Raw genomic sequence first — 72089 nt, 5'->3', positions numbered from 1 at the left:
AACCAGACTGTTGTCTTGCCTGTAGTATTTGCTGTGCGGAAATAACTCACTATCTATATGTAATCAGCACAAAACAACCACGTCATACTTCCCTGGAGAGATTGAGTCCTGATTCAATGATATTTGGAGAGAGAGATTCACTTCCCCAAAGAACTTGAGGATCTTGGACTTGGGGAAGCTCTTGTAGCGGCTAGGGTGATGGGGACATGTCCCTTTTGCCATTGTGGCTAGCTCTGGCAAATGTGCAATGGTTTTCTCTCAGGGGTCTAGCCTTGGCTACTTCCTAAAAGACAACATGTCAAAATTAGTTATTTTTGAGTCTGTATTTGCATGCGTTTTGTAAATAATATGAGCATGTGTGACATATTTGAAAGCTTTAGAATAATTAGCTGTTCCAGTCTCTAGTGGTTTTATTTTCTCAGGTTTGTCACATGGTGTGGGTCCCTTAACAATTCTTATTCTACTTAAGGACAGGTGGCACTACGATATAGTGGAAAGAGCACCTTTTGGGGTAAAAAAGGATTTGGTTTTCTGTCCAAGGGTCCAATCTGTGCCGCCCTCAGCCCCCTCCCCAAGTACACTATGGTTTTTAGACAGATCACCCAACTTTCCTGAATCTCCCATTTCCTCACCCAAAGTAACATCACATACCCTCGGCAGAGTCTCTGAAGTTGTGCATCCTCAGTGGTACGTTTTCTCAACCTCAGCCTCACTGATACTTGGGGCCGGATAATACTGTGTCATGGGGGTCTGACCTGTGCCTTGTGTAATGTTCAACAGCATCCCTCAACCACTAGATGCCACTAGATGCCCCTTTGTGACAACCGAAACTGACCCCTGCCCCTTGAGATCCACTCTAGTAAAAGTGACAACTTCAAAATCATACATAAAGGGAAGGTCGGAAATTGACACCTAGCTGCCTCGGAGGGTCCCAGAACTCTGCGAGGTGCTCCTACTCTGGCTTCACCGTCCTCCGAGGGGGTGTATCGCCCAGTTAACAGGTGAAGAAATGGAGCGGGAAGACAATCTGACCAGGTTGCAATGTTAATCAGAGCTTAGATCTGACTGACTCTAAAGCCTGTATTCTATGGCAGTAGAGTGAATAACCTGAGCATTTACTCAGGTGTAAAGGTTGGTCAGCACTGTCAAAATACACTTTTATCATCATTGCAAATGCTTCATGAGAGGACTCAGAATGCTGTTTTTTGAAACTGTCTGTTGAATTCAACCATATTACAATTTGCTGTTTTTTTCACGAGGCTGTACATCACTTTGTAAACTCATGTTTATATGAAACACCAAAGCTTTTCTTTACCAAATACAGCCTCTTAATCCAGTATTTTCTATCCTTTCTTTCTTTTTGTTTTTAAAGATTTTTATTTATTTGTTTGACAGAGAGAGAGCACAAGTAGGCAGAGCAGCAGGCAGAGGGGGAGGGAGAAGCAGACTCTCTGCTGAGCAGGGAGCCCGATGCAGGGCTCGATCCCAGGACTCTGCCCCTCCTCTCTGCTCCTTCTCTTAATCTCTCTCTCAAATAAATAAATAAAAATCTTAAAAAAAAAAAAAAAGAGAGAGAGAGAGAAAGGGAGAGGGGGCCAGGGTTTAAGCAAAATATCAATGTATTAAAAAAAGTCAAGATGAGTATTGGTTCTTTTAGACAACTGCAGTTGTTTTTCATGCTTTTGTTAGGCTATTGCAATTATTCGTTAAAAAACATAACAGGGACGCCTGGGTGACTCAGTTGGTTAAGCAGCTGCCTTCGGCTCAGGTCATGATCCCAGCGTCCTGGGATCGAGTCCCACATCGGGCTCCTTGCTCGGCAGGGAGTCTGCTTCTCCCTCTGCCTCTGCCTGCCATTCTGTCTGCCTGTGCTCGCTCTCTCTCCCTCTCTCTCTGACAAGTAAATAAAAAATCTTAAAAAAAAAATCTACTGATGTACTATATGTTGGTTAATGAATTAAATTAAAAAAAAAATAACAGAACAAAAAACAAAAGCCAAGTTTGCCCTTCCATTAAACTCCAGCCTGGAAACTGTGATTTGCAACACTGGCCCAACTTACATTGTCTCAGAGGCTTAAAAAACAAACAAACAAACAAACGAAAAACCACTCGCCCTCAGAAGTTCTGATTTAATTGGTCTGGGATGGCACCTGGGCATCAGGATTTTTAAGCCTTTCCAGATGAGGCTAAGGTGCAGGCTCAAGAGCCACTGAGCTACTGTTGACTGGATATGTGGCATCTTTCCTCCCTAAGAGTTTCTAAGTTTCATTTTCTGAGCATTGATACTCTGTTCGGCAAACTGACGAAGATGCTCATCCATCTCCCTTTTTCTGCATGCAGCTTTTCTCATGGGCTACGGATGTTCAGTTCTCACTTCGCATGAGAGGAATTTGGGGATGGATGTGAGATGGTGGCTGCGCCTTTCCATAGGTCTCTGTATGTCATTTTCATGGCTTCTGTTTTCATCACTTAAGGCTTGAGTCATACTGAGAATGAGCCCCTGTGCAGCCAACTGAATGAATGGTCATGGTTATTTGCGCCAGTGCCTCTTGGGGGGCCCTTCCTTGCATCACCACCACCCCTCACCCCAACATTGTCTGCCTGTTTTACTCCTACTCCATCCAGCCCAGAAATTTCCTACAAATGTGCTCCTTTTACATGCTTTTGTCTTTTATTACTAAAAATCAAATAAACCAAGCAGAGGGAATCAGGAAACAATCCCCTATGTATCCAGTCCTGGCTGCGGCTCAGCTGGGAATTGTACTGGATCATAAATTAAGTGCTTGCATAGCTTTTAAGTCAAACATACTGGAGGTTCCATTCTGGCTCCGATTTTTACAATGAGCATGGCTTTGGCATGAACCTGCCCTAACCAATTTCCTCTGTAAGCTCAGCTTTTCCTTCCACAAAGTGATTGTGAGGATTGAAGGAATTTATATGCAGGAAGTGCTTGGCAATTGGGGGACAGAGCCAGCACCGAGCACCCGGAAGGCTTGCCACACGGAGAGGAGGGAGTCGTTTCCTCTTTTCGCTAGTTTTCTTCTCCAATATCAGCATATACTGTTTACTCCTCAGCTGCTATCACTGCACACACACAAACACATCAATATTTTAAAATTTCCTCTCTTTCATGTCTTTTGTAAAAAACGTGGCTCTTTAAATAGACATAGGCAGTCAAAGCATGCCTGTCTTCCTGCTCAGGGAACAAACCAGCTGCTGTGTGCTTCGTGGAAATTCAACCTATTTATTAGTGCTGGGTGCCCAGGACTACCTCTTTGCTAACCACTTCAGATTTGGGAATGTTCTAAAAGCCAGATGGTGCCCAAAAATGGCTCTTGGGAACCATGACTTTATAGTTCATAAGCAGAGGACAGTACTTTTCCAGCTGCAAAGAAGTGATGATTGTCGGGATTTGTGAATTGTCCTGTTTACTAGCATTTAAAAAAAAAAAAACAAAAAACCATCTAAAAGAGGAGGGTGCCTGGGTGGCTCAGTCGGTTAAATGTCTGACTCTTGATCTCACTTCAAATCTGGATCTCGTGGTCATGAGTTCAGGGTTCACACTGGGGTCCTTGCCGGGAATGGGACCTACTTAAAAACAAAACAAAACGAAAGAAAAACCTCTGAAAGAGTTGCCTTAATAATATCCTTTTCCCAGGGGTGCCTGGGTGGCTCAGTCGGTTAAGCCGCTGCCTTTGGCTCAGGTCATGATCCCGGGGTTCTGGGATTGAGCCCCGCATCGGGCTCCCTGCTCAGCAGGGAGCCTGCTTCCTCCTCTCTCTCTCTGCCTGCCTCTCTGCCTACAGTGATCTCTCTCTGTCTGTCAAATAAATAAAATCTTTAAAAATAATAATATTCTTTTCTCTTAAACAACAACAAATACCAGAGTAGCATTTTTTTTCTTTTTTTCTTTTCTTTTTTTTTTTTTTTAAGTGCCCCTACCTTTTTACTTAGAAACATTAACAAAGCCTCTGCCTTCAGCTCAGGTCCTGATCTCAGGGTCCTGGGATCGAGCCCTGCATCAGGCTCTCCGCTCAGCAGGGAGCCTGCTTCCCTTCTTCTCTCTGCCTGCCTCTCTGCCTGCATATGATATCTGTCTGTCAAATAAATAAATAAAATTTAAAAAAAAAGAAACGTTAACAGAATATTGCAGCAAACACTTGGCCAATTATGGCAACTCTCACATGTCCTTCTCCACATACCTTCCCAGAACAGGGACCTCCTCCTCCCAAACCACAAGTCCATTGCCACACCCAGGGTACCTCTCACGGGCACATCAGCACTATCAGGTCCACTTGTGCCTTCGATGTCCTTTACAGCTGTTTTTTGGAATCTGGGGTATGATCAAGGATTATACACTTCCTTTGGTTCCCATAATCCACCCAACTCTTTAAATGATGTAAATTAAGTTTTGTTTGAGAAAGTTGGACATTTTGCAGCAATACTGTTCATAAGTGTTTGGCCAAAGGAGAGGTTTATTGAGGAATTAGAATTAGAAATAATTAGACAGTACTTGTATTCACTTAGATCAACTGCATCTTTTTAAAAGCTTTGGGGGTGAGCTCACGGTTAGGGACAAAACACTCTTCCGGGGGCACCTGGGTGGCTCAGTGGGTTAAGCCGCTGCCTTCGGCTCAGGTCATGATCTCAGAGTCCTGGGATCGAGTCCCACATCGGGCTCCCTGTTCAGCAGGGAGCCTGCTTCCCTCTCTCTCTCTGCCTGCCTTTCTGTCTACTGTGATCTCTGTCTGTCAAATAAAAAAAAAACAAACACTCTTCCGTTAGTAGATAAGACACATCCAAGAGCAAACAGCCCTACTGCTTAACATCCACAAAAATCAAATCTAGACTAGCAGAGCTCCACTTTACAATTGTTGTGTTTCAGTGGTACAGAGGTGTGTGTCCTGCGGGTAGGGGCACTGCGGGTCCCTACATGTCCCCCACACAGCTGATGTGTTGAGGTCATGAGCGCTGCACCCTCAGGAGGGGGCACTGCCTTTGCAGTACTGATCAGGCTTTTCAGCTGTCAAGTGTGAGACACCCAACTTCAAGTGCGCTGGTTCAAGGAGGGAATTTATAGGAAGAATGATGGCATGTGATTAAAGAGCACTGAATAACCAACGTGTGGGTAACCTGGCGTGACTCATCTTCCAGAACGCGGCACACCCTTCTCTTCTGCCCTTGCTCTTGTCTGCTCCGTCTCCTGCACACATGCTTGCTCCCTGGGCAGAGTGGGAAGTCCCCCAGCAGCCAGGGCGGACACACACCTCCCTGTATCCTGGAGTTGGGGGGAGGGGGAGACTTGTGATGGGCGCCCTCCTGGGGACCAAACTGCCCACAGCTGAGCTCTGTGAGAACATGACCACTTGCATTCAAGCCCTGGGTGACGTGGCAGGAGGAGCACTTCTCAGGACAGGAGCTGCTCTGGGAAGAACGAGGGATGCTTGACACACCCAGTGGCGACTCCCGGGGGCTGCCTGGGCTCTCCCCAGCAGCTCAGCGCATCTCTACAGCACCCTTGTGGGGCATGGAGGAAAGTGGCCAGGAAGTGATTCTTCAGTGTGTGGTGGCATGGAGGACGTCCACCTGTCCCCAACTGTCCCAAAGTTGTGCACAGGAAGGATGGGTGGGCATGCTGAGAGGGAAGCAGGCAGTTCTTCCTTCTTTCCTGTCACCGGGAGTTACCACATATAACCTAAGCAGCTCACGGATCCCGGTCTCTGAACTCAGCCCTGATGGTTTGCCCAAGAAGGCTCGCCTCCCCTGAGACCTCAGCGCTCTCATCTGTCACTTCCACTCCTCTCCACCCTGCTGTGCTGCGGGCTCCCAGTGAACAGCAGGGACAGGGACAGGCTGACTGCCAGGTCTCTGACTTTGGTGTCATTCCTCAAAATGGAGCCCACAGGAGGAGACCAGGATGGAGGAGGAGGTGAGGAGGGCTGACTTCACCTTTGTGCATGGTGAGTTTGAAATACTTGCCAAGGACCAGACCAGGGCCGAGAGCCAGTGAGGGGTGGGGGGTGGCTCCCAGCTGCAGGACTCAGGAGGAAGGGCTGAGCAGAAACAAACCTCCAGTCCTCACTGAGGCCATGCCTCAGGCTTTGTGTGTAGACGAACAAGTAGGCCATGCAGGGAGCCAGGGGGAAGGGTGGGTGGTCGGAGGGTGGGGTGAGCAGGGCTACTGTGTCCCGTGAAAGAGTGTAGGAGGTGCGCAGGGCCCCTGGGAAGCCACAGGGGAAGCCGCAGGTGCACAGGGGAAGCCACAGTGCCGCTCCAACATCCCCATGCCCTCCCCTTCTCCAACGGGAGGCTGATCATGGTCTTAAGGACCTTCTTCGACAAGCCCTGACTTCCCCAGGCAGCTACCAGAGACTAGCCTCAGATCGCTCCCGCTGGTCACCCAAACTGGTTAGGACATCCTGACCTCTCCCACACAAGGAGATGAGGATTTATTAGCTAATGTAAGAAATGATGCCTCCTGTCAAGGACACGGTCTGTGAGGGCTTCAGTCCGGAGTTGGTCCCAATGGCCTGTGAAACCCCTCTGCAGATTTGTTTCCAGGGACAATGGCAGCCCCTTGCCCCCATGAGACAAAGCTAAAGCAGGACTGGCCACATGTGGATTTCCGTGTCCAGTCCTGGTACTCCAAAGAGATCTTTGAGTCATGGGACTTTACAGTGTCTGTGAGGGGTGGAGTTTGAAGCCCACTCTTGGCTAAAACTCTGGATAGCATGCGAAAGTCAAGTCTCGGGTGCAGCTGAGATTTGGGAGGGTCCCGGGGGGAAATAGGTGGAGGCAATGGGGTGAGAACCGGGTGCCTCAAGATGGACAGAAGGGAGGACCAGGATGCCCGGGGGTTCTTTCTGGGTTTGATGCCGGTGGCTGAAACAAATGCTTCTGATTTCCAGGGCCTGTTTGTCCAGTGGGACAAAGGACATACAGGTCTTGGAAGTAACTTAGGGTTCCAGTTTACTCCTCACTCTCCTAAGTCTACATGTGGGGGAGTGCTCTGCAAACACTGTGTCCCCTGTTTCCTTAGACCCATTCACTCCAACTGCTCTGCTCTCAGAAATCACCAGGGAACCTTCTGGGGGCTAAGTCTGGAGACCTTTTGGACCTCATCTCCTCTGGTGGCTCCGTAGCGCTCACGGCTCTCCATGTCTCGCTCCTCTTTCATGGGTCTGGGGGCCAGAGGTCTGAAATCCAGTTGGTGGTAGGTTCTCCCTCTCTCTAAGGGCTCTGTGAGGAGGATCCTTCCTTTCCTCTCCCAGTTTCTGGTGGCTACAAGTGTCCATCGGTGTGTGGCCTCATGTTTCTTTTCCATGTCACCCCCCCCCCACCTTGTTCCCCTTTCTTCTGTTTTCTCCTTTGCCTCTCTCACAAGGACACTTGGGATGGCATTTAGGACCCATCCAAATAATCCAGGGTTATCTCCTCCTCTCCTGATACTGAGGTTAATCAGAACTGCAAAACTGCAGAACTTCCCAGTAAGGTCACATTCATAGGTTTTTGGGGATAGGAACTTGCTGGGTCTGGGCAGCCATCCCTCAGCCCACTACTGGGTCCCACAGTGGACAAGAAGAAATAGTGCCTATGTCTTCCTCACCATGTTTTCCTGTCTGTGTTTCACCAGAGAGAAATCTCCCACATAAAATGTGCTAGCTTTGTCGTTGTGTAAGAAGATTAAGCGAGTAATTAAAATTTGTAAGCCTTTAGTAATAACTCTGATGGTCATAAAGAAGCACACATATGACATCTTTCTTCATGAGAGTCACCACAACAGGAGGCAGAAGTGAAAGGGGAGGCTGGAAAGTGTGTCTTGGGATGGGGGTGGTGAGCGTGATATATCCAACTGGCCAAATTATTGCAGACCAGCGTCTAAACTATAGAATAGTCTCTTTGGGACCTTAGAACGGAGGGTGACGGGAGGACAGAGCCAGGTTTAACCTGATCAGATAGGACATGGGGTGGTAGGAGGGATGGAGGGTAGAGGCTGGCCTCAGAGAGGGGCCTGGGAGCAGTGAGGATTCAGGTAGGACAGAGTGGCTTTCAGGGTCTAGAAGAGTGATCCTGCCTCGGTGTCAAATCTCTGAGGCAGCCGACCAAGCGTCTAGCTAGCCTCCCTCAAGCTCATGGAGTGGAGAAAAAACTGTGGTTCCTCTTTGTTGGGCCCCTACCTTCCATAGAGCAACCTTGAAAGGCAAACAAACTGTGCTCCAAGGCTTAGCCAAGTGGTATAGGCTAGGTTGCCCCCAACAGAGGAGAGAAGACAGTGCCATCACTGTCTAATGCCGCTGGTGAGAGACAGGGAGCCTGACTGGGCTCACCACTCATGGTGGGTCACTCACACCAGAGTCCTCAGCTCACCAAAGTCCAGTGGTAAGATTTGGATAGGAGAAGGAAAGAGCTGGTCAAGCTCTGAGCCTGTCCTAGCCCCAGCTCAGCTTCCTGGAGCAGTCCATCCAAGGGACTGCTGGGCATCTCAGTTAGAAATGAAAGCACTTGCTTTCATCTTCCATTGTTCCTTGTTGTGTGCCTCCGTCTGGGATCTCACCAGAAGAAGGGGTTATTTGGCGGGCAGATTTGGACTCCCCAGGGCCACTGTTGAGATGCCAGGCATCATCAGCCTCTCAAATTCTATCCAGTCTCATTTTTCCCACCAGCTGCCCAGCATAGCACATATGCCCTATAGTCCATGATGCCTCACACTGTCCTTTACGTACAAGGGAAACGGGACAGATGGAGGAATCCGGAGACTTCGGTCCCAGACGTGGCTCTTGCCACCTTCTTGCTTATGATCCTGAACAAATTACTCTCTGTTATAGACGGAGTGTTGGTAACACCCCCAAATCCATATGTTGAAGCTCTAATTGCCATCCGGTGGTGGTAGGAGGCGATGCCTTTGGGAGGTGATTAGCTTGAGATGGGGTCAGAGGTAAACAAACTCGCTCAACTGTCTTTAATCCAGCATTTCCCAAACTCATTCCTGCAAGGCCCTGGGGGTAATGCTGGGGTTGTCTCTGCTCCTGCTGTGGTGGGCAGCAGGGAGTTGAGAAAGCAGGCTTCTGGCTACAGAGGTAAGAGTGGGAAGGGGTAGAGGGAAGACCTGGGTCAGACAAAGTTCTGATGTTCTTCACTGCTTTGCCCCATCTTCTTCCAACAAGGCCAGACCAATTGTAAGTTGCAGCTGGAGGTATCTGGAACCCTGCTTGGCATGATTTATAAGATGGGTTTTGTTTTGAATGTCGCTGACTTCATATAATGGCATTATTTCCTCAAGGGATTAGTTAATGGAAGGAACACTGCCCTCAGCAAAACAGCATTAATGCAGAGCTCTCAATTTAAAATAGTACCAAGTAGGCAGGCTAGAACCCCAAGGATTAAACTCTAAATGTTATGGTCCAAAAATAAAGGATTAAAAATGAGTACTTCATTAAAATAAGGAGAAAGGTTTACATAAAGCAGGGTGGGAACAGTGGTCTGGCCAAGGTAGGTTGGTTACTTAGGAGGCTCAAAGATTCAGAAACAGAAGGGCAAAGCCTGTGTGGGGAGCAAATTGTTCCCCTTCCCTTTTCAGCAGTTGAGGATATTAAGGCTTAAGGGATAAAGTAATAATATGCTCTGGCCCAGCAGCAAGCTGGTGACATTGCAGCGAACAGGTCCTCTCTGTGCCTCTGAGGCCTGGAGAAAACCCAGGATTTAAACCCATGTCAGGAAGAAGGCAAGGAAGGAGGAAGGGAGGGAGGGAAGGGGAAGGAAAAAGCAGGCAGATAGGCATAGTTTGACAGTCTGAGGCAGTGGGAATCAATTGTCTAGCCTTCAGAGGCATACATAGGATGTTTGTGTACCCAGCCCCCTTCTCTTCTCCAGGGGAAGCAGGGCCTTTGCATCACCATGGATCTAAGGGACCAGCCATTTTTAAAGGAACCAGTCCCCAGCCTTCACTTGGTTTGAGCCAAGGTAAGTGCTGACCCAAGATATGGCAGCAAATCTCTTTGCTAGGGATTTGAGGCTTGGAATGCAAGAGAACTTGAAGTCAGTCTCTCTGTGGAATTAGAGCTACAAATTAAACCCAGAGACTGCTGTGGCCATGTTTCCTGCAAGGGGGACAGAGCTGGTCTGCAGAAAAAGAGGAGAGTACCATAGGGACAAAGATAGAAGGTCAGTCCTGATGGGGTTGTTAAGTTCTTGGTCACCATTTTCCCCATGGTTCTATGAATCAATACATTTCTCATTTTGCCTAAGCTTGGATTATTTAATGGGGAACCAGGAGTCTTCCCTGATGTGAGCGTTTTCTACTGGCGTCAGCTGGAGTTACTGAGGTCTGGACTCCGGCGTGGCTGGGTCAGAAAAATGTCAGGGAACAAGCAGGCAACTTAGCCAGAAAGCAGAGCAACGTCTCCCTGGGAGCTACTGAAAATACAGAAACCTGTGGAATGCCCGTCATGGTGGGGGTGGAGGGAGAGGGGGCTCCTAAAAAGCACTCAGTGAGAATCCAACATTCTTGGCAAGGGTGAAATAAAGTATAAGGTCACAGGAGCCTTGGGGTGGGGGACAAGAGGAGTCAAGAAGTGAAAGAGAAGTAGGCGCAGGCTCACCCCTGGTGTTTGGGGGCAGGGCAAGAGTATAAATGGGGGCTCAGTCTTTAAAAGTTAAATATCAAGTTGGGCGCCTGGGTGGCTCAGTGGGTTAAGCCGCTGCCTTCGGCTCAGGTCATGATCTCAGGGTCCTGGGATCGAGTCCCACGTTGGGCTTTCTGCTCAGCAGGGGGCCTGCTTCCCTTCCTTTCTCATTGCCTGCCTCTCTGCCTACTTGTGATCTCTCTCTGTCAAATAAATAAATAAAATCTTAAAAAAAAAAACGTTAAATATCAAGTTAACAAAGTGTTCATTAAAATCTTAACAGATGGTGAGTGTTCTCTCCTCCTACCTTGGCCATTCAGAAGGCCCCAGAAGGCCAGGATGGTTGTAGAATTTTTGGAACCCTCATAGTTCCATGGGGATATGGCAATGCAGGGAGGGCAGCCTCTGGCTCCCAGCGCCCAGCTCACTCTCTTGCTCCCTCCACCCTTGCCTTCTTCCTGCACCATGACGGATATGTATGGGCACCCTCCCCCAACGCATGTTCACTGTGTGCGTGCACCCCAGCACATACCCGCCCCCTTTGCTGCCCTGCTGAGCTGGGACTGTGTGGGTCTCTCCACGAATGAACAAATCCCTGAGGACACGGCATGACTCAGGACACAGATTAAAGGTCATCTGGGCTGAAATTTCCAGCTCCCAGGACCTGTAGCACAGTCCAGAAGTGAGACACTTCTCAGTCCTGCACACTCTTTGCCCTTTGTGGGGACGGGGGGGGGGCATGGCCACAACAGTACCTCTCCTGCTTTTCTACGAAGCCTACTGCTCATGGACTGACCAAAGAGCAGGTGAGCCAGTACTGGACAGTACTGGACTGCAGGGTCGAGACCTCCTGTGTTTGCGGTACTCTGTACCTTGCTGCCCTCATTTGCAAAGTGATGGCTTTGAATTAGGGGTGGAGATTTATAGCCCGGTGACTGGGGCCACCCTAAGGTTTGAAGTTTGAAAATTTTGGCTTGTGTGACTTTGCACAAAAAACCCATAATCTCTCCGAGGATTGTTTTCTCATCTCTAAAGCATGGATGCACCTTCCCTAGGCTGCTTCAGGGTCGAAGGACGCCCATGGAGAGATTGGCATAGCAAGTTGCTGTGACTGGCAGCTGCTTTGTTATTCTTTTTCTACCCCTGTCAGGGTCTCTGAGAGGGCTGAGAGCTTCCGAATGGCTGTTCTAGGACCACGCTTGGAAAGGAGAGGGCAATCGGCCTCCTAGTTCTATTCCCAGAGCCTGCTTTTCTCAGCTCTGACGGTCCACATTGTTGGTAGTTAAGACCGTGGGCTCTGGATTTTCTTTTGTCATTTCCTTAACTCCTAGCCATCAGCCAGCCGTCTAAACTCCCAGAGCCTCAGGTTCCTTGTTGGTGAAATGGGACACTAATAGTATCTAGTCATAGAGGTTTATTAGGAATAAAGGAGATAATACATTCCAGCGATTAACCGTGGCTTGCCTGGTATAAGACAAACTTTTCGAAATTGTCGGTTTTTCCCCAGCAGCCTCCCTTTCCTGTCCGCCGCCCCATCCCGCCGGCGGATGGCGGTGGCTGGGGATATCTGCGGTGTGTTGTTGGAGCTGCAGCCCGTCGGCTCTGTGCTGGCTTCCCTCAATGAAATCCTGGCTTCCAAGGAAGGAAAACCTCGAATCTGACTCGTTTGCTTCAATTCAAGCTCTAATTGCTTTGGGAGGAAGCCCACACTGGCCGAAATCACTCCTCGGTCTTTCTTCCTGGCCCCTGCTGGGCAACGCGGGCTCTCGCCCAGACATCTAGGTTAACTGGGAAAGAAGAACCTTCCAAGAAAATAGCAACCTGGTGCCTTCAGAGCACAGACAGGGAAACTGCTGCGTGATCAGTGCTCCTGGGCAGCTTCACCTCCTTCATGTTCCTTCGCGAGGAAATTTACGTTAAACAAATCCGGGCCAATAATAGACAAGTCTGGCTTCTCCCCGACAGCGGACGCGCAGGCGACCTCGTGGCACCGGAGGGTCTGGTAGATGCTCCGCCACCCCAGCCCGCATGTGCTCCTGGAAGGCGGGTTCCAGTCCAGCGGCAGCCTGGAGGGAAAGAACCAGGTGAGCGTGCGGATTCCTCAGCCCCCTGCTGCCTCCTGCTGAAACGTAAGCCCCCTGCTCAGCACGGTGGTCCTTCCATCATCCTACGGCTTCCATTAGCAATACCAGGGGCATGTTGGTCTCTTCTACGCACCCCTCTATCCACCTCCTGTTTATTTCTCAACACCTTGGAAAGCCACCGACTCCCACCTCTCAGAATCCTTTCCTAGTCAAGTCCTTGCCACGGTCGCCCCCTCCCCCACCCAGACTCCGAGCCATTCGCACAACACACGCTGTGCCATCTTAGCCATTGTGAACGACAGGTAGTTGTGTAGCATTAAGTCCATTCACACTGTTGTGCAAACATCGCCTCCGTTCATGTTTGGAACTCTTGGCATCTTGTAAAATGGAAACTCTATCCCCCATTACACTACAACTCCCTATTCCCCACTCCCCCCAGCCCCCTGGCCATGGCCTCTCTGTCGCTCTGAGCTGACTCCTCCTAGTTTCTCACGGGATTCATCCTTTTGCCTCTGGCTTATTTCACTTAGCTTAAGGTCCTTGTAGTCGATCCAGGCTGTAGCTGCTCTTCCTTCTCTAAAGGTTCCCTTGCAAATGGCTATGTCCTATTCAACTTACAGGTCTGGGTATGAATCATTCTTCCAGGAAGCCCGGACTACTGTTTCCACGATGCTTTGCACCCCTTCTGTCAGAGGACAGCCAAGCGGTGAAGGACTAGAGCCTAGAGACAAGCCCCCTGCTTCCCCGAGTGTGAACTCCTTCGGGTCACAGACTCTTGTATTCTCACCCCACCCAGCCGAGAGCAGTGTAAATGCCCTGAACGTATCCATGTACAATTTCCGGCAAAATTCTTGAGACCAAGCCTGAATGTTCTGCATCTATCAGAGATAGGAGGTATACTTGCCTACCCTTCCCTAGAGCACCGTTTGTCTCTGTGGTGCCCTTCTCTGTCTGTTTCCTGGCTTCCGTGGCCTCTGTCACTAGTCCCCCCCCCCCATGTCTCTGAGAGTCCAAGGGTATCCTCTGCCTCCCTCTGTTCCATGCATGGTCACTGCATCACCCACTTGCCTTCCTGGCACAGGGTCTCTTCCCAGTCTGCCGCTCCCAGACTTGCTTCACCCCACACAGCCCGGAAAGCCCCTACTCCTGGCCACTTGCTCACCCCTTTCTGTACAAGTGAACCCCAGCTAGTTAATACTAGTGCCATCACTCTGGCCTGCGTTTGGGGGAGGGTGCTTGATTCCACGATCAGCTGCCCATTGCCAACAGCTTCTACTTCCTATCTGGAGCATTATAAAGCTACACTTCAGGGGGACGTCTGAGTGGCTCAGTTGGTTAGGCAACTGACCCTTGGTTTCAGCTCAGGTCATGATCTCTGAGTCATGAGACTGAGCCCTGCTTGGGGTTCCATGCTCAGTGAGGAGTCTGCTTGAGGATTCTCTCTCCTTCTCCTTCTGCCCCTCTCCACTGCCTCAAAAGAAAAAAAAAAAAAAGCTACAACTTCCTTTCTATGCTCATATAAAAGCCCTTCTCTGAGGCCTGGTCTTTTCACATACTGGTGACACCATGTGCCAGCCTTATACGGACCAGTGGTTTGACTTTGGGCAACTCCCAATCCTCAGTTTCCTTATCTATAAGTGTGGAAAACACACAGTCCATCTCCAGGATGTTATGAGAATGAAACAAGATCATTTAGTAATTCCCGCCTAAACATCAGAGGTGGACTGGAAGATCCCCAACATTTTTTGGTGTTGGATGAGGTGTGTGCTGTTTGAGAAGGCAGGCCCCACTGAGAGAGTGCAGGTGAGGTATTTGATGGGTAGACCAATGACAGGGTCATCCCCCTCTTCCTTCCTGCCCGTGTTCTCTTCTTCTCTTCCTCAATGCTACAGCCACGCTGTCCAGAGAAAGGCATCAGTTTGATTTGTTTTGATTCTTGCTACTCAAAGGATCACACATGGTAGATGCCCTCTTAACTGAAATGATGGATTGACTGACCCTGTAAACACCGTGTCTGATGCCTGCAGCTTCCCAACGGTCATGGCTGGTCAATGACACATCTGCTCCCAGTGGTTGAGGGTTGAGTTGTGTGCTTAACAAAGACCCTCTGTGTTTGTTACCAAACCTGTATGCCAGTGGTACCTTTTATTGCGGTCATAAATCAATTTACATGATATGAAATTTAATGAAATTCAGGTGAATAGTTTTTATTTTGTGAAAACTAAGACGAATTCTTTGGTAAGACAAGAAGAAGGGTGATATTGAATTGAGGATAGATGGGACAACTTTTTAAAGTGTATGGAAAATTCTAAAAATCTAGGAGGGTACTGTGCTCATATTGCTTTGCAAGTATCTTTTAGTTCTTGCTCTACTTAAAAAGAGCAGAAACTGAAAGTCATATATAATGTATTTATGGAAGACTGTGCTGTACTTGTCTCTTAGTTGAAGAGAAAGTCTTGGCCCCAAATCCAAAGATCGGGGAACAAATGTACATCTTACTGTTGCAAGTTGAAATAAAACGTTTACTGTTTTATGTAGGGTTCTCTGCCTTTAAAAACATAGATTTTTAAGTAGCCCAACAAACTTGTGTCCATCCAACTGGATGAGAGTATTTCCACTGGTTCCCCTTCTGGCTGGGACTCTCTAAGCAGCCCCACTCTGGCCTCTTTTCTTCACTGCTCACAGCTCCCTATTTAAGGTTCCACTCTTGTGGCCTTGAGCAGAAAGAGAGAATCGATGCTGAGTCCAGAGCCAACATTCATGCTGCCCCTCTTGGAGTGGACCTAACAATCATGATGGTAGATGGTATCTTCCTACGGCTGCCTCCTGCTCTTGGTTTATGTTGTTTGGCAGCCTTGTCCCACCCCACACCCAGAGCCGTCTCTGGAGATGGACTGAACGGTGTCCCTCAAAACTCAGATGTTAGAGCCCTAAACCCCAGTGTAATGCTGTTTGGAGATGGGGTCTTTGGGAGGTCATTAGGGTTGATGAAGTCATGAGATGGGACCCTTAGAATAGGATTAGTGTCTTTAGAAGAAGAAGAAGAAGAGAGAGATTCTTGTTTCACCCCATGAGGACATAGTGAGAAGTTCATCACCTGGAACTGAGTTGACCCAAACCTCGATCTTGGACTTCTACCCTCCAGAACTCTAAGAATAAATGTCTGTTGGGTAAGCCACCCAGTCTTGTGTTTTGTTACAGCAGCCTCGGCAGACTAACACTCCAAGGAGAGGCAACTAAAACCCATGCTGGTTCTGCAAAGGTGTTTAAAGAATGGTGATGATTCTGCCCTCGCCCATGATGACAATGATGAAGATCCAAGGTATCTGTGGATGGAGACTCCTGCTCCCTTTCTGTCTCCAGACAAACACAATGTCATGCTCACCATCTCCTTAGATCACAGATTCTCCTGGGAGATCCTGGGTACCAACAGGAAGTCTAAATGCCTTGCCTGAGGTCACAGTGTTTTCAAAGACAGACCTGTAACTCTAATTTTTGTCCATGCCATTTAATTTCTTTTTTTAAAAGATTTTATTTATTTATTTGACAGAGAGATATATAGAGAGAGCACAAGTAGGCAGAGTGGCAGGCAGAGGGAGAGGGAGAAGCAGTTCTCCACTGAGCAGCAAGCCCGATGTGGGGCTTGATCCCAGGACCCTGGGATCATGACCTGAGCCGAAGGCAGCTGCTTAACCAACTGAGACAACCAGGCACCCCTTGTCCTTGCCATTTTCTAACCAAACTTTAGATTCATGGCTGTCAACTTTTTTCTGGCATGATACACAAGGAAGGGTTTCCATGTGTGATGCCTTCTGATTTTGACAGCATCTGAAACATCCTACTATTTGACTCACTGGAACAGAGATTGGCTAGTCACCTACTAAAAGTCCTTTGTTGCTTTCCTTCTTGGTTACAGAACTTTGAATTCTCTTGCAGCTAGGTGTTACCATGTGACTAAGTTCTGGCCAACAGGATGTAAGCAGAAGTATGTAGGACCTCCTGGAAAAGTTCATGAAGGGAGCAGATCTGGCTGGGATGTGCCTCCCTTTTGTCCTGGACATCTGTTCTCCGTGTTTCTGTTTCTTCAGACTATTTGGAAAGTGGGGGGCCCTTGCGGCTATTTGTACCATAAGATGATAGTGAAGACAGAAACCAGAACTAAGATACTGGGCAGAAGTACAAAAAAGGGGTCTGGGCTCCTGATGATTCGGAACCACTGCACCATGGAAATGGGCAAGTCAGGATGGTGTCATCACTCATGCACCCCCACAACCTAGTTCTAAATCCCATGATGAAAAGAAGTAACAGGTAACACTGAGTAGCTGTTTCCAGGTCCCTTGATGATTGGGACCCAGGACAGTTGGTATGGGGCCTGGAGAACAAAACACCTCACAGAACTGGAGAGACACTTTCATTCATTTCACTTCTCTGTGGAACCCAGCCACATCCCGGTGCAGGGAAACTAGAGGGCACACAAGGCCTTTGGGATACCCCATGTTTTCTGAGCTTTGGATCCTCATCCCACACCCTCAGGAAGTCTGAGCAGCTACAAGAAGAACAGTGAGAGTACTGCCCCACATGGTCTTGAAGGCAGCAACATCAGCCATGGAGCTCAAGATGAAGAACTCAACGGGTTGCCCTTGGCCTCCTGGGATGGCTAGGCAAAACTGGGGCTCGGGGTGTCCAGTCATGCAGGTAGGACATCACACTGGCGAGATTTGAATGGTGACCTCATTCTAGTCACAGGTTGGGGGCTTAGGGACAAGTGACCCATGTTGATGACAGAGTGGTGTGGGATGCCTCAGCCAGGAAAGGCTGTCTTACTTTGGGGGGCCCTCACTTCGACCTGCCTACTCCTATTAGGCTGACCTGCCATTGCGAAATGCATACCATTGATCTATGTCTTCTTTCATTTCAACTTCAGGGATGGGGTCTTCTGGAGAGCGAGGATTAGGGGTCTTTTCAGGCTGGAAGAAGAAGGAACAGTTATGGGACTGAGAACCCAAGGTCACACTGGTGATGGGGAACAGGAATAACTTGTCAGTTACATGAATCTTCCATGTTGGAAGAAGATCCAGCCTGGCTGAATCTGCTGGAAAACAAGAACATTTCCCCCTGAGATTTTACTCAAGTTTTCAAACCACCAACTCATAGGAGATATTTTCCAGGTGAATGATTTTCTGCATTCCGTCAACTTATTTTAGTTGTGATTGTATTCGAAACGCTGATATTCTGGAAGAATTGCTACTGACACCCAGAATCCAGTCAACACATTCAGTTTTGCAAAAACAGACATTCAGAGAAACGTAACGTTTTTAGGGCTGGAACAAAACACACAGATCAGCTAATCCCCCTCTCATTTCATAGATTAATAGGAGTGATTGGTGAAGGTCGACACATCTAATGAAGGTAAACTTGAGATCAGAACTCAAGAGACCCTACCTTGTAAACAGTGCTGCAAACACTTTATTCTGCAATTTCACAGTTTGGATTCCCATTGACTGGCCCAAATACACTACATAAGGGCTGAGATTCTTTTCTTAATTTTCCCCATGTATTTCTCTTAGAAAGAATTGACAGACTGTTTCCTGAGGTAACAGCAGTCAAATCGGATAGGATAATAAACACAGAAGCACCTAATGGTTTATCTACACAAGACCAATGTCAATCCTGGAGTCCACTGCCCCACCCCCTTTCACTCTCAGAGAACAAACATCACATAAATTATCTATTTTGATCTGTTGAACCGAATAGCCTTCCTCCCCTCCCTGCCTCTCCCTTCCCCTCCCTTCCTTCTTCCTCTTGCTTTGCTCTCCTCCCTCAGCTCCCTCCTTCCGGTTCCTACATTAGAATTGCAGTCAGAATTTCTCTCTAGGACTGCTTCCAGCCAAACATCAGCCTGGCTTCTGCGCACGTCAGCACATTTCCCTCATCCTGGCCTTCCTCTCTTCCCACCTCCCTCTGTGCTTTTGTTTCCAAATTGCGGGTCTATCAAAATTAATGAACTCATTTATTTGCTCTATATCAAATGCACATGGAAATTATTGTATTTCTAAATAGACCGATAATGCTGGGTAGACACATTCTGATCTCCTGAGAGCCACCATGGTACCTCTTTATAACCTTGGGAATGCTTACGAGAACACGATCGTGGCAATGTTGAGAGGCCTCTGACAAGACAGAAGGTTTTCTTGATCTATGTTTGCCGGGTCCCTTTATTTCCTATTTTGAGTATGTTTGGAGCTCTACAGAAAAGTCAGCAACGAGGTTACACTGTGTGATCAGTATTCTAGGAGGCTGCCAAGGAAAAATCTGAGACACATTATTTTGCTGGCAGAGCAGGTGTTCTGCTTTGAGTTGTAACATAACCAGTGAGCAATAGCTCATGAAATGACCTTCTTTTCAATTTATTAAAGGGCAAGCGTTTCTTGGAAATCCATATATTTCACTAAGCTCTAAATCAAGACTGCATCTACCAGAGCCCTCTCAAAATCTCTTGCTCCAATTTTGACTTTCATAGACTAGGGCACTAACCCGATCATTTCTTCCTATCACTTGCTAGGAAGCCAAGCTTTTGTGTGTATTTCTTAAAAGGGAGTGTGTGCAGTGGGCTGAATTGTCAGTGTCTGTCCTTCTCAGATGTGACTGCAGGGCTGAGCCTGATGCTAAGTCTCCTCCTTGCAGTCCAAGGCCACAGACAGTCACCTTTTTGTTGGTCAAAAGGAGGACAAAGTCAAGTGACCCTAGGAGACGGTTTCCCACAGATGGACCAACAATCCCTACCCTCTCAAACCCTAACACAGCTCTGGTCGGTAGCATGATCTAGGGACACACTTTTAATCCCTGTATTTACTTGGTTCTCTGGGTCATTCCTTGACTTTTTCAGGTTGCAGTTTGTATTCCAAGCCACAAAATTCCAAAATGCAAAGATGTGAATTGGATGTGCCGGGACCAACCTTAGCCTTTTCCTCCACCACCTTGTCTTGTTCCTCCTCCTTTGTGCGCAGAACAGCCACATCCCCTCCCAGCACTGGGTGAGCAGGTGTGCTCTGGGGATCTGTCAAAATTTCACAGGGCACTCTAGGGTGGCTCCAGGAGGCAGGAGTGAAAATATCCCAGGGGCTTTGTTGCCCAAAGGTTCCTGGAAGAATAGAGACAAATAAGCATAGTATGGGAGCTAACCTGGCTTCTAATTGGAGCAAAGCTTACTGCTAAGATGGCTAGGTCAACCTAATCAAATTTAGTTCCGCTTTCATAGTTCCTTAAGAAACAATTCCAGGGCAGTTGGCTCTGGAAACCTGAGCCTGGTATGCCTCCTATAAAATGCATCACATGCGCGCTTGAACTACTCAGTAATCTACTGAGGATTTACAGAATAAATTCTAAACAGTTTTAACATTTGCTTCAAGGGGTATCAGTTAGGGAAACAAGATGACCTGCTGAAATAAATATACAGAGTCTCTCTACACAGTAAGTCAGGTTAATCTTATTACTTTAGCTGACCCTGGCTAGGCCTTTCCCCATACACAGCCCCTCCAGTCCTGAATCATTTCTACAGAAACATGACCCTATGATAACAGGGTTCCTTACCAAACTCACTGAGCTCCCTGGCTGAGTTCTAGAAGTTTAACTGTCTTTGATTTTGCTTATTTTTGTGAACGTAAGCTGACTTTATGGTATGGCCTGAATTTTGTTTCTCCCCCAAAACTCATTATGCGAAAGCCCTAACCTCCAATGTGACTATATTTGGAGATAAAGCCTTTATGAAAGTCATTAAGGTGAAAATGAGATCCCGATCTGACTGGGATCTGATAAGAAGAGATACCAGAGCAGTCTCTCTGCCATGTGAAGATACAAGAAAATGGTCCTCTGCAAGCCAGGAAGAGAGCTCTCTCCAAAACCCAACTGTGCTAGAACCTGATCCCAGATGTCCAGTCTCCAGAACTGTTCTCATGTGAGACATAAATGTCTACTGTTTCAGTTGCCTGGTGGATGTTATTTGTTAGGCAGCTTGAGCTGACTAATACACTTGGCCTCAGAGAATTCATGACTCAACAGAGGCTACATCAGAAACCCTGAACTGGGACTGAGGTAATGGCCAGGTAGATGTTCCATACCTATGTACTTCCCGTCCACACTCCACAGGCGCACAGTGTGGTCAAGGGAGGATGACAGCAGAAACTTTTCTTCTATCAGCTCCAGACTAATGAGATAAAAAGAGAGGAGAGATGCTCCAAGGCTTGTCCAGCATGAGACACATTGGATCAACATGTCAATGCTCCATTAATTACAGTCGGAATATAGAAGCCAAGTCAATCTCCCCAGTTATTCCTGGTACCATTCTTTCCCTGCCTCCTACCATACCACACTCTTCAAATTCTCTGGCTTCAGCCCCAAGGTATCAAACAAGATACACTGGAAACCATCTTATAGATGATGGGCCTAGGGGGTAGATCACAAGGTTGTAAAAAACATCCCAGCCAGAGTTCAGGCCATGCCTTTAGCACCGACTCCTTTCAACTCAGTAACAAAATTAAATGGATAAAAATAAATAAATAAATAAACTAAATTTCCAAACTTATAGTAAAATACCAGATCAGATCTAGTCAAGGAAGACAATCATCCATTTATAAGAAAAATGAAGACTTCCAATCAGTCTTGTGCAAACAATACCTATATTTTCTTTCACTAACAGCAGGACTAGAATACTGTCTTCCTATTTCAAGTAACTCAGAGGCCTTCTGAGAGGGTTAATGTGATCGAAGTTCTGAAAAGTATTTTTTTAAATTTTTTTATTTTTTATAAACATATATTTTTATCCCCAGGGGTACAGGTCTGTGAATCGCCAGGTTTACACACTTCACAGCACTCACCAAAGCACATACCCTCCCCAATGTCCATAACCCCACCCCCCTTCTCCCAATCCCCCTCCCCCCAGCAACCCTCAGTTTGTTTTGTGAGATTAAGAGTCTCTTATGGTTTGTCTCCCTCCCAATCCCATCTTGTTTCATTTATTCTTCTCCTACCCACTTAAGCCCCCATGTTGCATCACCACTTCCTCATATCAGGGAGATCATATGATAGTTGTCTTTCTCCGCTTGACTTATTTCGCTCTGAAAAGTATTTTAACTCTTACAAATTCTCGAACTCTAAAATGGATGGTACTTACGATGTCACCACACTGACATGGGCCCGCCAGAATGTCACATCTAAATTGAAAGAAAGAACACACCTGAGTACAGTTGGAGTTAATGTGAGATGCTGTACAACCATTCCTACAGGACAGGGTCAGATCTGGATAAGTGTCCTGCAAGGGGAGAGATACTGGTGTGGCAGTCGTTGGTTTTGTTATATTAATTGATAAGTGTTTATCGAGCGTCTACTATGTATAAGACCCTATCCCAGGTCCAAAGACGTACAAAATGGGTCCTGTTCAAGGTGCTTATGTTATGGTTTTCCTCAGTGCTTAGGGTTTGGTAAGCATGCAGAAGCAGACAACTAATGAGAATTATTTTGTGAATTAGCCAGGTAAGAGCTATGTTCCCAGTACTTGGAGTAAATGACCTAGACCAGGCAGGTGGCTCTTACTCTTAAATTCCAATTTCTTTTACTCTAGCATTTAAACTTCTGTGGTGAACAGGAAAAGATGACTCAGTGGAAGTATGCAAATATTTACCTCTCTATTGGCTTTATAGAAATCTATTTATATATACATATAGAAATATAGAAATGCTATATTCTATTTATATAGAATAGTTATATAGAAATGTATATGGGGTTTCATATAACCATTTATATATGTTAAATATTAAATATGCTAAACAAAGCTAAATATGCTTAGTTAGAAAGTTGTCTGAGGGACACAGAGTAAAAAATGAACAAATCCTGAAAATTATGTATTGTGTGTATGTAGGTGTTTACCTATTTACACTTGTATATATATATGGATTATATATATGGATAGAAATTTTCTGGAAGAAAATGAAAATTCATTAACAGTGTTCTCCAGATGCAGCAAAGGCAGGCTAGGAGGCAATAGAGGTCACAGTTAACAACTACTATTTTCCATTTTCCATTCTTTTGTGATGTCTAATTTTTTTTTCCAAACTTGAACACTTTTACAATTGCTGAAAGGGTTTTAAATTTTTAAACATTTTTCTGACTGCTAAACCAATATGTTTCTGGAAAATTTAGAAAATACACATTTCCAAAAATAAAAAATAAATAACTTCATCTACAAAGAGCTAACATTTTCAAAAACTTTGGTGTATGTCCTTCCAGACTTTCAGACTTCCATATACTTCTTCGTTTTAACAAAGACTCGTACTTCAGTTATTTCACAATCTGAATTTTTTCACTTAATAATTTACCATGAATATTTTTCCTGTGAATACATTTTCATTCACAGCATTATTATTTAATGACTAGATGGCATTCCAGTGTATTTGTTACACCATCACGTACTGAACCAATTCTCCTTATGTTGGATATCTAGCTTGTCTCTAATGATTGTCTTTTGCACAAACAATGTTTTGATTCACACCCTGATAACTAAATCTTTGGGCACTTGTCTTTTTTTTTTAATTTAAGATTTTATTTATTTATTGGACAGAGAGAGATCACAAGTAGGCAGAGCGGCAGGCAGAGAGAGAGGGGGAAGCAGGCTCCCTGTTGAGCAGAAAGCCTGATGCGGAGCTTGATTCCAGGAGGATCATGACCTAAGCCTAAGGCAGAGACTTAACCCACTGAGCCACCCAGGTGCCCTACACTTGTCTTATTATTCTTTTTGGCTACATGCCTAGAAGTAGGACTGCTGGTCTGAAGCTTTAGATACATACTGTCAACTTGCCCTTCAGATAGTATATACCAATTTGCTATCTAAGAGCATCTGAGTGCCCATTTTCCTGTATCTGTGCCAACTGTGAATATTTTCATAAAACTATTTGTTACTACATCCATTTGTAAAGGATTGAAGAGAGCCCCTCCCATTCTCACTGGTACAATTTCATTTTACCAATGAAAACATTTAATTAAAACCGAAGCTGTGCTAATCATGGTATTTAACAAGGAGCGTTCACTGCTTACTCTTGGGGGACTGCAGCTCAGGTCCCTGCAGGCCGTACTCTTTGATGTCATAGACGTGCACAAAACCTTCCTGGTCAGCCACGTAGGCAAGAACATCTCCTGCTGTCACCGTGATGCTGCTGACCTGCGCTTTGTCCCTGGACTGAAAGAGACATGCACAGCACCATTACAGAGACACCCACGTGGTGCATCCCAGACACACACAGACATAGCCCCTCACACATACATACACACGAGCATAGCCTTTCACAGACATGTACACACGGGGCCACTCGTAGATAGCCAGACACACACGCACATACACACACATAGGGCCCATGACACACACACAAACACACGTGCACACATACGTAGTCCATCAGAGATACATGTGGGGTCAGGGTCATTGCAGATAAAGCAATGTCTTTATCTTGCCTGTCAGACAACGGCAAGTGGAATGCTATATCTCATTTATAGCAAGAACCAATCACTGTGCCTGTGTTAATCTTTCAGCGAGATAGGGAAATGCTGTATAGAAAAATAAAGCTAAGAACTTGGAGCCCATAAGATTGCTGTGTTTCATAGCCAGGCTAGTGTCAAAAAAGAAAAAAAACAACATGGGTGCCTGGGTGACTCAGTCACTTTAAGCAACTGCCTTCAGCTCAGGTCATGATCCCAGGGTCCTGGGATAGAGCCCTGCATGGGGCTCCCTGCTTAGTGGGGAGTCTGCTTCTCCCTCCCCCTTTCCTGCTGCCTCTCCCCCACCCCACCCCTGCGTGTGCTCTCACACGTTCTCTCAAATAAATAAATAAAATCTTAAAAAACAAAACAAACAAAAACAAAAAACAACAGACCCAAAGCCTGGAAGTGATTTCCAACCAACTTCCCAACTTACGGGAGTGAAGTTTGCAATGGGACAGGCCCCACCAAACAGCTTCCAGAAGGTAACAGAACCTGTGAGAAGGGGACAGCAGGAAGGGCAGTGTGGCTGTGCAGCACCACCCCCCACCCCCTCCAACCTCCCCACCGCCCCTGTGCTGAGTGTCTGAGCCTTTGCTGACAGGCCCTGCAACCTCATGACCCCAGGGCCTTGTTCTTTCTCCCTTGGCTAACCGATCAGTTAGAATTATCAGAATTATCAGTAAATACTGGGGCGGGGGTCTTCTGTATGGATTTTGGATTAACTGGCTCAGTAGCCTTTTCTTTCTCCATTAATCTGGGCAGATTTCGTGATGAGAAGGTCTCCAGCTTTGGCCATAGAGGAAGGGTCCAGAAATTTGGGCTACAGCAATAATGTGTGTGTGTGTGTGTATGTGCGCGAGCGCGCACGCACGCGCACATCTGTGTGCCTGTATGTATGAGCACTTATTTCACACACAGTGTGGGACTTGCCTAGTCAAAGGAATTCGGGGAGGGGTGGGCGAGGTCCTTTTTGGCCTAACAGTTTTGCACAATTCTTTTTTTTTTTTTTTTTTTTTTTTAGTTTTGCACAATTCTTGACTATGTTTTATACGTGGATGTTCATGGAGCAAGCCTTTGTGAAGGGGGACCCCATGTGTACTGCATCCTCTTGGGAGCTCCCTAATGAATGCACTTTCCTCCTCTTCTCTCAGGAGCAAAGGAGCTCTGTGCTCCCACTGGGTAAAGCACAAGCCATGGATGCCTCATGGAGGAGGATGGAGAGAAACATCCAAGGACATCTGCAGCTTGGGGGGCTGCTGGAACCCTGAGTCCGCAGCCTCTGTCACTACATGATGAGAAGAACACAGACGACCAAATACCCTGGGACCAATAGACATAGCTCAAGCCTTCCCTTGCCACCGGAACACAGTTGGCTGGCTGCTTTCAACTCGCAATTTTAATTAAAATCCTACAGCTTTGGAACAGGACTATGGCCCACTTGTTACATTTTACTAAAGCCCGTGGTGGGGAGCCGGAGGGGTCATGTCATTTGTGGAATGTCACCAAGCTAGTTAGTGGCAGATCTGGACTCAGAAGCTCATCCTCAAGTTCTTGGGGGAGCCCCAGCTTCTTCGTCCTAAAATGAGCAGGCTACGTAGCCGATCTCCACTCAGGATTCTTTGTTCGTCTTCTTTAGGCTCTTTGGTCAGGCCGCCTGTGGCTGCTAATGGCCCCTTAAAGAATGTGCTGTGGCTGCTCTTGGCCATCCCCTTACAGACTGTGATTGGCGTTTCCTCAGCCTGACTCAATGATGTCCTCTGTGGCCCACTTCACTTGCAGAGGGCCTCTGAGTGGGCAGCCGGGGCAAGGAAACTTGATTTGGAGGAAGGGGGAGTCAGGCCCTCACTCTCCATGTGACCACCTCGCTGGCTGGCAGGACTGGGCCAGGGCAGGCCAGGGTGGGGGCCTCGTCAGCCTGGGTTCTAAGGAGAGACAGCAGCCAGAGGGAGGGATAGGAGAGGTTGCAGAGGACAGGAATGAGGGACTGGGGACCCCCCTCTCCAAACCTGGGCTTAGAGTGACCAAGTCTTAGCAAAGAGCAGCACTGGGGGATGCCATTCTCACCTCCAGGCCCATTGGTGATGAGGGAAGCAGCCACTGATTCAAACTTGGCAGCCCGAGACTTCAGGAAGGTGAGGCAGGAAACACACCGGTCTGAGCCTGGTGACCAGGGAAAGTTTCGTTGTGATCTCCATCAGGCTCACAGCCCTTTCTTGCCCCCTTCCTGCAACCCTGCTCCCTCCACACCCCACCGTGGGCCTGAAGCTGGAGCTGAGCATACAGGGGTGCTCAGGCAAGCAGGCACCTGTGCTGGTTAAGAACCAACCCAGGTGAAGTCAGGTGTGAAGGCTAATGGCCCTGGCAACACAGGATCCTAGGGCTTTTGGAGATAGTCAAGGATTTGGGAGAATTTGCCCGGGATTTTATGGGTGTTCCTCAGGAAGCCCCAATCTCCAAAAATTCCTGGATTGGAATAATACAAATTAATCTTATGTCACCTTTGACATTTACCAAGATGGAAAACCATGTGAAATCCCATGGAAAACCATGTGAAATCCTATGGTTTATTGGATTATTAACCCCATGGCCAGATGAGGAAGTAGAGGCTTATAAGGGTGAAAAGCTTTGCTCAAGGCCATAAAGATGTTCATGCTTCTATTCACTTTGTTTGTTTGTTTGTTTTTATCAACATCTGTTTAATCTCTGGTACAGCCTAGGCATTGCACTAAGGGCTGCAGAGAGAAAGGGAAGCAGAGAGCGAACCAAAGCAGAACTAGCCCCAGGAATGAACAGGATGCTGATGGCACCTGCAGGATGAAGGCTTCTCAGGGGAAGCAGCATCCGATTTGTAATCTCGAAAGATACCATGGGCAGGCGGCAGAGAGGGCTCTCTAGGGCGAGATGTCAAGCCCCAATCTTCACAGCACAGCCAAGTGTCGGAATAACTTCAAAGCCCACCACCCTGCTTCGCCTTGGTCTTCCAGTCTCCTGGCTAGACGTCCAGGACCTCCACACAGGGGCCACATCTGTCTTGTTTATCACTTATCTGTAATCCCCTCACAGTGCTTGGCACACAGAACTCAACTATTTCTGCAGAAGAAAAGTCCAACAAGCTCTTTAGAAGCAAAGCTGTGAGAGCCACAAAGAACGTTGCTACTTGAGGTTGTGGACAAAGAACTCCCTTAATATTGCCCTCCTTGAGTCTGTGTGCTCCAGGGTACATAGGTTGCCCAGAGTAGAGGTGCAATGAATGATCTCATGTAAATAAGGGGCCATATAAAAAATGGGGTTGATACTGGAGTTAAATACGAGGGGTGCTGCTCCTTGTATTTAACACCGTGAGGACACTCAGGTATCATGTTGTTAATCATTCAACAACATTTATTTTGGCCTCTGAGCTCAGCACTGTGCTGTGCACTCAGGAAACCATAGTGGACATGGTAGACTCAGGCCGTCAAGCTCTCCTAATCATTGTTACTGAGTTCTCTGGCCTCGGTTTCCTGATCTATGAAAATGGGTGCAATAGTACCTATCTCTCAGGGTCAATGTGAGCACTAAATGAGATAAAAATATTAAAAGAACTCAGGAAAATGACATAGAAGATTAAATAGAGTATTTTAAAAATATTTATATATTATTATATTAATTATAATTATTATTAAATACTAAATACTACTTAAATTATTATATTTATTAAATATTATATTATTATAATAAACAAATATCATTAGTTATAAATAAATATTTTATATTAGTTTCCTAATTAAAAAGCTTAGTATCTAAGAACTAATAAATGAATTTGGCAAGGTAGCAGGGTACAAAGTCAGCCCACAATAATCAGTTGTTCTTCTATATACAAACAAGGAACCATCTGAAAAGGAAATTACAAAAACAGTCCCATTTCCAATAGCATCAAAAAGAATAAAATATTCAGGAATTAAGAAAATGAAAGACTTATACAATGAAACCTACAAAACATTGCTGAAAGAAATTGAAGACATAAATAAATGAGAATACAACCATGTTCATGGATTAGCTGACTTAATATTGTTAAAAATTATTATATAATTAATATAAAAATATATATAATTTATTTTATATATATTATATATATAATATATATAAATAATATATAATACATACAAATATGTTATAATATAATATATAATATATATAAATATAAAAATATATATAAAATATTTATTAAAATATGAAATATTGTTTAAAATATGCAAAGAAATCTAGGGGCACCTGGGTGGTTCAGTCAGTTAAGCGTCTGTCTTCAGCTCAGGTCATGATCCCAGAATTGTGGGATCGAGCCCCTTATCAGGTCCCCTACGCGGGAGGGAGTCCATTTCTCCCTCTGCCTCTGCACCACCCCCCAAAAAAGTAAATAAATAAAATAAAATAAAACTACACAAAGCAATGTCAATGGTATTTTTTACAGAATAGAAAACCCGTCCTAAAGTTTGTATGGAATTTCAAGGGACCTTAGATAGCCAAAATAATCTTGAAAAAGAAGAGCAAAACTGGAGGATCCACATCTCTCAATTTTAATACTACTATAAAACTACAGTAATCAAACAGCGTGGTATTGACATGAAGACAGACATGTAGACAAATGGAATAGAATAGAGATCCCCAAAATGAACTCTTATATTTATCATCAAATGATATTTGATAAGGGTGCCAAGACTGTTCAATGGGGAAAGGACTCTTCAAGAAATGGTGTGGGAAAACTGGATATCCACCAGCAAAAGAATGAAATTGGATGCTTATCTACATATAAAAATTAACTCAAAGTGGATAAGAGACTTAAAGGTAAAAACCTAAAACAGTAAAACTCTTAGAAGAAAACAGAGGACAAAAACATCAGGACATTGGATTTGGCAATGGTTTCTGGGATATGACACTAAAGGCACAAGTAATAAAATTTAAAATAGACAAATTGGATTTCGTGAAATTTTTTTTAAAAATGTGCATCAAAAAACACTTACCCACAGTAAAAAGGCAACCTATAGAATGAGCAAAAATATCTGCAAATCATATATCTGATAAGGGATTAATATCTAGACTAGAGGGAACCTCTAAAACGAAAACAACAACAACAAAAAAAGAAGAAACAAAAAAACCAAAACAAAACAGAAAAACCTGTTTCAAAAGTGGGCAAAGGACTTGAGCAGACAGTTTTCCAAAAAAGTTATACAAATGGCTGATATGCACATGAAGGGATGCTCAACTTCACTTATCAGGGAAATGCAAATCAAAACCACAAGGAGATACCACCTCACACCCATGAGGATGACTATTAAGAAAGAGAGAAGGAAAGAAAGAACGAAAGAAAGAAAAGAGAAGAATAAATGTTGGCAAGGATGTGGAAAAACTGGGACCTTATGCACTATTGGTGGGAATGTAAATTGGTGCAGCCACTGTGGAGAACAGTACGGAGGTTCCTCAAAAAATCTAAAAAAATACCCCATGATCAAGCAATTTCACTTCTGGGTATCTACCCCAAATCACTGAAAAGCAGGGTCTTGAAGAGATACTTGTACACCTATGTTCATAGCAACATTATTCACAATAGTTAAAATGTGGAAGCAACCCAATTGTCTTTGGGTGGGAAAACGGATACCAAACTGTGGCATATCCACATACAATGGAATATGATTCAGCCTTAAAAAGAAAGTAAATACTTAATGAAACAAGATGGGATTGGGAGGGAGACAAACCATAAGTGACTCTTTTTTTTTTTTTTTTAAAGATTTTATTTATTTATTTGTCAGAGAGAGAGGGAGAGAGAGCGAGCACAGGCAGACAGAGAGGCAGGCAGAGGCAGAGGGAGAAGCAGGCTCCCTGCCGAGCAAGGAGCCCGATGTGGGACTCGATCCCAGGACGCCGGGATCATGACCTGAGCCGAAGGCAGCTGCTTAACCAACTGAGCCACCCAGGCGTCCCAAACCATAAGTGACTCTTAATCTCACAAAACAAACTGAGGGTTGCTGGGGAGGGGGGTAGGGAGAGGGTGGTTGGGTTACAGACACTGGGGAAGGTATGTGCTATGGTGAGTGCTGTGAAGTGTGTAAACCTGGCGATTCACAGACCTGTACCCCTGGGGCTAATAATACATTAGATGTTAATAAAAAAATAAAAAATTAAAAAAAAAAAAGAAAGTAAATTCTTGAATAAGCTACAATATGGATGAGACTTGAGGACATTACGGTAAGTGAAATAAGCCAGTCACAAAAAGACAAATACTGTATGATTCCACTTACAGGAAGGACTTAGAGTAGTCAAAATCATGAAGACAGAAGGTGTAAGGGGAGGCGGCGGGGAGGAGAGACTGGGGAGCTGGTGTTAAGCGGGGACAGAATTTTAGGTGGGAATGATGGAAGGTTCTGTGGATGGGTAGTGGAGGTAGTTACTCAGCCACATAACGTATTTAATACCATTGCACTGTACACGTTGCTGTGTGTATTTTACCACGATAAACAAAGAAAGAGGAGGAGGGGAAAAAGGAGAAGGAAGAGGGATTAGGAGGAGGGAAGTAGGAAGAGGAGGAGGATGGGGAGGGGAGGGGAGAGGGAGGAGAAAAAAGAAAAAGTCTTAGTCTCTCGGTGAGCCCACTGTTTTCCTGGATTTTAGTCTGGTTACAATCTCTGTCATTCTCTTTCACTATCAAATTCTTTCTCTTTGATGTCAAGGAAGAGGTGACAATCCCCAATATAAGGAAGAATGAAGCTTAAATGTCAAAAAGCCAGCAGAAAGTATTTGTTTTGGTCTCATTTGGCTTGGCTTACACCATTGCCTTTCTCCCTTAGCTCCCCTCTCTACTAAAAATGACTTCAGAAGAACAGTCTGGACAGTTTTTCCAAATAAGATGGTGACCTCTTAACCAATTCCATGTGAACAAGACCACTGGGTTCTGGTTTGACCTTCAAGAAGAGCCAATACTCCTCTTTCCTGGAAGGGTGGGGCACTTTCCCATATTTTCATCTCATTTGTGCAATGTAGAAATGTGAATTATTGGTAGCTATGGCTGGCTTCATATTTGGGGGAGGAAAGGAGTTTCTCAAAGCCAGCAGTCATATAACTTTAAGCAAAAATTCTGCTACAAACAGGGTTTTAAATTAGAGCTGCTGGCTAAAAGGTCAACATTGCATTCTTGGCCAGTGACTTTATTTTCATTTTAATGGCAAAGAAAATAATCATTAGAAGGAAATGCCACCACTTCTTCCTCAAAGATTTTTAAAAGTTTTGGGCACTAGCAGAAAGAGCCTCATAGAAGAATCTTTTTTATGTTATAGGGTAGGAACAGACTGAGTAATAAGGGAATAGGCTGGAGTGGCTGGGTGGCTTGGTCGGTTAAACATATGCCTTCTGCTAGGGCTGTGATTCCAGGGTCCAGGGATTGAGTCCAGCAATGGGCTCCTTGCTCAGCGGGGAGTCTGCTTCTCCTTCTGCCTGCCATTCCCCTGCTTGTGCTCATTCTCTACTCTCTGACAAAGAGATAAATATAATCTTTTAAAAAAAAAAGTCTACAGGTAATAATTTATTTTTAATGTCATGGTTTCTAGCCACTGCCTTCCAGAGTGTGTCTCAATCACAGCAGTCTTGAGGCATTGCTTTATCATTCTTTTATCTGTTGGGCATGCACATCTGTGAGCCATTTGAAGGCAGCATCAAGCCTCAAGTCTCTCTCTAGTCTTTTCTATGAATCTCCCTCAGGGTTATGTCGATGGGAATGGCTCAAAGATATTTTCTTTATTTTTTTATTTTTTTTTTATTTTTAAAGATTTTATTTATTTATTTGACAGAGAGAGATCACAAGCAGGCAGAGAGGCAGGCAGAGAGAGAGAGGAGGAAGCAGGCTCCCGGCTGAGCAGAGAGCCTGATGCGGGGCTTGATCCCAGAACCCTGCGATCATGACCTGAGCCGAAGGCAGTGGCTTAACCCACCGAGCCACCCAGGCGCCCCTCAAAGATATTTTCTGATCAAATGAGTTATTAGAGCTGTTCTTTGGCTAATAAGTTATCAGGTGCCTGAACCAGGAGATTGCAGGGTGGGTGGGGTTTTCTGAGGGTTTGCTGGTCGGGTTTCAGGAGATGCAAGAATCCCCCAGTTTTATGTAAAATCTCCAGTATCTCCCTGTTGGGGCTCCATGGGTGTGAGGTAGTAGGTCTCTCGGCTGTTGGCAGATGGGTGTCTACAGACCCCCACTTGGGAAGGATGAACCTGGACTCTGGAAGTAGGGCAAGGAGTGGTAGGAAGCCTTTGGCTGTGGGTTCCCATGGTTTTCCATTCAACATAGCCAGCCATGAAATGGATAGATAAGTGTGTTTTTCAAAGTGCTTGTGACTTAGAGGGAGAGGGGTGTGGTTACCAGCCCCAACACCTAGCACTGGGCCTGGCACATAGCAGGAACTCAACAGTGTGTTTTGAATGGAGCCATGAATGTACGGGCCCATGATCACATTAGCAGAGAAAGAGGGTCATGAAGAAATGGAACCAGGGCAGAAAATTAAGGGAGAATGGGGTGGAAGATTGGGCAAAAGTTTTGGAATAAAATGTACAAGTAATAAGGGACGCCTGGGTGGCTCAGTTTGTTGAGAGTTTGACTCTTGGTTTCAGCTCAGGTCATGAACTCAAGGTCCTGGGATCCAGCCCCACACTGGGCTCTATACTCAGTGGGGAGTCTGCTGGAGATTCTCTCTCTCCCCACCGCCCTCCCCTTCACTCTGCTTGTGTATGATTTCTCTCAAAACAAATAAATACATGAAATCTTTAATACACACACACACACACATAAGTATGTATATATATGTGAAATATATTTATGTATACACACATACACACACACACCATATACACACATATATATACATATACAAGTGTGTGTATGTGTGTGTGTATATATATATATATATATATATATATATATGCATACATACAAGTAATAAGGATTGACCCATGTGGCAAAGTGTAGGGGATGAGGACTCTGGGACCCTGGGCGCCACCTGAGGGGGCTGATGGAGAAGGTGGCATAAAGCCTGGGCATATAGCTGAGTGACACAACAGAAGATGATGTTTGAGGTGGCTTGGGAGAGCAGCCTTGCTAGCTAGGCAAAAGGAACCTGTGAAGACAGAGGGGTTAATCAGCACTGTAGCAAAGCCCCAGGGGCTCAACAAGGCAAAGAGTCCTTTAGATGGACAGTAGATGAGAAAAGACTCCAGGAGGTGGTGGGCTGGACTGAGACAGCATCTGACGGATGAGTGCCTGGGGATGTTGACCGAGCTAGCCAAACTCTTAAACTCCCTCCCAGCTTTGGGAATCTCCCGCCAACAGGTTAAACCTGAAACCAGGCTAATCCCTACAAACTGGGAAGCTGTCCAGAACTGAGATCTCTTTAGGACATGCCAGAGTCCTAGGCTGCTGGGGCCTGTGCATAGCAGCCAAGGAGCGTACTACCCCTGACCTACCCTTTCCGTCTTCTGCATCATCAGAGCAGGGGGGAGTGTTCAGCTTGCAATATATGTGGCCTGAGATGACATTCCAAATGATGACCTCCCCATCATAACTGGAGGTGGCAAGAAGAAAAGGGGGGCACTGAGCCACACACAGGATGTCCTCCTTGTGCCCGTGGTTCTGAGAAAGAGAGAGATGGAGAAGGATGGGGAAGAAGTCAAATCCCCAATCACCCCCAGCTAACTCCCCTTCATCTGATGCCTAAGACAGAGGATGCAGATGGGTTCCTCCTTCTGTTCTTGCCCACATTGAAGACTCACCTGGAACCAATCCATGTAGCTCAAAAACATGTATTGAGTGAATTAATAGTTGAATGAGTAACTATATGAACTTCACGGACTTGCATGATGCCCATCCTTACAGTGGTCATCACTTCCGGGGCATTTTCTGCTTAACTTTGTTCTTTCACTCAATAATCACAATCCACAAACCCCAGGAAATAAGCTCATCACTTCATCTTCAGTGAATAAAGCAGACTTGGCCCACAATAGGCCTTTGGCATATGCTAGCTGAATGAAAACGAATGAATTGGGCATTGCTATAAACTGGACGCTGGGCTAGGTCCTGGGAATACCATGGTGAAGACAGACAAGGTCTGGTTTCCTGGAGTTTGTATTCTAGTGACTTGTCCCTTTTGGAATATTTATGGGGGTATAAGGTAGGGTTGAGCCATGGCGGCTGATGGTTGGGCACAGTGACTTTTCTTTCTTAGCACTTGTCTTATTGGCTTGGCATCCAGGCAATTTTGAGGAAGGCCGTTCCACCCTGGGAGGCTATAGAAAGTTGGGGAGGGGCACTTTGCTAATAAGAATCACAAGAACCCCCTGCTTATGGGTCCCCAACAAATCACAGGGCAGGAATGTAAGCTCTTAGGCTCTGTGGCTGCCCAAGGATGACACAGTAATTGCATATAATTTTGCATGCCAAGCAGAAGCAGGTAGTAGAGGCTTCTTTGAACAAAGTTACGCCCACCACGGCTTGGGCTGCCATTCTGGCATGACACGAGTCGTGGCTGAGCTCACAGAGAGTTGCATGGATTGGTTTCTGTGGCCCCATGCCCCAGCTGTCACTTTTCCTGGAGGGAAAGCAGCTACTTGGAGCTCAAGCTCCCAGCTCATCCTGGACCCATCATGAATCATGCTGCAGCAGAGCCTTGGACTGAAAGGTATCTGCCTCATGTGCCCCTGTTTGGGTAGAAGTCAGACAGTGGACTGGGGCTCACCAGGTCATCCTGCCAGTGTGGCTGGGGCTTCCAGAAGTGATGAAAGTCACGTGGTGCATCCTGTATGCAAAGCCAAAGAGGAGACGTTCTATAAGCAGTGAAATGAGCTGCCAACACACTCACAACTTCAGAGAGAAGGTGTTGGCACATTTTATAACCCTACCCCTCACCCCACCAGTGATGTAGATTTTCGAAATGTCAAAGCAAATTCCCCTAGTGCTGGTGGGAATAAAAAGCAATCCACTTCTGCCGCTTGGGTGATTGCATTTCAACAAATCATATGTCAACTGACAAACCCTGCTTGGATGGTCTGCACAGCTTCGCCTTCGTAATAAGACCCATAGCTGTTGCATGTGTTAAAACAAAAGCCTTCAGCTCAGGAACCTATAATACCAAAGGACGAATTCAACGCCAGGGCTTCTCAGGTAGCCATCTTTCAAATCATCTGGGGATGCAAGGCTTAGACTGTGAAATATGGTACACTTTCAAATGAATAAAGAACTTACAATGTTTAAAGACTGTCGGAAATCCATGACCATCCAGCATAGCAAGCAGGGGAAATAAAATGTCACAGGTAGATTTAAAACTTAGCTGCAGTCAGCATTTTCAGCTTTCCCTGTCTCTGAATCCCTTCCCCTTCTCTAAGCCATAAAAAAAGAATTTTTCCCCCATAGAGCTGCTTATGGATGGCATTTCATCTCCTCTTTCCACTTTCCAGAGAGGAACTAGGGCAGAAAGACAAAGTGGGAGGAAGAAGGAAAAAAATAAAGGGCTGCGCAGTTGATAGGGAGGTTAACCCTCAGTTAGGGATGTTAATATGAGATACAGCTGAAGGCCCTGTACGCAGGGAAGGAGGGAGCACGCCAGCCTGTACAAGGGGTAAGAGCACGAGGCAAGGTGTGGAGAGCTACGTGTTCAAGGCATGGTCTGCTTTGGATTCCCGGGGATGTCCTCTGTGCCTCAGATAGCAATTCTAACTAACACTTTGTGGTATTGTGGTTTATGATAAGAAACAGGTATTTGGTCTTGGTCCCTATTTTTGGCAGATCACTCCCAAAAGCTTTGGAATTTCTTAAGTGATGAGAGCATGGGAGGTCTCTGAAGTTGAGGGACAAGAAGGACCAGCTTGTGAGACTAAGCCCATAACCTGTGGGACCCAATACCATCTCCAGGGAGATGGTGTCAGGATTGAGCTGAATTATAGGACAGCAGCTGGTGTCAGACACTTGCTTCTTGGTGTAGGACCCACCCGCTCCCAGAACTGTGTGCAGAGTCATTACACTTTTTCCCATAGGAGAGAACTAGAGGGAAGAGACTGAAACAAAAAACGTTTAAAAAAAGGTTTTTTAAAGGGAGGAAGGGAAGGAGGGGGAAGTTCTTCTGTCTGTATCATGACTTGTAGTAAGGAGAAGAAGCATGAGGAATTACTACAAATGTTTTCAGTGGGAAAAGAATCCATGGGTTGGGGGTGGGGATGGCCATCGGAAGCAGGGTTTTGAATACCTAATTTTGTATATTCTACTTACAAAATATACATTTATTCTTCTGTCCCATCCAACAGCTATGATACACCTAGAACAGTAACAGAGTAGCACATTTCAATACTTGAGCTTATTATCTCTTTAAATTTTCCCTGCAATCAAGACTGTGGTTTAATTTTGCCATGTCTTTGTGGATAAATGGAGAGAGCCAGAGAGTTTTTATGAAGAACAAGATAAAATGTAATTGGATAAATTAGGGTCAGTGTTTTCACTGGTACTTAAGGGATCTATAATTTCCAAGATCTATAGATGATGCTTTGTGAGCAGCTGCCCTCCCGAGGCTTACTCTATCCTAACAGCCTTGTTGAACCACGGAGGCAAGGCACAACAGAAACTGATCAGGAATTGTTTTCACTCATAGTGTTCAGGAGAGGATTTATGGTATTTTTATTCTTTGACTTGTGGGTGCTAAATTTCATTACTCTAGTGATCTAGTCTGCTTTACTCCTTTAGAAAGCATTTGGTGGAGAGAAAGTGCTCCCTATCTCTACCTCTAAGGAGTCAACAAAATGGGCAGAGAATTGCTTATAATATTCTAGTAGAGCCTAGCCACCTGAATTACCATCAGGGAGCAACTAGCATCCTTAGAAATTCTTTGACCCATTTTCTTCTGGAAAATTCTCTTCACTCTCTTGGTGTCCTCCTCCAGGATAGATTTTGTATCAGAAAGATGCCTCACTATATCCAAGCCAAATAAAACTCACTTATTTTGGTTCACCTCCACGTAGGTGCAATCACAGACTTCACTTTGCTTTTCATCTAGAAAGATCGCATTATCAAAGTATATTAGACATTTTTCTTCACCGGTTCTTGAACCAGCTTGAACATATTGACTCAAACAAACTGATAACTGGGGAAAACTTCAGTAATGACTTTCTAGTGTTCAGACCACAGTTAGCTGTCTTTCAAGGCCCCATAGCACTGCTGGTTTCCGGCTACACTCATTGCCCTAAAAGACTGGCCCCGCCCCTGCTCAGCTCTGGGAGGAGGCTGGCCTTCTCCTGGCAGGACCCTCCATGGTGCCCGGCACTTGCTGAGCGAGTGAGTGAACAAGTGAATGCATGCAAGTCAAAAGCAGATCTGGGAATCACAAATTCATTACCCTGAGTGATTTTTGTCTTTCTTACTTCGACTTCATTTATATTCTCTGAGAGTTGAAAACCATCTGCCTTTTATCTTGCTCATACAAGGGTGACAGGCCAGAACTGTGGAAATTCTACCAAGATCAGGCACAGCATGTGAACTAGTGGAATAAAGCCACCTTGGGCGGGTGGGGGGGAATCACCATAACGCATAAAACAGACTAGCTTTTAGTTTGTTTGTCTAGATTTTGACTTGTGTGATGTTTAAAATGTTCGGAAAAGTTCAGCTCGTTCGAGACCTCAAATAGATATACCAGGTAATAAAGGACTGAGTGCACGAGGCTCAGCTGGGAGCACATATGTTTATGGAACATATGGCTCTCCTCAGTAGAAGTGTAGTCATTGGTAAAATGAAGTGCCGGGGAGAAGGGACGCAGGACTGTTACATGCATTCTAGACTCCATCTCATTTGTCTCTTCTACACTGACAACAAATGCCCAATCCTGCATCATTATGTTATAGGAACACTTGGTAGGAAGCGACTTGCCCTGTTTCAGTGTGTGCAGACAATGTCCGTTGTTGTAGCTCCATATTTTCAGACAGCCATCTCTGCCCCCGGTGATTAGCCTAGGAAACAGTCTCCTGTCAGGAAATCATGTCAAGGATCTCACTGCCTAATGGTTGAAGAGACTGAAGAAGACACATACCTTCTTCCACTGGTGTCAAAGGTCAGACATGTGATTCCAGCATTGCCATGAGCTCCAGTAAATCCAGACAACAGCCTTCCTGTTTCGAAGTCCCACACTTTTACCACCTTTATCCAGAAGTTGGTAACAAGTGACACAGAGAGAATGGTTATCAAATTAAAGGGAATTTGCATTTAGAAGTCTATTGTCTTGGATATGAAAGATGAAAATTTACCCTGAAAGTATCCATCTGTAAGTCCAATGCAAGTTGGCTTACCTCAGTGTATTTGTTTGCTGCATAACAAAATACCACAGAACGTGGGACTTCAACAATGGGCATTTAGTTTGTCACAGTTCTGGAGGCTAGAAGTCCAAGATCAAGTTGTTGGCAGGTTCGGTTTCCTTTGAGATGCCTCTTCTTGGCTCACAAACGGCCACCTTCTTATCGTGTTCTAGCATGGTCTTTCCGCCGTGCGTGCACACCCTGGGTTTCTCTATGTGTCCAAATTTCCTCTTGTTATACAGACACCAGTCAGATTGGATCAGGGCCCACCCTAACAACCTTGTGTTAATTTAATCCCCTCTTTTAAAGGCTCGATTTCCAAATATAATCACATTTTGAGCAGCTGGGGTGATGACTTCAACATAAAAATTTTGGGGGAACACAATTTATTCCATAACACTCAGTGAGAAGATGAGAAAATTTAGAAATCTTTGGATAAAAATCTCCTGACTACTGAGGATCAAAGAAATAAGTGTGGATTGAATTTTGAGCAGCAAAATTTATTTGGCACCAAGACAAAGCCAAATGAGAAAAACGGCCTATTGGGGGGAATGGACATATCTTCTAAACCCTCAGCTTTAAGATATTGTTCAGTCCAACTAGTTCCAGGGGGGATTGCTTTCTTTCATCCCCATCCCTTGAGCAAACTTTGAATGAGAATCATCTGTGAAGGGAGTGGGGAGGCATCTTTCATGACTTCGGGTAGGTAAGTGCCCACCCTAAGGAAAGCATCCTCTGGGGCAGGCTTTCTGGAGCCTGTACCCAAAGACAGTGACAGGAAGAGAGGGAAAATGCTTGAGGACACACTCTTTCTCAGAACTACTGAATGTTCCTCTTAGTCTTTCACTTTGTGAAAGAGTCTGCTTCATCAACCTAGAGAGACTTCCAGGTCTCTGATCCCAAAACCAGAAGGCATCCTCTCACTGTTGTTGATTTCAAATACCTGAGACCAGATTTTTGTAGTGTACACTTTGTTTCCTTCCCCCTCTGTCCTCTTACAGTGTCAGGGTTCCCGGAGATGTCCACAGCTCAGGTACATCCATTTGCTCTCCTTAATATTGCAATAGAACCTTAGCATTTACTGTAGTTATTCCAACATTTGCAAACATCCCAAAGCTTCACAACATACAGTGATTTGTAATATGGTTGAGGTCCAGAATTGAATGAAGTACCAATTGGCATGGAAAAATTAGCAGAAGGGCCCAGAGTGGGGCAGATAAGCCCTGGATGACACCCAACAGAGACATCTTTCCTTTGGACCTGTCTTCCCATTAAGTGATTAAATAGTTACAAGTTTGTTTCTTTAAAAAGAAATTCCCCCAAGAACACCGCCAGCTACTGCAGGAAATGGGAGTGAAAAGTTTGAAGCGAGCAATTAAAATATCTTTAAAAATGACTTTAGGGTTCTATTTATAGAACAAAGAAAAGTCTAAACGTGCTAGGTGCATTTTGTAGATGGGATTTCATGCCCTATCAGGGCTCCTCTAAGAACTTCCTTGCCCCAAGCGAGGCTTCCTTTTGAAGTTCCCATTCAATTAAACATATTAAAATGCAACCATATCCCAAATGAAATGTAATCTTGCTATTACATTTTAAAACATTTACAAAATATTTGTAGCCTTAAACTCTGTTGAAAAATTATTCATTCTTCTTTTTTAAATTTTTAAATTTTTATTTTTTTGAAAAATTATTCGTTATTCCTGAAAAGTAAACTTCCATAGTACATATAACTGGATATATCAATATGGGTGTGAGTAAGTTGTGGTTCCAATGTCATACATTGTAAACATTTGACTGAGTATTTATTAAGTTTACATGGCGCCATTTTCAAGCATAAAATTTTCAGAAAAATTAAAAGTTGGTGGTCCTTAGTTTTCTGCTGGGCAACTCGATAAATAAAATATGGTGTAGTGGTATTAATAGCTTCAGGCATCATGAAGACCTTGGGCTACATTCTCTCCTCCACAAATATAGGCTGTAATATGGCCTAGATACTGTGAGTCATAACAGTGGGCATGGGTTATAAAGATTTCACACAGATCTGCAAGGTGAGCAAATACTCAAATCAATAACTCAATTCAGTAAGTATCTGAGAGTTTACCAGCATGTGCCTAATACAGTTAAGAGCTGAGAGAGTATTTATATCTCAATTCAACATCTCCTTACCACCCACAGGCAGGGAAGATATGCATTATCAAAAGCAATGCTATTGAAGGAGGCTGACTGTATTAGCATAGAATTAAGAGCCCAAATGGTAATGGAGCCCTTCCTTCTGCCCGGGTGTGGGAAGAATCTAGGAACTTTTCTCAGAGGAACTGATATCCAGAGTTGTGCATTGAAGAATAAGAAGGGCTTTGACAGATCAAGAAGGAAGAGGAGTGAAACATAGATGAGCTGCAGGTTGCCCTAAGTCCCTGGTGAATGATAAGAGATGCAAAGGCTCACACGGGTGACCCAAAGCAGGACAAGTGAGAACTGAATCTAGCACCCCCTGGGAGGAACTAACTTGGGGGTTCAGGAAGAAGGAGGTGCCTGTATGAGTCCAGGGCAGTGAAAGCAAGATCTGTGGAAGAGAGAGCACTTGAGTTGGACCTTGAAGGATTGCTGTGGAGTGTAAGAGAAGAGGAGGAAGCAGGAGATTCCAGGGTGGATATTGGAAAATGTTGGACAGCTCCAGGGACAGGCTTGGGCAGGATGCTGACACCAGAAGGTTGGCGTCCTTGGAGTCACAGGTTGTTCTGATAAGTCTGGAGGGAAAATGCTCTTTTATAAGTAGGGGCCCCAACTATGCAGGAATCTACATTCCTTGAGATGAATTGAGACTGAGTCATCATAAAAAACTTTTGATCAACAGACCAAATAACCTATTTCTTTCAATACTTAATAAAACCGTGGTGATGACTAATCGCTGAGTGACTGGCAAGAACATATGCAAAGACAACTGTGTCTCACTGGGAGCAATGCCAACTTGAGTGTGAACATGAAGAGCACAGGTCCAGACTTCCAGACTGTGGTGCCCCTCAGGGCTATAAAACCTAAAGACAGGGTGTGCCAGGCAACTGCAGGAAGAAGGAAAGAGGGAATAGCCAGATGGCCTGGGGCACTGGCTTATAATGCAAGAGCCTAGGACAGTGATTCAGAAAATGAAGAACCAATGATTTAGATTTCAAAACACTTAAGCATCTTGAATATACTTCGGATGTACTTGCCCGGCTCCCATTAGCTCAAGGACAGAAGGACATGGGTTATGGGATGTGCGTGCTTCTCTGCTCTCACTCCTTATTTAAGGAACCCTGGTTATGTCCCCTCCTGTGGACCAGACACTGCATCACTCATCTAGGGGCCAGCATGATCCTTGTGAGTGCCAGTGAATGGGGAAGTGAACGTGGAATACTCCATACCCTCAGCTCCAGATTAGAGATACAAGGTAAGTCACAGGGTTGTGTTAATCATCTTACACGACCATGAAATAATACCATTCCTTAGTACCCGATGGGTCTTCCAAAGAGCTCACACTACAAGCTACTGGGGAAATTGTGAGCTCTTTCACCCAGCTTTCAAAGAAGAGTGTCCAAACAATACTTGATAAATAGTAGAGTTGAAGAAGTCGAGTAGAATTCTTAACCTCTGGGGCCAGAATGTCCCCAAAACATTCTGCTCAGCTCCAAGACAAGGACAATGGGGTTGGGCTCATGCTCACAAATCCATCATTGCTAAAGAAAGCCAGAGCTGATACTTACAGATGCTTCAGAGCAGCTGACCACCTGCCTGAAGGCCGGGTTGTAGCGGCAGCACGGCACAGGCTCTTGGTGGGAGACCACCAGGCACGGCTCTGGCGGAGATCTTGCTCAGGAAAAACAGAAAGGATGAAAACCTGAACCGAAGGTATATGCCATGGACACTGTGGATGAGGCATCTATTGGTTTATTAAGAAAAGTTAACAGGATAGGGAGCACCTGCATGACTCAGTCTGTTAAGCTTATGACTCTTGGTTTTGACTCAGGTCACAATCTCAGGGTTGTGATCTCAGGGTCATGAGATTGAGGATCCCTGTCCCCCACCCTGTTGGGTCCGGGCTCAGCATGGAGTCTGCTCAAGATTCTCTCTCTCTCTCCCTCTCCCACCCCCTCTGCCCCTCCTGTGCACGTGCTCTCTTTCTCTCTCTTTCTCAAATAAATTAATCAAAGTCTTTAAAGAAAAAAGGTGAAGAGGATGAAAACAAGTCTGTGACCCTGGACAAATTGTTTAAATGCTGAAAACTCTAACCTTTTTACTCTCTTAAATGAGGATAATGTTATCTATTATAAAGGGTTTTTTTTTTTTTTTAGTATTTGTTGAGAAAACCTATGGAATATCCTTCCCACAGACCCCCATACTACCTAATTGGCATTCAGCAAGCAGTAACTGCTCACCATGAAAAATAATACCACATGCCTCTTATTTAGGGCAAGAGAAGTGTGATTTCCTACAACTACACAGTGGACCTTCTTCCCTAAGAATTTACATCTTCCCTCAAACAAACACCAACTGTACCATCTCATCCCGTGTCTTCAAGCCTGGAGGGCAGTGCTTCTCGATCAAAACAGGAACAAGGCCCTGCAGCGTGCCTCCCACATGCACCCGGGGTCAAGGGCGCCTCTGTGCACTCAGGCCTTGCCCTGTATGTCCCCTCTGTGAGGACAGGGCACAGAAGGCTAGCTCTAGGAGTTATGCAATCCAATTGCTTTGCACTCATTTCCTCATCTGTAAAATGGAACCCTTTATAGAAATTTTGTGAGGAGCAAGTGAGGAAAAGGATGTCCAATGTCTGGAGAAGCCTGGTGTGGGGGGAACACTTAATAAATGAATGTTGGTTCCCAGACCTACTGTTCTGTCCTCTCTCTTGATGGTCCTTCCAGTGCTCAGCCCCAAGGCTGGGACCCTAATAGGGATCTGGTGGACCTGAAGCCTCCAAATTAGTGCCAGAAGATTCCCAGAGGATGGAATCCTTTTCAAGGAAGAATAGCTTTTGGCAGAAGGAGAGGAGCACTTTCCCATGAATGGTCTCTGGTCTGCTCCAGGGGAAGTCTGGCCTGTGGGGAAGGAGGAGGCAGGGAGTGGGGGTGCTGTCCCAGGGAGACAGTGCCAGGCCTGGAGCCAGAGCCTCTGGACCTTACCTACACCCCTTCCCCAATGTGGGGAGGAAGGCATCGAGTCTCCCCCCACTTCACAGATGAGGACATGTCCAGAAGGCTAAGAAGGACCAGGTGACTTGATCAACATCACAAAGTTCCCTGTGACAGAGCAGGAATGGGCAGATGTCATCTGTTGCCTAAGGGTGGGCGCTAAGAGATTAGGGCTGTTCTGATTGCAAGGTGGAATTTCAGTCACTTTGCTTAAAAAAAAAAAAAATAGGAAATCAATCCAACAGGCTGGTTTTCTACCCGCAGAGGCCACATAGAACAAATGGCCATTGGACTGACTGTAGTCCCATCTTTCAGAGGGTTGCTCTGGCATCCTGAGCCGAGGCCGTGCCCTTGCAGGTCCGGCGGTAGCCTGTGGTAGGATGGTTGTTCTGCCCTGTCTCCCCATCCTCACTGGCCATTCCCATGGCCTCAGGGAAACATGAGGAAGGGTGAGTCCAGGCATAGGCAGCAGCCTTACGTTCTGGACTTCTCAGTAGGGTTTTGATGCTGCGAAATCTGATCACTTTTCTGTAAAGTTATTCTTGACCTGTGATTTAACCACTGGACATAATAAACATATTTAAGGTTCCTCTTAGGCATATGTTCACAATTTTTAAAAGATTTTATTTATTTATGTATTAGAAAGAGAGAGAAAGCACAAGAAGGGGGAGCAGCAGGCAGAAGGGAGAGGCAGAGGGAGAAGCAGACTCCCCACTGAGCAGGGAGCCCAATGTGGGACTCGATCCTAGGACCCTGAGATCACAACCTGAGCTGAAGGCAGACACTTAACCAACTGAGCCACCCAGACATCCAAACACATTTTATTTTTTCCTTAAAACCCACCTTTTGAGACAGTATGCCGTCATTTTTGGCTCGGGAAATCCAGTTGCCATTATCATATAGATGGGATGTGAACCCTGCAGACCACAATGTTTAGCCTAATCCTTCTCTGCCTCCTCTCCTTAGTTTACAAAGACTCCGGGAATCCGTTATCTTGCCGAACAGTGAGAGGGAAAGCTGCAGGCGGGGAATGAGGGATGGATTTATGTCAGGTCAACAAGTGGGCGTAACGGAGTGGGGTGACTAACCATGGGCCTGGTTTGAACCGTGAGACTGTAATGATGTTCCTAGTTGTGGTGCGCAGAGGGCCTGAAAGTTCTCAAAGCACAGATGATGCATCCTGCCAGCCCTGCCAAGACCAGGGACTGGGGTGTGACTCACCCCAAGGCCACTGGGCCTAGGAAGCAGAGCCTTCTCTCTACCGCTCACAGGTGCCTCTTAGGAGCTCTGCAGGCTCTGGAGAAGGAAGACTAGACAATGCACCTCCTGTAGTCTAATTAAACAGACAGACAGACAAATTGAGCTCTCCTTTGCCTTCAGTGTCTCAGACAGACATTTATCCTTCCAGTGGGAGGAGCACCACGCAGGGGGAGGGAGAGAGCCGGGCATCCTGAGAGGCATTCTAGTCCCAGCTTTGCTCCTGAGTCCCCGCTCGACCTTGAGCAATTCATTCCCTTCTCTAGGTCTCTGTTCGCTCATCTGTAAATCAGCAGCAGCATTGCCCTGGGTGACTTGTGGGTTCCCGGGAGGTAGGATTGAAACTCCTCAGTAAGACCTGGCAGTCTCAGTCTTGCAGGACGGGGATGGGCACTGAAGTGGACATTCATGCTAAGGAGATGAACGTCTCAATGACTACCCTGAGCGTGAAAAAGACAACCGGGCACCCACTTTCCTGGCCAAGGAGGAAAAGAAATGTGGCTTGCAAAGCTGTGCCAAGGAAATCAAGATGGACTCATTTGTAGAGGAATCAGGGAGATGGGTCTTGAAGGCATTTGAGCTCCCTGAGACTGAAGCCCCGGGCAGGAAAAGCCCACTAGGGGACCCTCCATAAGGACCTGTCCATCACTGGAGCATGTGCTGTCCCTGAGTGACTACCTTGCTGTAGGGACAGGGTCTCACATGTGGGACCCTGCTGCAGCAAGTGGGTCTGATGCTTTTGGACTGAATTAAAAGCCCCCGGGGCTTCTTGGACAATTCACTAGAGAGGTAGGGCCAGTGGGTCAATAAAGGTTCAAGAGGTAGTTTCCGGAGTTTTGGGTAATCCAAGGAGGTGGTACCGGAGTAATCAATGGGAAATGTTCAAGGGAGCTCACCAAATACATGCTGTGAGATAAAGACATGGGGCCATAGAGCTCAGGAGCTCCCCCAGAGATCTCAGCTATGGATGGTTCTATAGAAGGTTGCAAGCAGCCTGGGGCCAAGAGGCTAACCTCATACCTCAGTCTCAGGTGTAGGAGTGTGACCGTGTCAGTGGCCACACACAGCGATCTGGATTCAGGGAGGTAGAGGCAGGCTGCGAAGTCCCCCTTAATACCGCTGGCTTTGGAGGATGCAGTAAACAAGCAGCTTTCCGTCTCTAGATCCCAGATCTGTGGCGGGGGGGCGGGGAGGGGAGTGGGAAGATGAGGAAAAAAAAGTAATTGGAGGTCTTGAACAGGCTGCTTTGCTGCTTTTCCAAAGCTGTCACTTGTGGCGGGGGTCTGGTTAGGACTGACCTAAGTTTAAAAACTGCCCCACTCTCCCCTCGCCCAAAGGAAAATGTTCAAAGTGCTTCCTTTCCCTTCTGCATTTGTAAAGGAAGCAGAAAGTGGGGCTCTTGTTCCTGAGCCCCTCTGCTATGCTGAAGCTGCCCAAAGGGCCAAGACACCTGTGGCCAAGCCATCCTGGAGCTGAGCTTCACCACCCCCCAATAAGGAGCCACCAGTGTCTTCTCCGCTCCTGGAGTTTTGATATCATGGAGTTTTGATATCGTGGGTCTGATGGGCACACAGACTACCTCTCTATCCCCTAGATATGTTCCCATTTCTTAATACACTTCCTCAAAACCAGCCTTGAGGCGGATATTTGGAGGGCTCTGGGAACAAATCTCAGCATGGCTATTGAGTAAGGACATGGAGGTCCAAACCACCCCCCACTCTCCCCACCGTCTGGGTTGGAATCCCAGTCCTATCACTTAAAGGCTCTGTGGCCTTGGCCATATCACCATACCTCCTTTCAGTTTCTTCTTCTGTAAAATAGGGAGACTAATAATAATGCCTATCTTACAGGATTTAAAATCTTGGGGATTTTAAAATATTAATTAAAAAATAGTGTTTACCATCACAACTGTGCCATGGTATAATGGTAAATGATTAGAATGATAATATTATTGTTAATCATTTATTGGGATTATTATGCAAGCCACGCCACAGCTCTTGTATTATTTTAAGGTACTGCAATCTGATGAGAGCGCAAGGGATAGCCTCATCCACAGGGAAGAGCAGATGGGCCAAGTGTAAAACCGGGAAGAAGGAATCATCATGGAGGCAGCTGTTGTTTAGTGAGCTAAGCATTGCGTTACATGCTTCCCATGCATTGTTTCATTTACTGTGTTCCAGCTTGAATTCTGTCTCTCCCCTCCCCTCCCCGGTCTGTATGTTGAAGAACCCCCAGTATCTCAGAGTGTGTCCTTCTTTGGAAATAAGGTTGTTGCCAGCGCAACTAATTAAGAAGAGGTCAAGCCGGAGTAGAGCAGACCCCCAGACAATATGACTGGTGTCTTTGTAAAAAGGGGAAATTTGGAGACAGACACAGAGAGAGGGAGAAGGCGCAGTGAGCAGCTAAAGTAGGAGTCCTTTTCAGACTTCGCTCCCTCCAAAGGTGCGCTGGAAAATTTGAGGACTAAACTGGGCAGGATGTACTTGGGGCTTCTTTCCCCTCCTTTGTGACTCCCAGAAGCGAAACAGCTAGCAAGAAATTGGAAGCCTTTACCCGGTAAGCCAGACTCTTATTTGTTGTACTTACACTGTTGATTTTCCTTAGTTCTCCCCAGCAAGTAGCAAAGCCATCTAGAAAGTTCTAGCATCCTTTTTCATCTGTGATTTTAGGTCATAGTGTAAAAGGCGGGAAGCAATACACTCTGGGAGGCAAGTATGGGGGTGACAGTAGCGATCAGGGTAAAATAATCCCATAGAAACATGATCCCAAGGAGTACTTGTTCAAGGAGCATTCCCCACTCCTTTCTGGAGTATTGAGTTGTTTGAAAATGCTGATTTTCCTAGATAGAAAAGTAACACATATAGTTTTTTGTTTTGTTTTGTTTTGTTTTATCACCAGGGGAATCCATTAATCTGGTAATTTCTTCTTACTTCATGAGGTAATGTTACTGAAAGAGAGGAAGTTTTGATGAGGGGGAGGATGAGGTAATTCTGGAGCCTGGCAGAGTGATCTTAGTTGATGCTATAGAAGGACCCCTGTGAGGTCTGTGAAAGGGAAAGGTAGGAAGGAACTCTTCCTACTGCTGTTGAGGTTGAGTTGGCAAGTTGGTATTACATCCCCAAAGTAGCTACAACAAATTGACATCACTGACTTATGTATGGCCTGTCCAGCACCCTCCTGTCTTCTGTTAGGACAATTGCCTCTCTGATTGCAAGCAGTAGGCAAGAGACCCAAACTTGGTCAATCTGTGTCTTCCCTTAGATTTTTCCGGCTGGAGCTGATAGTGAATCTGTAGTTGGGCTGTGAGTTCAGACTGGGAATATCAATGGTCCCCGCATTCAGAAGGAGATTGCCTTTCTGCACTAGAAGTCAATATCAGTGTGCACCAAGGAAGTATAGGCAGAGAGCATGGGAAAAAGAGTGCCATGCTTGAACCCAGCTGCCCATGAGGTCATCTGTCTGATGATCTGGTTTCAATAGCCCATAAATCCTCCTTTTTTAGCTTAAACTACTTGAGTTTTATTTTTGTCTCTTTGGCTCAAAAGAGTCTTACCTAGTAAAACTACTCTGTGGTGAGCACAATTCACCCATTATCTTCTATGAGCACAACTAACCTACAAGGGGGGTCTTTCTTCCATTTTACAGTAGAGTGACCAATGTCCAAGAGAATTAAGTCACTGAGTTCAGAAGGGTTGAATAGTTTGCCCAAGGTCATCTAGTTCCTGGTAGTTTCAGAGTATGACTCAAGTCTGTATTTCTCCAAAGCATGCTGTCTACCAACCCCACAATGCAGGCTTCTCTGTCCACAGTGGAAAGGAGTTGCTGGGGAGTGGACACCAAACTAAGGGATTTCCTGGTTTCCCTTCACCCAGAGTTATGAATTCAGTGGTGGAGTGTGAGAGAAAGTGATGGGTCATTTATAGCTGGGATTTTTAAGAGGCAGATATGCCATATCTGCTGTCATGCCCATTGTCCTGGAATGAAGAAGACTCTGAGAACCTAGGGACTTTGCATGAAGACAGCATGGTTTTTAAATGGGAGGAAAAAAGTACTCCTTACTGGGAGTACCGGCCTTGGGTATGACAGCAAACAGAAATAAATTTCTACTGTCTCTACCCATGGAAAATACAGGGTTTATTTGTTACAGTGGCAAGCCTTACCTTAACTAATATACATGCTATCTTCTTTCAGGAAATAACTTTCTTTCTATGCTAATTCCTGTTGACACAAAACAGCCCTCTTTGTAGTGTGCAGTATTAAATTCACAGAAAATAACAAGTGAAAACAGAAAACCAAACCTGTCACTTTACTCTCCTTTAGGGTAATGCCAGAAACTAGCAGACTCCTAAAACGTTTCATGTGTCCACATGATATAGAAAAGTGAAATATTTGAGCTGAGAAATCAATTAGAAGAATAAAGACTATCTGATCAGGCATGCTAGAAATTTAGCTGTTTGGTTCCTGGTTGATTACTTTTTATTTGATAGGAATAATGTATTCTGAAATAAATTACACACCATATTTCCAAGATAGGATTTCAATATATTTTAAACACATTTTGGGAAGTGATTCAATATGCCTGAATCATCACAGGCAAGATGCTAATCTTGTAATCATGATTTTAGATTGGAAGAAAATGGAGAGGCACTAGGAAAAGAAAATAGGATAGGAGACGTGTCCTCACATACAGAATTATGATTATCTGGTGGTGCCAAGTTTTAAGGAAAAAAAAAACTCATTAAAAATATGAAGTCTCCAACTTTATGGTTTTGGAGGATACCTTAGGATAGATTCAATTTTCAAAAGAAATCAAATATTGAAGTCCACGAGTCTTCCTATTTTAATCAATTTTGCTTGGAGGACTGAATTGAGTTTGGGTCCTAGTTACATCACTGACCATGATCTCAACACCTAATTCTGTGTAAAGTGTCCTCTTGGTTGTCAGGACATGGACGCTGAGCTTACTCTACGGGAGCCATGTCAGACCCCACACACAGTGAGAATACACTCCTTGAGGCTTTCCTCCCCCTTGCTCACTCTTGCTCTCTTTTCCATCTCATCCCCTCCATGGCTTAAAATTTCATCTAAATGCTAATGATTTCCAAATTTATATCTCCAGCCCCGATGTCTCCCTTCAACTCAGGATGACTCTATCCAACACATACATAACTGAGCTCCTGGTCTGATGCTCCTCTTCCCCACCATCTGCCCCACCATGTCTCAGTGGGCTCCGGCCCAAAGCCTTGGCATCTCCCTTGACTTCTCTATCTCTCCCTTCCCCCTCCTTTACAAAATAATAGTTTTATTGAGATATAATTCACATCTCACAAAATTTGCATTTTTAAAGTGTATAATTCAGTGGGTTTTAGCATATTCACAGGGCTGTGCAACCATCACCACTGTCTAACTTCAAAACATTTTTATTATTTCAGAAAGAACCCCTATACTTGTTAGTGGCCACTCCCCGTCCCACCTCACTGCATCCCCCCAGCAACGACTAAACTAGTTTCTGCCTCTGTGGATTTGCCTATTCTGGGCATTTCATACAAATGGAATCAGCCAATACATGATCTTTTGCAACTGGCTTTCACATAACATAAGCTTTTTTAAGGTTCGTCTATGTGGTGACACGTATTAGTGCTTCATTTCTTTTTGTTGCTGCATAATATTTCATTGTATGGATATGCCACAGTTTGTTTATCCATTCATTTGTTCATGGACACTTGGGTTATTTCTACTTTTTTGCTGTTATGAATAATGTGCTATGAATATTCATATGTAAGATCTTATGTGAACATAAGTTTCCAGTTCTCTTGGGTTTAAATCTAGAAGTAGAATTGGTGGGTCATATGGTAACTCCATGGTTAGCATTTAAAGAACCACCAAAATATTTCCCAAAGTGGCTGCACCATTTTAAATTCCCACTAGCAAGATATGGAGAGCTTTAATTTTTCCACATCCTTGGCAATGCTTGTTATCATCTATCTTCTGATTTTAGCCATCCCAATGAGTGTGAAGTAGTAACTCATGGCGAGTGTGTTTTGCATTTACCTAATGACTAATGATGTGGAGGATCTTTTCCTGTATTTATTGGCCATTTGAATATTTTCTTTGAGGAAATTTCCATTTAAGTCCTATGCCCAGGATATTCGTGTATTTATTGTTGAGCATACAGATTTTTTTTTTTTTTTTTTGTATTCTAGAGGCAAATCCCTTATCAGATGTGTGATCGGCAACATTTTCTCCCATTCTGTAGGTGGTTTGACCACTTTCTTAATGGTGTTTTCTGAGGCACAATGTTTTGATTTTGACAACATCCAACTCATTTGTTTTCTTCTTTTGTCTCTTGTGTTTTTGATGTCACATCTAAGAAATCATTCCCTAGTCCAGGGTTATGAAGATTTACTCCTATGTCTTCTCCAAAGAGTTTTGAAATTGTAGCTCTTTTTACATTTAGGTCTATAGCCTTTTAGTTAACTTTTGTGTATGGGGTGAAGTAAGGGACTGAAGTCCTTAACTGAGGTATAAGCAGGTCTGCTTTCTTCTGAGGCCTTTCTCTTTGGCTTGCACATGACACCCTGCTGCCGTGTATTCACATGGTTGAAGATGATTGTCCCTCCATCTCAGCGTGCTGATTTCTACTATAAAGACACCAATCATATTGGATTAGGGCCCACCAATATGACCTCATTTAACATTAATTAATTCTTTATAGGCCCTGTCTCTAGATACAGTCACTTCAAAGGTACTGGTGGTTAAGACTTCAACAAATGAATTTTGAAGGGACGTGATTCAGCCCATAGCATCTATAAATCATTTATTACGTGTGTAATTGATAAGCTCATTTATGTACCCATGCAAAGCAATGACTGACCTGTTTGAGGCTTCAGCATTCCTTTGATTCAGACCATTCTAAATTCCCACCCTCTGGCCCCATGATATTAGAGAAAGAAAGATGGATGAAATCATGAAAATTTTTCATATTCTTTGGAAAAGCTTATGAAATAATAGATAAAGAAATCAATAAAATTTCTTTTCTTTTCTTTTCTTTCTTTTTTTTTTTTTTGGTATATAAATACTGCATTACAAAGGTCACGGGACAGCTGAATTTTAGAGGTGGGTAGAACCCTACATATAGAAAGAGGTGTGAAGGCAAACAATGAAGGTGATGTTACCATGACCTCTACCAGGGCCAGAAGTGCTTAAATTCTAAGGCTTACAGAAAACATTTCAGAAAGGGCCCACTTGCCCTATGCGTATTGCAAAATAAGATAAGCACTAGTAGCGAGGGCCAGTTGCCTCCCTCATGTCCCCATTCCATCCCTTATTCCCCCTCTTCATCCTCCAACACACTTTCTCTAGGGGAATCAGGACAGCATGCAAACAGGGGCTGAGATGTTTCAAGGTTTACTCATCCCAGCAAAACACCCGGTACAGAAAATTCTCTAAGACACTACACTTCAATTGCCCACATATCTTCCTTCTCCAAAGCAAACCCACGAATGTAACCACCATATGAGTATCTGCTAATGCAGAGACCTCTAGAGCTGCAAAGATGGGGAAAGAAAACACCAAACAAACACAATTTCTATCTGAAACTGTTGGACAATGCATCCAAAAGGTGAAAGGGCAAAGACCTTAATAGTGTTGTCGGTGGACATGGAGAATATTTTGTTATCCTCAGCAGATACATGGATGTAGATCACCGGAGCCGTGTGGCTTTTCAGCATACCTGTTGGTTTTCTAGAATGGAAAAAGAACAGATGAACACCAAGCAGTTCTAAGTGCTATTTCTAAATAAAAATGCAAGACTAAACTTGGCCCGGATCTGGCAGTTCTATTCAGCCTGGAGGAGGGTTATGTCTCCTTCTGAAATCACACAAGTATATATCTTGTGTGATAAAAGGACTGAAGCAAATAATACCCAGTTATAGCAACACAACTCAGTGTGAGATGAAGCTCTGGGCTTTGTTTCTCCAACTGCTGACAATATCACTATAAAAGGAATAAACGAGGAAGAGCACAGGGTGGTGTGGGAATAGATTCTATGGCACATGGTTGCTTTATGCAGGCCAGAGTTAACAATATTCAGGTCTTGGAGGACTGTCTTTTTAATGTCAGTTTACTTTAAGGAGCTCTGAGGGATCGCAATGCCCTCAGGGTCGCAGGGCTGGGTGTGTAGGGAGAAGGTGGGGAGGTGGGGAGAAGAGAGGCAGGTCTGAGGTTGAAAGAGAGATCACAATGTCAATTTATAACCACATTATTGGAAGGTAAGCAAATTGTTCTCCATCACCAGACAAATGGGAGTCTAAGGTAATAGAAGTAGGTAGAAAATCATTTTTCTTTCTTTCTGTTTAGACATTGTGCTGAGCCCTATACATGGATGACCTCATCTGTAACCTTTATTTCTACCAGAAGGGTGGGGATTCCTGTGATCATCAGTAATGAGGAGGACACTGTCTATATCTCTTGTGCTGGGTCACTGTGTTAGAAGGTGACAGGAGGAGCACCAGATCCCACGTGCCCTCCACCCCCCATGGTGTTGCCTCCACCCCTGCCTGTCCCTGCTGAGGGACATGGGTCACCTTGCAGGTCCTCCACTGATGCCTGGTACAGAAGCTCAGTGAGGAAGCATGGTGCACCCTAGGTGACTTGTTCTTGTCCCCAAATCCCCACTATCAGTGCACAGAAAGTCTATTCCCCACTTTCCACTCCTTCCATCTTCAACACTTACCAGTGGAAATGGCATAGGATTTTAGAATCAGTCAAAATGTGTTTGTACCCCAGTTCTGGCATTATGTCCAAAAAGTTATTTAACTCCTCTAAGCTTCAGTTTCTTCATTGGTAAGTGGGGCTAATGAGTTACTTATTAACCCCGAAGAATGAGTCTTTAGTGGGTACCAACAGAAGTTTCTCAGGCTGAGTGTATGGGAGACCAGTTTTGGACAGGGCTTCTTAAATTATCCTAAAAGGGAATTAGTGATCCCCTGTGTTGCTCTCATGTACTTCATTAGATCAATGGCATTTAGGGTTGGAGAGAGAAAGAAAACTTACCCAGGCAGATAAGGATTCCAGACTCGAATGATTCGATCCATTCCCCCTGTCAGCAGCAAGTTCTTTCTCTTACAGAATGAAAATGCCTTGACTCCTTTGTAAATGTGAAAAACAGTTTGATCACATTCTGCCCGCCTTTGGGGCAAACCAAGGAATACTTGTTCTCTTCTTGCCTCGACATCTTTTCTAACGCCCCTTATCTCTTTCATCTTTTGCTTGACATTTGTTGTTCCCATAGTGCACCCTAAAAATATTCACAGAAAAACAAAACACAGCCTCTTAATATGATCAATTTCCTGACAAGTTGCTGATTTTTAAAGGTCCTGGTTTTGCTTTCAGTGAGAACTACTTTTTTCTTTCTCTTTCACCCCCTGGTATTACACCATGGACAGTCCGAAGGATGAAAATGATGTCAGTAAGAACAGCAAGATTCATTTCTCCTCCTTCTCTAGATAGAGCCAAGAAGGGTCATCTGGGGGAAGGAGGAAATGTGAAGAGGGCCAACTCATTCTGAGGAAACTGTCTTCTAATAAATCTGTACCGAGTACCACGCACTGTGCCGGGGTGTCTCTGTACATGATTTTGTTTGAACCTCCCAGAAACTCAGTGAGACAAGCACCTGTCCTCCATGTGACAGGTAAGAAAGTTTAGACTACGGGGTTTAACAAACTTGTCATTAACAAGGCAATAAAACCACGTCTCAAATCCTAAATGAGGTTTCATTGAGTTGACCTATCAGTTTCATCCACGAACCAGCCAACTTTCTGCTACAATTATTTTGACATATATTTTTAGCCAAATGATTTTTTGGCTTACGAACCTACTGAACAGTAAAATCAGAATAGTAGCAGCATACTGAAGCAATCAAAGGCCTTCCTGTCTGTATGAGACATAGTCTCACCAGATGATCATGAAAGAAATCCCCATCTAACTTACCCTGACCCCTGACCTTAGCTGTGTCCAAGGTGACTGAAGGGCATCAGATGAAGGAGATGGAAGACTATTTCATCTTCCATCCTTGCCTTGTCCCCATGCCCAAATAAGAATTCTCTTTCATGGTCTGTGATGTCAGTTGAGGGACATCAGGGGCTGGGCTTTTCCAGGGATGATTGGTGTTGTCTGGATGACGTGTGTGTTATCACAAGTTACCAGTTCAATTGTTTTCCAGGAACAAGGAGAAGGGTCTGCTATTCAGGAAAGCTGGACCAAAGCCAGTGCCTGCTTCATCTCAGAGGGTTGTTCTTCTTCAGTCCAGCAGACTCTCCTGAAGTAGGACTCCGATGCAGATCTGCTGAGTTTCAGGAGAAATGGGACGTGTCTATTTCCATCGGAAACTTCCAGAATTTTAAAGTTTGATGCACAGTTTCAAAACAGGATCCTGTTTTTAATCTGTCTGTGGCTTCCTGGCCCACCGTTGCCTCTGGAGACCTCTAGTTTGGGAGCATGCTGTTGCGGGGGAGGACAGGAAGGTGTCTGGGAAGGGAAAGGGGGCCATGATCTTTCCACTTCTTCTGAAACTTTTTCCTTCAGAGTCACCTGGCTCTTCTCCAGTCCATGAATTCCATTTCCAAATGACTGGGGTATGTAATTTCCACCTAGTTTGAGGCTACAGTCTGAGTGCTAGGGCTGTTGACGGTGAGTTGAGGAGACACCTTGCTGTCCACAGTGTCTCTTAGCAGTGGTAGGACAGCTAGCTAGTCCCACTGGCCCTGTCCTTCCCTTTCTCCTTTGGTATGCAGCAGGAAGGTAAACAACCTTGAACTCAGAGCTCTTTCATCTGCTAGACAGAGGGGAGGGGAGGATAAGTGCTGAATGCAGATAATTACTTAAGATGGCAGAGTGAACCTGTGTATCTGGGTGAGCACTTGCAGTATCAAAGCAATGCAGCAAACCCTCCTCAAACACCAGTTTGATGCTTTCACCCTTCTTGTTATGAGCAAAGATCTGAAACTTCTAAGCAGGTGTGTCACTTTATTTTTATTTTTTTAAGTAAAAGGAGAGCAGCCAGTTCATTTGCATGATCTCTAGCGGTTCTCTTCCAACAGAGCCAGACAGAGATACATGTTTAAATGGTTGTCATGGAAACCAGAAAGCAGAGCTCTTCCCCAAGGTCTGAAGGAAGATGATGAAAAGTTTAAAGCAATCACCATGGAAACCTAGAGCAGATTCAAGGCAGGTTCTGATCCCCAGCACACTAGCTAGCAGATAAGTCTTCGGGTGCTGGAGTCCTACAGGAAGGTGGATTCTGTGGCTGCTAACACCAGAGCTGACCCAGAAACCACATCCACAGCTCTGGGATCCCAGAATCCCATAGGATTGGCAGTGAGGTGGGCATGTTTTCTCAAAGCTCAGACTTTCACTCTTCCACTTTTGAGGTAGATCTTGGAGTCTCTCCTACCCATCCTTCCTTTTATCTTATTCCTCCTTTCCATCAGTTTCTTCAGTGTGGCTGGAACCCACAGCTCTGCTGTGACAAATGGAGCCCTGCCCAGGTCTGCAGAGCGGACACATTCAAGGCCCAGCCTTGGTTTCTCCATGGCCTCAGCCAAGACGTATCTCCATTTGATGTTCACATGTAACCAGAAGTCAGAGATTCTTTGATCATCTCAAGTAAACGAATGCACTTGAAACCACTTCTTACTCTACAGAGCCCGCTCGTAAATCCCATTTAGGGATGGGGAACTTTTGCTATAGCACCCTGTGGAGGAGTGTGTGTGTGTGTGTGTGTGTGTGTGTGTGTGAACACATGCATAGCTGATGGAAGCGGTGATGTGAGTGTAGGACACTGTAGGGACATGCTTGGGGGGGCAGTAGATGGGGAGATGGAAAGGGGATAGATAGCACAGGAGGAAAATACTTGTCACCACAGAATTCTACATTTCCTGGAAGGCAATGCTTCAGAAGACCACTTGGGGAGAGAAAGGAATGTGGTTTGAATTTCGACCACAGGTAAGTCCATTCAATAAATATTTAATGAGCACCTGTTATGTACCAGCACTATTCCTAGCACTTGAGACACAATAGTGAATAAAACAGAAACCTCTATCTTTGTGGGGCTCACCTTCTGATGGGGGAGGGCAGACCATAAATAACAAACAAGAGATAAATTATATAGTCTATTAGAAAGTGATTGGATTTATGGATTTAGAGAAGGGTAGACCAAGGTAAGGAAGATTAGGAACACCAGGAGCAGGGGCTGGACTCTTCCAGGATATGTATAATGAAGTGGGCAAGGAGGGCCTCAGCGAGAAGCAACGCCTGAGAGAAGACTTCAAGGAGACGAGGGAGTGAAAGATGTAGACATTTGCAGGGAAAACCTTCCAGGCAGAGGGAGGATCTGGTGAAAAGATCTTAAATATATTCCAGGAGACTGGTGTGAGTGGGATGGAGTACATGAGGGAGAGATGTAGGAAACCAGGCCAGAGATGTAAGGGCTGGGTTGACACACAGGGCCCTGGAGGACTTTAGCTTTTACTGTGCAGGAAATGGGGGCCCAATGGAGGATTTGGATCTAATGACATCTAATTTTCCAGGCTCTCTGGCTGCTGTGTAGAAAAGAGCCCATAGGCGAGGGATAGAAGCAGGGAGAATCATAAAAATCTCCTGTGGTAATCCAGGGGAGAGAAGAGAGTGTATTCCACTAGATGGTAGTGGGGGTGGGACTGGGGAAAATGGCCAGATCCTGGATTCAGTATGAAGATAGAGTCAACGGATTGGATGTGGACTGTGGAGGTGAGTGTTGAAGGTGACTAGTAGGTTTTGACTGGAGCTACTGGAAGGATGGACCTAGAACTAACTGAGTTGGGGAAGGTGGTGTGAGGGAAAAGATGTGGATCTGAGTTTGGATTTAATTTTGATGTCTATGAGACATCCAAATGGAGAGGTCCTATAGAGAGAGACCCATGGCAGTTGGAAATGCCAGACTGAAGTTTGGGGGTAGAGTTAGGCTAGAACACATGAATTTGGGGAAGGACAGCAATGGTGCTGGAGGGGCATCACTGAGGTTGATGAAAATGGAAGAGAAGAAGAGCAAGGACAAAACTCTGGGACTCCAGCAGCAAGTCATGGAGACATGCAGGAACAAAGGCCAGCTTGCAGTGGGTCTTAGACAGATTGGAAGGTGAGAGCTTGGACAGTGCAACCGCAGGCAACTTTCTCCAGGGGTCTGGCTGCAAAGGCTCTCTGAGCCCCAGTATTTTCATCTTGGTACTACGTCAGAGAAACCCAGGGGTGGTAACTGGGTTGGGGAAGGTGCTGACTCTTCCTATCACAGACTTGTCTAGATCTCTAGAGACAATTAATCTCAGTTCAGAGTATGAGTCGCTTAGTGGTCCTTGCTTTCTGGAACATGAGAAGGAAGAAGGGATGGACAGGAGACTCATGGCAAAATTAGGGATCAAGGAGTGTGAGCAGGATGGCTCCTTAGAACTCGTATCCAGCATTTTTATTGAACTAGGAAGGAAATGGAAGCCTGAGGCCATAGCTCTGTTAGTTGCTGAGCCGGGGCTAGAACTCAGAGATCTTCATTCTGGATTTGTTGTTTCTGTTCTGCACAAACACTGAATTTTAGCTGCTTCAGTTTCTGAAGGCTGAATTTTAGTTTCTTAGCATTCATATCCATGATCATTTCAGAAAACCACAATTTCCCAGTTCCAAGAACATCTGATGAAAATTCCCAAGAAATTTCTTAGCCACTGAACATCTCTTTCTAACCCTTTGGAGATTTAAATGTCAGTGAATCAGAAATGTATAAAGGAAGATTTCCTTGAAAGACAACGTGAGCTCAAACTCTATGAATCAGAGGTAGAAGGGGCCTCGGAAGCAAGGTGGTATTTGATAGGAGGCTGAGATCGCAGGCATGACTCATGACTGATTTTTCCATGATGTTCAGTGAAATTAGGACAAGATTCTAAAGGAAAGGAGGAATAAAGAAAAAGAAAAAGAAACTCCTAGGATTTCAGCCTTTCCAAATCTCGGAAATGCTCAGGCACAGCTAGGCTGAAAGGCATCACGAAAGAAACGGCTGTCGTCATTATGTGGGTGGTTGACTTTTGAGTCATTTTAAAAAAGTGTTAACTATTTTATTCATTACAAATGCACTGCTTGGAGAGTTCTAAGCAGGTCCTGAAAATTCAGGGGTGAAGCTGCAGGAAGGAAAAGAGGAGGTGAGGGCTGGTTAGAAAGGCCAAGAGAAAAAGGTAAAGATCATCCCAGCAAAGGAAATACCTGCAAACGAAACTAAATACCACAAGTCATGCCTATCCTTTCAATGAAGAACACACACCCCCTGCCTCCTAGCCTTCCCCTTGTCTCTGCAGCAAGCCTGGCTGGGCAGCAGTCATGAGTGTCTGTGTCTGAGCCCTTCATGCGTTCCTTTCTCAGCCTGCTGCTGACCCCAGGTATGTGAGGATTCCATCCAGGGAACACTAAGATGATTGAAGGTGGCTTTAATCGGCCACAACTTTCTGTCTATGCCATGGTGGACAATAACATTTCTTTTCTCTGCAGAGCTTTATTCTGCTCCAGGGTCAGAATTTTCCCTTTGAAACCAGGCTGTCCTAAAACAAGTCCCAGGAGCCGAGGAATAGACTTTCCCAGCCTAACTCTAGGGGATGGCAGGAGGTCAACCAGCCTTGGGGTCAGAAAAACTGGACTTGAGTTCCAATTCCACCTCTTCTGGTTAAGTGACCTAATGGGTCACTTAAATGGGTCAAAAAAAAACGTTGGCTTTTTTGTCCTCACTGGTAAAATGGAGTGTGTACACACAATTCATACCTCACCTGGCTATCATGAATATCATATAAGAAATATAATGCATGTGAGTGGTTCTTGCCCTTGACCACAAATTAATGTCACTGTGAAGTGTCCAAAGAATACAGATGCCTAGGCCATTCCTCCTCGAACAGTGGATTTAAATCTTTAGAATCACTGGTGGGGGGAGGGGCGGCTTTTAAAGGTCCTGATACCTAGGTTTTATCACAGACCGATTAGGTCAAAATATCTGAGGATAAGACCCAGGCAACCAGCTTTTATAAAGTCCCCATATGATCCAATAAGGCAGCCCAGACTGAGAACCACTAATGAATGTGAATGTTCTTTATAAATTAGTAAGTACTAAACACATGGAAGGAATCGCCGTCACTATCAGCTTGGAAATTAAGTATGGTGATCATGATGCTGAATATTTGTTTGGGTCTTTCCAACATACTCTCAAGGACTTCACAAGGTAAGTATGAAGTTTAATAAAGGAAAAGTGAGGAATTGAGAAGATCTTCAAAGGGCAAATTAGCAGAAAAAAAATTGAAAAATATTAAAATAATATAAAAATGATAGAAACATTTATGTTATTGTGATTAAAGGATGTTTCTCAGACTGGACATGTGCACAAGTCACCCTTAGTTCTTTTTCAAGTGCAGACTGATTTCATTGTTCCAAGAGGAACCTGGGACTCTGCAATTCTAGCACACGTACAGGGAATGCCATATATTGTAGGTCCAAGGATGACAAGCACAGGCCTTGAAGACACAGGACCTGGATTCCAGTCCTTGGTCTTCATTTCTGAATGTGTGACTCAGTGCAGTCTTCACTCTTTACTTTTTTGTCACTAGTAAACCCCCTCTTCCCATCCCCACTTCCGGAAAGTATTCCTCTTCATACGTCATGTGGCTGAATGGGCACTGCTAAGTTCTTATTGTCCCTGACTTTCCTGGATCACTTGACTTGCAATTGTCCCAAAGATGGGCCCAACTGGTCCACTGGGAACCTTCGCAGGGGCAGCGGGACTGGAGACTAAGAGTGGCAGCCAGTCTCTGTTAGTGTCAGTGACATAAGAGATGGGCTCTTCATCCTTTAAGGGAACTACTGTGCAGAGGAGAGAGAGAGACAGAGTCAGAATACCCTCTGAGTCCCTGCTTCCAGGACTTTCCAATGCTGGGTTGCACTTCTGCCCTTCTCATATTATATGAGCCAGCCAAAAAATTCTCCTTTTGCTTACGCATTTGAATTACATTTTTTTCAATACTGAAAAAAAAAAAAAGCCCTGAACAGTAATACCCCAGGACAAGTTAATGAATGACTCTGTGTTTCACTTTACTCAACTATAAGATGGGACTAATAGTAGGACCTAAGTCATAAGGTTGTTAATGGAGATTAAATAAAATAATACATAGAAGGAGCTTGTACAGTGTCTGATACTTAGTGCTCAGGGCCAGAGATCGCAACAACTTCTGACCATGAGCTGTTATCCTGGGAATGATCCGTTATAGAGGGATTGGATTCCTGGTTCAGATCTAGACCAGTTCTTCACTCTGTATCAGGACATCTCTCCTCCATCTGGTCCAGACAAAATGATTCCTATGTGAATAGCAAAGAATTGTTCTGCCATATTCCCAACTTCATGGACCTAAGATCAGCCTGGCCTAGCCCATGTCCAGCCTAGTGGTGCATTTGGGGATGTAAAAGCGAGGGATGGATTGGGATCTGGGTTCTCCCTTGGCCTTTCTCTGAATGCACTTGGTCAAAGTCCGGCTTCCAGACAATGCAAAGGTCTTCAGATTCTGGGTCTTCCTATTGCCATCACTGAAAATTGTTATTTCCAGCATGCCTTTGAATTGCAGGCATTCCCAATCCTACTTCATGCAAATCCCCCAAGACCATGATCCTGGGTTGATATTACTGTATATTTAATATCTTCTAACACATTAAAGGTGTTCAAATGGTATAGCCTGAGGTTGCTCAAAGAGGGTTTTGCTCTTATTTCAAATCAACAAATATTGATCGAGCTCTCTGTATGTGTGAAGCCCTGTGATAGGAGTACCCTCCCCCACTCTGCTTCTCCAGGAGCCAAGTGTGAGGCTTATAAAGCAAACAGAACAGTGGAGGATGTCACATTTTGAGCTGCAGAGTGTGGGATGCCTGTTGCAATGCAGAAATTATAAAGGTGGGAGACATCCAAGGATCTGGCACACAGAGAACATTACAAACGTAAGGGGAGTGTGAACAGTACCTATTACTAGAGCGGTGGGCTCATGGTTGGAGCTTGAAATGACGGCTTTGATAGAATCATAGTAGTTCAGCTAGAAATGACCAAAAAAAAAGAGAAAATTCTGATTAATATGAAGACCACACACCAGATCAAGAAAGCGTTTGTGACAATATCGAAACATTCTCTTGACAACCGTTCTGAGAAGGAGAGAGGAACCACTGCTCATAGGATAGGCACATTTTTTAAAAACCCACTTTTGGGAGTGGGCAGACATGTGTAGGTGGCCTGGCAGAGTGTGAGCGCGTGGGTGTTTTCTCTCCTTGACGCTCACTCCAGGCTAACACCAGAACAACAATTCCTGGGTATCCTGTCTGGCAGACTGTGCTGAAGATTCTACTACGTATTTTAGATATTTCTGAGAAAATCGGAACACTGCCTGCATCGCTGCAGGGGGTTCACAGGGAAAACAGCTTATCCTTCACCATAAATCATATTTAAGTTGAATGCTATGCTGAGGACCATACTGGGAAGGGTAAAAGGCTCTCTTCCCCTGTCTTTGAAAATCGAGAGCCATGGGGTGCGTGGGTGTCTCAGTCAGTTTAGCGTCTGTCTTTGTCTCAGGTCATGATCGCGGGGTTCTGGGATAGAGCCCCGCATTAGGCTCCCTGCTCAGCTCTCTCTCTCTCTCAAATAAATAAAATCTTAAAATTAAAAACAAAAACGAAATGGAGAGCCGGGGTCTTGAAGGAGCTACGCTGGGATTAGGGAACCAGAGCCTTCTGGCAGGTGTCAGGGCTGGTCTCTAGTTCAGGAAACTAGTCAGTGGGATTTGCAACATTTCCCTGCTTTTAGGACACCTCCCTCTGGAGGAAGTCATTTTAAGACTATAAACATGTGAAATGGATAAAGCCATAGTAGTGTTGGAAGAGCAACATTTTAGCTACAAGGGATGACTGGTTTCTCTTTTAGACCTTCCAGGCACTATGCTAGGCTCAGAGGGGGCACATACGGAAGATAAACCTTGGTTCTAACCTCCAGAACGGGCAGAAACCAGAGGACCAGAGACACAGGAAGACAAAGGGTAAGTCTGGGAGGTGAAGAGAGGGTTTCTGGAGCTTGGGATCTAACTAAGCACAATAAGATTCAGTGTCCCAAGCAACCCACAGAGCTCAGAACTATCTCTGTCTTTTCTCTGTTGGAACAGCTTCCTCAAGAGGCTCTCAGGCGGCCGGCCTCTGAGTGGGGAGATCATGAACACACCTTGTGGAGTGGTGGGAGAATTTTCCCATGGTATGGCCCCCCTCTGTTGGCTCCCATTCTATGTAGCCAATGCCAAGGTCCCACTTTGTCTTCCCCCACCCTACCCCACCCCTCCATGTGTGGTCATCTTTTGGATGGCACTGACTCTGGATTTTGGTATTGTTCTTTCTACCTTCCAAGGCAATGGGGGTTGGCAGCTCAGTAGGGCAAAATGTCCATACGCTAAGCACGGCTCCATTTTGCAAAGTAGAAGAAGCCAGGCCCAAAAGGCCACATAGTGTATGATTTTATGTACATGACATGGCCAGTAAAGGCAAATCAGTAGAGACAGGAAGTAGATTAATGCTTGCCTGGCACTGGAGGTAGGAATGGGGATTAACTCTACATGGTTAACAGAGGTCTTGTTGGGGTGATGGAAATGTTCTGAAACTGCATTATGGTGATAATTGCCTAACTCAGTAAATTTGTTAACAGTCATTAATTGTATGCTTAAAGTGAATAAATTTATGATACGTTGATAGCTCAAAAAAGCAGAAGAAGAAGAAAAGGATCTTGGGCCAATCACCTTCAAGAAACATACAGGGATTACATATGGCAATTCTACATGTAGTTGTTTAGTTGGGTTGTTTCCTTTTTGTATTCTTAATTAATTCACATTTCCTTTCTACCCCAGTATTTTATTTTCTTCCCTTTGTGTCTGAAGACTTGTTGGTGTTAATCATTCAAGCAAATGCTATTTTCTTGGCCCAAATTTTCTTCCCCTTAAATTTTCCTTTTCACTTAGCAAATAAATTTGGTTGTTTTCCTATTACCCGCTAATATTGCAACTTTCTTTCTTGTGTTAAGCCTGATGTGTTTAGGAATAGACAAAAGATGTTGGCAGGAGTCTCTCCTCTCCTAGCTGGTGCTCTATTAACACTGAAAAACTCCTCTTCTCTTTCTAATCCTCTGGACAGCGTGTCCACTCTGTATTTGGTTTCTAGGCTGCCTTAACATTAAGAACAATGTCTTGCTTGTTTATGTGTTTAAGAAACACTCATTTAGCTTCTCAGAGCCAGTAGAAATCTCAAGGAAAAGGCTGTTATGTCCAAAGTCATATTATTGGTCCTAAATACTTGAGTCATTTGAGTTGGCTCCCTGCCGCCCGCCCCAAAAGAGGAAGGAAAACACATCTATTGCCTTCAGACCCAAACAGCGGTCGCAAAAACAAGCATGCCTGGAAGTTCAAACTGAATAATTTCACTAACTTCTAGAAGCCAGATGTTTATCATTCTTTGTACTCTTCTGGTACTCCATGCAAAATTTCTTTTTATTTGCTTTCATCTAAGTTAATAAAGTTACCTCAGAAACAGTGGTCACTTCTTAAAGAATATATATCTTTATTTGATTGTTTGGCTGCTACACCTGGAGAGAGACGTCAGTCTGGCAAATCCCAATTTACTTTTACTTAAACATTTCTTTCTTTTCTTTTCCTTTTCCCTCCCCCCCTCCCGTCCTTCCTTCCTTCTTTTACCTGAGTAACCCAGTCTCCATGCACTTTCCAGCGGATATAGTTAACATTTGGAGAGATCACAGCATGATTAATGCTAATGTTTGGCATGTTCTCAATTTGGGGCAGCTTTTTCCACGTTCTAAGAAGAAAGATATAAAAATTCTCAAATGGGTAAGAACAACGGTCCCTCCCACATCCACGCTATCCCAATGAGGAGACTTTTCTCAAATTATGGCCACCAAATTTCAACCTATTCTCTGAGGCCTTTCTGATTCCTCCATGGGATCCCCTCTCATTGTGCGAGACCATTTGATCCCTCCCTTTCCCGGACTCCAGGATATGCTTAATATGTGCTGCTCTTGTTTTCTCACCCAGGCTTGTAAAACCAGAAGGTTTTCAGAGCCCCATAGGGCGTGGCAGAAAATAAGGACTCAACCAGTGTTGACTGGCTGAGGACCTCAGGTATTCTTATGTGACCCAGTTGAGGTTTGAGCGGTTTTTTTAGAAGAAGATAGAGTTTTTGAAGTCAGTCTTACAAAGAAGTGGACCTTGCTTGTAGGTACCATGCATGAAGTCAAATGGGAAAAAGTTGGCAGTGGCATGGACCATTTCCAAAATGACCTCACATATTATAAAAACTCTTTAATTGTTAATTCACATGAATGTTCTGGGAGACAGATTGTCCATGCACAGCTGAGGCAGGAACAAAGCATTTGGAACAAAACAGAGGAATGATTCACTGCCGGGGACCCATGTCTGCCCAACAGGTACTCTCCCACTTCTTCCCACTCTTCAAAACCCAAGGCACAGATCCCTTGACTGCAGGGTCTCCTGTGACTCAGTTCTGGCCAACTGGATAAGGTAAAATCGGTGAGGGGCACTGGGAAAACATTTTGCATCTTCAGAAAACATGAAAATAGTGTGAGGCAGTGTTTCTCTCTCTCATTTTTCTTTGCCATTTTTCTTCTTCCCTGGCTAGCATTCTTTCTGATTTTTCAAAAAGATTTTATCTATTTACTTGACAGAGAGAGAGAGATCACAAGTAGGCAGAGCAGCAGACAGAGAGAGAGAGGGAAGCATGCTCCCTGCTGAGCAGAGATCCCGATGCGGGGCTTGATCCCAGGACCCTAAGATCATGACCTGAGCCAAAGTCAGAGGCTTAACCCACTGACCCACCCAGGTGCCCCTCTATCTGATTTTTAAACACAGTCCATATGTGAGATGATGTCTAGAGCTATGGCAGCCATTGTGAGACCATGAGGCATAAGCTGAAGGACAAAAAGCCAACATAATGAAGATAGTGAAGTGACATAATAGAGACTGAGGCTTTCATGACACCACCGATAAGCTAAACCAATGAAGAAACCACCTATGTCTTGACATTTTTGTTAATGAAAGAAAGATAAATTCCTTTATCCTGTGCTAGTCATTTGTTCCTGTTATTTAAAAATAGCAAACATTTCACTTTTTATTCTGTTTTAAGTACTGTTCCAAGCACATTATACATATTAATCCATTTACTCCTCACCATAAGCCTATGAGATAGGCACGATTATTGTCCACTTTTTAAAGATGAGGAATGTGAGGCACAGACAGATTAGCTAACTCGACAAAATTCAAAAGTAGAAGAGTTGGGTTTCAAACTCAAGCAGCCTGGATTACAGCTGAAAGCATTCTTAGTGGATGGACTGACTGTACACCACAATCTACAAACGATGTTCAGGTCGTTCAAGAAATCACAGAGTTATGGACTGTTTAGAGCTTCGAGGGATGCTTTAAGGTGACCTTGAAAATACTTGAGTTAAATATAAGCTGGAGTGGTGATCTCCATATTGCTGAAGCCTGTAAGTAAGCCATTTTTACATACACCACCACCAAGCACAGACATACGCTAGCTTCCCCCAAAGCAGTCTCCATATGGGATTTTTTCTCCCATAGTAATTGTTTATTTATTAGTTCCATCATAATAAAGTTCTCTTACTCTGCACTTTTCATTTTATTGTTTATTTTTTAATTGATTTTACTCTGTACTTTTTCATTGTTAGCATGGCAGTTTATTTTTTCATTGAAGTTGATCATTACTTTTGATTATTTTGAAGCAGTAAAGTTGTATGGTCCAATCCACTCAAATATTATGCCTTGAGATTTTTCTGTGAGCAGTGGTTCTATCAGAATGACAAGAGACCCTCTAAATCGGTGATCGTTCACACTCCCTCTGAGTTTGTTGTAAACTTTGCTTTACTGCCTCATGTCATAGAGAGTTGAAGGGGAGGCTATGTTTGTACTCACCTTCTCTCCAAATTTCCTGTCAGGTTACCTCACCTCTTGCACATGCCTTCCCAACCATCCATACCTAATGAAGCACTTTGCTGCTGATTTTTCTTGAATTTTCTACCCAAGACCCTTCATCCCCTACCCATCTAAGCCAAAGAGTACAGAAAATTACGGGTTGAGTAGATATCAATTCCCAAACTTCAGAAATCGGATCCATTATTTGTCTTGTTTCTGCTTTCAGATTATGGCGCTTCAGAAACCAATGCTGGTTACCTGACAACCCCCATTTTACTGGTGGAATTGTCCTTTTAAATTTTATTTTATGTTCTAAATTGACTTGGCTTCCATAACAATGAATCTTAGCTCACTGGTTAAATGGAATATCTTTCTTAAAAACAATTTTCAAGAAGCGGTTTAAAATGCTGGAATTGTTATTTTATGAAGTGTCTATTCTCTAACAATAGAGGGAATAACAAGTACGTCTCTTCAGCCTTCACCTTCCTTTGTGATATTTGAGAGTCCCTCAACTCACTTTTTCTGTCAATTAATCTCCTGTTTAAATTCCTCTCACATAAAAACTTTTCTGACCTTCTTCCATTAACCTCTCCTTCATAATACCATTCCTCCTCTGTGTTACTTTTCTCTGGATACATTTAATTTCTTAGAAGGAATTTTCATGACAGAAATGGGGCAGAAGAGAAAAACTGACCAATTTTACAGACCTGGTGAGATTAAGGAGATGGTGATGGTGCTCAGTACTCAAAGGCAACTAATTGGAATATGCATTCATATTTCAAGAGATAAACTATAGAAAAAACTTTTAAATTCTGCTGGGAAACATTGGTTAAGTATCTTGTGCTGAATTAACTGGTGGGGACAAAGTCTCTAAAATAAGGAACAAGGACTTGGTTTTAATTTATATTTCATTTTGATAATAGTTTCTATATGGTCCATTAATATTTTTCAAAATTCTGACAAGGTTTATAATCTGTTTTTTAATCCCCACCAGGCATAAAGTAGATAAATTTCCTGGGATACTTATGACAAAAGCTGTTCTTGTTTGAAGAGGCCTATAGGACAGAATTAAATAATTTTTCTTGTATCAATTTTTCATCCACTCTAAACTGTTCTCCATAGTGCTGGCTTGATTAAGTTTGAGTATGTTTGTATCAGGATCCCATTGTTCACCTTGAACTTTATCTTTCAGCTTTTAAAAAAAAAAAAAAACAAAAAACAAACAAACTAACATTATCCAAGTACCAGCATGAATCTCCAAGGAAGCAGAGACTGGAGGAGGCTGTCAATGCGGCTGGAACCTCAAGTCCCCGCCACCCCCATCCAGGACCCTTTAAGAAGCAATGTGGGGTTCTCCACAGTGACACATGAGAACCCTTCCCACACTTCAGGAGGTCCATGGCTGTAGAAGTACAGTATCCCCTGGACTCTGGTTCTCTGGTTCCCAGCAGGTACACTGAGAAGTTGTTTCACCGTGTGTGTGTGTGTGTGTGTGTGTGTGTACATGCGTTCCTGTGCATGTTGGGGGAGACAACTCATCCATTACAGGGCAAAGTTCCGGCAGATTTATTCTTTTTCACCCAGGTGCAACTGAAGAATACTGTGAATTGTCCTGCTGTGACTTGAGAGAAACAAATATTCCTGGAATTGTTATTACCAGTTCTTTTCCATACTTCCCCCAAAGGTGTTCTTGGATTATATCTTTTGAGCAAAGGAGTGAACACCTCTAGTCAAAGTGTAATGAAAAATTCAAGGTAAATCCCACCCTACGGGAAGGTTTCAGTGGCATGCCCTAGGACTCACTTCTCACTGTGCCCTGTTCCATGGTCTTCTCTAGGACCTGCAAGAATTCACTGAAGTACTATTAAATTTATTTACTGCACAAAGCTAAAAGAGAGAATCTCCTGGATGTCAATGTCAGCCTTTAAAATTATTTTAACCAAATGGATTAAGGATGTAAAAAATCAATAAGGTGAAATTTAGCAAGAAAGAAAGCTCTGGATTTAGGTTCAAAACATTAATTTATAAGAAAAAGATGAGGAATACATGGCTTGAATGCAGGAGGTAATGTGCCAGGAGGAATGGTGCCTTGTGGTGTGCAGTACCGAGTACTCCAGACAGGGTGAGTAATCATATTTTGTTTATCTTTTCCTATTAGAAGTTATTATCTCTATCTAAGCTGTATATACTTGCTTTAAAAAGTAAAATAGTTCTGCAAATTTGAGACGCTTAACTCCTCTCTTTGTTTCTATCCTCAAGGGTCTCCACATTATTTTTGATGATAATTTGGTATCTATTCCATGTCTTTAAATAAAATGCCTTCATTGCTTTTTTTTGGTTTCTCAGACTGGGGTATTATCTTTTGACTCTCTGCTTTCACTTGCTTAGACTTCTGAGTACTTAGCATTTTTTATCCACCATCTCAATCTTTTTTCGAGACATCCAGCTCCACAAAACATTCATTTCATTGGCTTCATCTTCTGAATTGCTCTGGCTGCCCTAACCTGGTCCACAGCCGCCATCTTGGGCCCTCTTTTTTCCTGTCATTCTGGGGATGCCATTTGCTCCTCTTCTTCTTTGTATCTCCTGTTTGCTGTCTCCTGGTTCTTCCCCTATTCAGTTTTCTCCCTCATTTTATAGAGAAAATCCTTCAGGACTTTTCTGAAAAGTATCCATATGTGGGAAGTACATTTTGAAACTTTACATCGTCGAAAATTACTTTGCTCCAGTCCCACATTTCCATAATAGTTTATCTGGGTATAGAATTCAACACTGGAGATAGTTTTCCTTCAGATTTTTTTTGAAGATTTTATTTTTAAGTAATCCTTACACCCAATGTGAGGCTTGAACTCACAACCCCAACATCAAGCATCACATGCTCTACCAACCAAGCCAGCCAGGGCCACCTCCTTTAGATTTTTTGAAGAGATTGCTCCATTGCCTTCTTGCTTCCAGTACTGCTCTGGTGAAGTTAAAATCCATTGTGAGTATTAACCCTGTATATAGTTAACTGACTTTTTCCTCCTCTTGGCACTTCTAGAATCTTCTTTTTGCCTTTGAAGTTTTGGGAAAAGTTCTCCAACTGTTTACTTGATTATTTTCTTTCCTTTCTTTTCCCTTTTTTTGTGTGCCCAATACTTGGATATTATACTTCCTGGACTAGTCCTATGGTTTTCTTATCTTTTCTCTTTTATTTCATATTTTTTAGTCTTTTTGTTCTATGTTTTGGGAAAATGTTTTTATCTAACTGTTCTATTGAGTTAAAAAAATGTCACAATTTTAAATTCCAAGAACTTTTTACTCCCCAAATTTTCCTCTGTAATGGCAACTTCTTGTTTAATGAATTTTATCTTGTCTCTCCAAAGATAATAATTACATTGGATTGCTATTTCCTGCCTAAAAGGAGAAAGTATGGGGTCATTGATCTAGCTGGTAGTGCTGCCAAACCTGGGGCCGCTGGAGGGGCATGGGGTTCTTCCTTGCAGAATGGTTTTTTGGCTCTCAGCTTTTCCCTGGCTGACCTAAGGATTTAGTTTTTGGGGTTTCCTAAGTTACTTACCATGTGTTTATCCACTTTCCAAATTCCAGATTTTGCTGCTGCTGTTTCCATTCACCTTATCTTTGTGGGGTTGTGCCTTCAAAGGGGGGAAAATCCCTTTCCTGCTGTTCAGACGAATTTTGTTTAGGTGGGAGTAAAAGTAGAGGCTTGGGTTCAAACTCTCCTGTTTCCTGGAAGGGTGTAGAGTCTATTTGGAGTCATGAAGGGTTTGCCTTCTAATATTTAGAAATAACCCTCATTTTGCGGGACTGCCTTGAGATAGAAGTTCCCTTTTTCTGGGGGTGGGGGCAAGCCAATTTGGAAGGTCACAAATTAAATATGATGCCTACCTGAGACCTCACTCAGAATCCTTCACATTTATTATTTAAACCTCTGACTACATTACAGTTACTCCAGGCTTGGAATAATGTTCAAATGTTCAAATCTGAGAAAATGTGCTGTTGTTTCATTTTCCATACAGCCTACAGTGTATTTTTGTAAAGCGGTGGCCTTGGTGAAGAAGTGACACTTGGAGGGAGAATTTTCTCCTTCTGGTTCTGTCCTCCAGAGATTACAGGGAATGAGAAATATGTCACTAGCCACCGTCAGGGAATTGTTTCCTCTGCCTTCCTGAAGCAATAGGTGGGGAAGGAATCCACTGCTGGTATAACCCTTACAACCAACATGTCAAAGCGTTTCTCAAGATAAGAAGACCCTTGGGACACCTGGGTGGCTCAGTTGGTTAATCTGCTGCCTTCGGCTCAGGTCCTGATCCTAGGGCCCTGGGATCCAGTCCCGAATCTGGCTCCTTGCTCAGAGGGAGCCTGCTTCCCTCTCTGCCTCTGCTTGCCATTCTGCTTCTCTCTCTGCCTCTGCCTGCCATTCTACCTGCTTGTGCTCTCTCTCTCTCTCTCTCTCTCTCTCTCTCTCTTTCTTTCTCTGACAAATCAATCAATAAATAAAATCTTTAAAAAAAAAAAAAGGAGAAGAAGACGCTGAAGCCTTAACTGGGCGATGACAACACTAGAAAAACAGATGAACTACAAGATGCTTATGTGTTGCAAAAAGACCCCTCCTGTTCTAAAAGTTTTCTCCTCAGTATTTTGCCAAACAGAAATGGATCCTTTCAGCTGAATGATAGTGTGACGGAGGCTGGTAGAGAACAGCTGAATATCAAGGAACATAAAGTTATAGTGTGAACCACTCCTAACTGAATAGCGTGTCAAGAAAATAAAGCATGTCTGAAATTATATTTGGTCAATGGACAAATAAGAGGCCGTTCATCAAAATTCCTCTTATATTCAACTTTCCAGCAACACAGCTGTTGCGTGCAGTTGATGAGTACGTATGCTCACAAGTGGTTACCTGAGCACACTCCTTCAGCCATCTCTTCAACAATGAAGAAGTTAATGTCTTATAATTCATTTTTATGCATTTTCTAATGCTTAACTAATTTTGACTAAAAATAAAATCCCTTAAAT

At 44.5% G+C, this 72089-nt stretch overlaps 1 protein-coding gene across 1 annotated transcript; it reads right to left on the bottom strand.

Annotated features, from left to right (window-relative positions):
* Window positions 1-12483: 12483 nt before the first annotated feature.
* On the bottom strand, window positions 12484-56582 carry LOC122907428 (WD repeat-containing protein on Y chromosome-like). Its single transcript, XM_044250295.1, has 19 exons — window positions 56444-56582; window positions 54046-54289; window positions 52629-52734; window positions 46012-46163; window positions 42310-42412; window positions 38308-38414; window positions 38148-38227; window positions 37223-37277; window positions 36504-36549; window positions 34978-35037; window positions 33710-33875; window positions 26297-26392; window positions 24666-24724; window positions 23792-23933; window positions 21876-21915; window positions 20824-20909; window positions 19663-19847; window positions 17597-17673; window positions 12484-12688 (listed from the first exon to the last, which is right to left on the bottom strand). The coding sequence occupies exons 1-19, from the start codon at window positions 56580-56582 to the stop codon at window positions 12484-12486; spliced, it is 2148 nt and encodes a 715-aa protein (XP_044106230.1).
* Between the last annotated feature and the right edge of the window lie 15507 nt (window positions 56583-72089).

Source organism: Neovison vison, chromosome 5 (genome assembly GCF_020171115.1).
Source record: "Neovison vison isolate M4711 chromosome 5, ASM_NN_V1, whole genome shotgun sequence".
NCBI lineage: Eukaryota > Metazoa > Chordata > Mammalia > Carnivora > Mustelidae > Neogale > Neogale vison.
This window is presented reverse-complemented; position numbering and strand designations above follow the sequence as displayed.

Excerpts from the sequence above, each read along its gene's own strand:
- LOC122907428 (XM_044250295.1), bottom strand. The coding sequence starts at position 56,582 with ATGGAGAAACCAAGGCTGGGCCTTGAATGTGTCCGCTCTGCAGACCTG. Across the intron at positions 37,278-38,147 it reads TCTGCACACACTGAAACAGG|ATGAAAAGCAAAGTGAAGTC; the intron begins GCAAGTCGCTTC and ends CGATCTTTCTAG. Across the intron at positions 23,934-24,665 it reads CCATTGCAAACTTCACTCCC|TCCAGGGACAAAGCGCAGGT; the intron begins GTAAGTTGGGAA and ends TGTCTCTTTCAG.